The sequence below is a fragment of the Quercus lobata genome, chromosome 4 (genome assembly GCF_001633185.2).
Source record: "Quercus lobata isolate SW786 chromosome 4, ValleyOak3.0 Primary Assembly, whole genome shotgun sequence".
In the NCBI taxonomy this organism is placed as follows: domain Eukaryota; kingdom Viridiplantae; phylum Streptophyta; class Magnoliopsida; order Fagales; family Fagaceae; genus Quercus; species Quercus lobata.
Genome location: NC_044907.1, coordinates 44,090,267 through 44,161,982, shown reverse-complemented (window position 1 = coordinate 44,161,982; position 71,716 = coordinate 44,090,267). Strand labels below are relative to the sequence as shown.

Genomic DNA, 71,716 nt, shown 5'->3' with positions numbered 1-71,716 from the left:
AAAACAAAAACAAAAACAAAAGGTCTGAGTCACTAAAGAAACCAATACTGTCCTCCTATACTACTTGTGAGATCCCAACACATAAAAGATGTATTAAATATTAATACATTAAAACAAAAGGTCTGCAACTAGCTCAGTGCACATGCAGTCCTTGTTGAGCTGGAACTTCAACAATCTCTCATTTGTACTGATGCTTGATAAATCATTAACACCCTGTCAAGGTGTCTCAAGCAGATTTGATAGTGAAGTTATTCGTATAATTTATTGTTTTTAATTGCAAGATATGACTTTTTATGCTTGATAACTCAATTTTTTTTTACCAGTATTAGATTCATGTGAAAGGGTTAAGAAAATGTAAAAATTATTATTTAGAGACAGGGAGTAGCATGTAGTTATGTTCTCACTCCATTTAGCATGTATCTTTGATTGACATCATGAACTGTTAGGTTGCTTTTTGGATGAGTTCCATTTTCCTTATTGGACTTATTGCATGAGTTTCATATTTTCAGCCTGTAATATGTCTTCTACCACTACTTATGAGTCCACTTCTAGCAGCTATATGTGCGATACGGATCGGTGTGTGGAAATGACCTCCCTATCTATCCGTAATTTCGGTAGGAGGTTCTATGGATGTCAGCAGTGGTCGCCGGTTAGTATTACATGATTTTATTGTCGTTACATATTTGACTTGTCATTTTCTTACTATCTTTGTTGACCATCTTTTATATGCCTTCAATGTTGTATGCAGGACGTCGATTAGGCATGTAAGTTCTTCAAATGGTTGGACGAGAACACATGCCCACGTGGCCATGCAACAACACCACTTGTTCATGAAATGTTTACCCAATATAAGGCTGAGGCCGTAGCTATAAGAAATGAAAGGGATGAGGCTCATGCAAGGGAAGCAGAAGCACGGGAGCTCCTAAGGATAGCAAAGCGCAAGGCTGAAAAAACTAAGCTCGCACTCCAGATTGCTAAAGACAAGGTCTACAAGTATAGGCTAGCTTTATTTTTGTCTTGGATTGTACTTGGGGTTTATTTTGTATTCTCTACTGCTTTTGGGGGCCATGGCCATACGCAACTGCATCTGCCATGACCCACTGATGGTCACGTGTGTAATGTAAATATCTTTCATATTTAGTTATGCATTTAATTTTTTTTTTTGTTTTTTTTTTTGGTGAACTATATATATTTTTTAGGTAGTTCGAGGAGCTAGATATAACATATTATGTACTTATAATATATTTGTCATTTCCACTACGTAGAACCTAGAAAATTTTAACCAATTCTAGTTTTCTTTAGGCGACGTATCAAAAAAAGAATATTTGGCATCTCTTCGGTGATTAGCATAATCATAAGTGATGTGATATATTGCAAAAGCCTTATTGTAGACCTCATCTATCCCCTTTTTACACTTTTCAAATTCCGCAGCACCATACAATATCATCTTATAGTAGTGGCAATATTTTTTTATGTCTGATCGTCCAACAATATTTTTTATATCACATATCAAATATATGTGAACACATGCTGTGGGTATACCATGCCTTCCAAAAATATATCTTATAATAATTTATACATTCGAATTACATTACATAATTATGCGAAGAACATATCTGTACGTTGTCATGTCATTCCAGAATAGTGCAATAACGTTACAAGTTGAACTAAGTTATACATCCACCTACGTAAATAATATTTCCGTCACATATTATAGTGCCAAAACAATTAAGCTGCAAACCCATAACATCTACATTGTAGCGAAGTAAATGGTCAATTGCCATTTTCAACATATAATCATCTCACATTGCCATGGACAACATAATCATCCTACATTGTGTCAGTGATATTGTCCTTAAATTGGCCCATCGCTCTCTTAGATGCACTTGACATTTCTAGTACATGCCTTTGGGTCGCTGAGCTTGTTGATGCTCCATCATCGCCACTACCTTCGCTATTGGTCGCACTACCTTCGCTAACACTCTTCCTTATTGTTCTGAACAATTCATCACTCCAATTGTTCATGCGTATGAAATTGTGTAGAGCACAGCACACAATAACCACTTACTGCTGCCTAATTGGCTTGAAGTTTGGCATTAAATATAGAATAGGGAAACGGGCCTTCGGCACTCCAAAAGACCGCTCAATAACCATTCATAAGGACGAGTGCCTGTAGTTGTACAAATCTTTCTTTGATATTATCCGTCTATCGCTTAATTGGAATTCCTATGCATGGTATCTAGTTGACTTGTGAGGGGGGGGGGGGGAGGGAGAAAACTAGTGTCAATTGGTAGACCTGAATCCACAAAGTAGTATGACCCTACACACACACAACTAGCAAGCACGTAATTAAGTTGTTCATAAGCATACTACTTAGACGTGGAGGATAAAATAATTTTAGTTAAAGTCACAGTAATGTATAGTACCTGTTGGTGGCCATAAGAATCCATGCTTCCGGTCACTAATCACTTCCTCGAAAACCCTTGAGTCATTCGCACTGCCCTCCCACCCACCATGGACAAATGTGAACTACATGTCCATGTTACATATACACAGCACATTAGTTGTTATAAGGCTCTTGGGGTCCTTGTATGCTTGAGTCTCATTTTTAGGAGGTCGGACACTCACGTGTGTTCCATCAATTGCTCCTATACATCTCTACAAATGAAAGTTTTCATTAATCTTAGCAAGCACATATCAAATATCATATTATTTTACTGTTATACGAAGTTAGTTAAGTAAGGGAATGTTTTGTACCTCAAACCATGGCCAGTACTTGTTCACTTGAAGATGTTCGGGGAGGCCTGTGACATTTTGATCAAGTTTAATTAAATGCTTCACGTAGTGGTGGACAGCTCGCAATGCCTTACGAAAACGCCGGCACACGGTTTCTGTTGAGTGCTAAAACCTGTCTACAACACATCTAAAGCAGGTGTTGTGTCCAAGTATGTACAATAACATGGTAACATGGCCACGGCCTGAGTGACATCCACCCCACCAAGTCCGTCCCTCAAGTAACCATGTTGAGCCAACTCGTCCACTAAATGTAACAGTAATGCAGGTGTCATGCGGAACATCTCGTAACACTTAGCTGGATTACCTTCAGTGACCTCGTCCATATACGCCTTGCTGATCAACACACTTGTTCGCATTGGTTGTTTATCATAATGCTGCTGCATGTACGCATACATCTCCCCGACTATAGGATTCACTAAATTAAATTTTGCTTCTTCTTCACATTTGAACTCCGAATTGGTCTAGTTATCATCATTAGCATCATAGTCATTGTCGGAACCAACGTTGTTGAAGTATGCATCATCGAAGTCATACTCTTGGATCGCCCGCCACCAGTCATTTCCAAACGCCATAAGTCAGCTACACATTAGCACAAACACACTATTTAGGTAGGTTATGTAAAGAGAGATATAAAAGTAAATATGTTATTCTTAACAATCTACACCTCAGCCTGTAATCCAACAAAGTGATGAGACCATTAACATAGGAAATAGAAACCTATCAAATAGTTATACTAATAACATCAACCATAGATTATAATAAAACAATAAAAATAAATAAAACAAGTACATCACATAATATAAATGTATAATATAAACACCTAATTCAACAGTCACCATAATAAACACCTAAAAATCAACAAACCCAAAATCCAAATCCATCACATAATATAACACAAACCATACAAACATCCCAAGTTCATAAATAACATAAACCTTTGTATTATCCATACGAAACAAAAACAAGGAAATGTTCACAACCTTATTATCCTTAGTATGTAAAAACCAAATAGCTTAGACTTAATGCAATACAATTCTCCCTCAATCCTCCTCCGGATTTAGAATGTCCTCAATCCAAGACTTCCTCCTATGCTTCGGCATACACATAAACACTACCCTATTATCCTTCTGCTGCAAAACCTTTGACATCTTGATATCGGCCTTGTTACTCAGATCCGCATACGAATTCAACACCTCCATTGCCTTGGCAAGTGAACAAGGATCACCCCCTACAATGGATTGAACGCATTGGTTGGATGAACCGCTAGACTTGCCAAGTTTACCACTATGCCTATGTTCGAACATTGCGATGTACTCCTTTAGGGCCACAGTCATTTCACTTACCCTATCTGACTTCTTCGAGACCTTCTTACCCTTGCCACTTACATCTTGCACAGGACGTTTTCTTGCCTGTTGGGTTACCTCCTCAACCTCAGCACCCTCCATAGTTTGCGGGAAGCTGTCAAAGTTAGGGGTGTAACAGTCATCATCTAGATGGGTGGGTGCACTTGCATTGGCATCAACATTGGTATTGGCATGGGCATTGGCAAGCTTTTCTTCTAGGGTACACTCCTCGTCATTATTCAGGGGAGGAGTGTTTGAGGAGATCTGCAGATTCCCAGTCGTAGTACTAGGGGTGAAAAACTGCTGCAGTGATGGGTAGTCTGGGCATCCCTGTTTCCTTAAGTTAGCTGCACCACGATTGCTCTGCAATGTCCTTAGAAACATTAGCACACCAAACGGCGTAGTTCATATATTACCAACTTAGAGGCAAATTGCATAAATAAATAATTGCAATAACTTATATAATTAATAAACAATAGTAAACATACCGCAATCACATTCTGCCACACCTCGTTAGAACAAGTCACTATTTGGGTCTACTCATCCCACCCCAACCCTGTGTGTCTTAGCAACTGGCTCCACTTGCGTTGTTTAAGTTGGAGCCTATTATGCTTTTGTTGAACTTGCTTAAAGACAAAGTCTTTCCCAGTCCTTTTGTTAAGTTTAGCTGTAATTGATGCCCACGTAAGACCCTTGAACACATCATTTGGCATGTTACCCTTAAGTTGTTCCTCCAACATGATCTCAATAAAAATACGTTCTACATGGGGAGGCCACTTTTTCTCATCCGTCTCTTGTGATTCATGTACCATCTATTTGAAATATCTCACGTGGTAAGCTCATGAAAGATAATAATTTTAAGAATTGATTAATAGGACTATAGGATTCATGTGCCATATAGGTTTAAAGAGTCCAAAAAATGAAAAATATTCCACAGTTAAATCAATAGGGATAAGAACAAGCATGCACGGAATGTAAGAAACAAGCCATCCATATATTAGAAACAGTGGTAATATATAAATCCTTCATCGAGGTTTACCACATATACAATGTGACCAGATATACAAAAGATGGAAGATCGAAGCAATGAGTTAGTAAACTGAATAAGGGGTCACAAATATAACTAGGTTAGTGCATGGTTAAGTACATGGTAATCCATAAGAAAGTACGCTACTGAACATAATGGGAACAAAATATGTAAGTAGTAAATCAAAAGGGACATGCATTAAATTGGTTCGACTATGCATCCGCCTCTTATTGAGGCGGGTCATCAGACAATCGGTCTGGAGAGTCCACGGGGGAAACGTTGGGCCGAAGAGATCTGGTATAGACCCCCATTGCTCTGTGATAATTCTATTGAATACGCTTCCACCTCATAATTACCTGCCTCACAGTAAAGGCCTTCCCCATGCAGGCATTAAGATTGTTTGTGATCTCCTCCCACACGTGCACATTGGCATGATAAAGACGCAATTTCCCACAAACATAGTGTCCAAGTACAGAGTTACACAACAGATCCTCACAATTGGCATCCCATGTTCTCAACTCCGCAACCATCTTAAAGAACAACACACACATCTCATACACAATCATATCACAAGTACAAAAAAGATATCCCAGTATTTTTAGAGGAACAAATATTGAGCATAGGATCCATATTAATATTTATATATTACTGCAATGACATGTTCTGACTTATGTTGTTTGAAATTCATAACAGTATTAAAGATATAAGCAAATCAAGAAGACACAAATATTCAACAAAATAAGGCAAAAGCACTCCACATCATTTGGAAAAATCTTTCCACTTTGAACCTAAGCTCAATTTCATGCAAGAATCATCATATCAGTTGTTAATAAATTCAAACCAAGCAGTGTGCAGTGCTGGAACTAAAAATCACTGTGAACAATCAGTGTAGCAGGGTTAAGAATCACTTTGCCTTAAACTGTCCAATGAACAATTGATGCGACAAACAAGAAGCAGATTCAGTTTCATAAACAACAACATTGACAACTAAGCTGAATTTTTTCACATTTTTAGGATCAGTAATAGATCCTCAACAACTGATAAGGATCGAGCACATGCTTTTACTTCCTCAGTTTCATAGACATTAGAGGAAAGAGTCTTCTACTTGACAATATAATATAGACTTTTAAACAGTGATTAAAAATTTAAAAATAATAATAAAAGTTTGTTTCATATCATTAAAAAAAAAAAAAAAAAAATTTCCTCTGTAGTTAATCAACTGCATGACATCAATCCAAAAGGAAATTAGTACTTCTAGAATCAAGACTATCACATCAATTTAAGGTGCAATGCACTAGATAGGTTGAGGAGATATGATAAATTCTAGGATAAATTAACCTTTTTTATTTGACCCCAAGATATATGAAATTTTTTTTTTCAGCCAATAAATAAAAGACTTCTTAAAAAATTTACTTCTCAACTATTTAATAAGAAAAAGGTCCAAGTGCTACCACTACTCCCCTATGAGATTGTTGGATGAGCTTAACTCTAAGAAAAACCAAACCACTAATAGACTTTAAAAAAAAATATATAGAAAAAGAATGTACCCGCAATGCAAGTTAAAGACTTGTTTCAATAAAGGAAAGATTAGAAGAAAATTAAAACCAATTTCAGGAGTCGCCAAGTAACCTTTTGTGGGATCAGAAGCTTTAAGCTACAATTATATGAAAATAATCCTATTGCACATGGTATCGTGTATGTTAGTTAGAGACAAGGAACAGTGCATCATAAATTTGAAACAATTTGTATGAAGCTATTTAATTGTTGTCCTCTCTGCAAGTATCTTGCTAGCCATGAGGAGAGAAACTCATTATGGGGAACCATAATCAGGTAAAACTAGAAGCATATTCTAAAATCACGATACATCTAAATTTTTTTTAAAACAAAAAATGCATTGCCATCGAACTTAGGAGAATGCTAGTAAACTTACTACATTAAGATTCATAATTCATAGCAAACAAAAGAATAAAAAAAGATGCTTGATTGTATTCATTTGATATTTTGGTAATTGAAGTATGGAACCTAGGTTACAGCATGTCTTGGTGATGTTTTTTTTTAGGTACAATTTAAGGTTGTCTACAAAGACTAAAACCATTAATTTGTGGTAGGGGAAACTATATATATTTCTTTGACAGACCCCCTTCAACAAATAAAGATGAACAACTTGGCCTGATATCGTTCCAAACAAAGTAAAAAATAAATAAAAAATCAACATTAAGGACACAGCAAGACAATAGACTACAAACCATACAACACTGAAATGGAAACAATCTTGGAGTAGATACTAACTAAACTAAGAGAAACAAAAATACAATGATTCTTTCTTTCTTTCTTTTTTTCCCTCACAATATGGAGCTGTATAAAAATCTAACAAAACCCAAACGAATCATACAACAGGGCTTAAATCGTATCTCCATGAAAGCTGCTAGGGAGCAAAATATCTTTTGACCCAATTGAAATTCACCCTTCTACCATGCATGGATTGCAAAATATCTTCAATGTCCTATATTATTTTACCCAAATCCCAACAAAACAGTTGAGATTTTCTTTGAATAGTTTGAACTACCTGTAGAGCATTTCTGATTTCTCTCTCTATAATAACGTTATTGAAATTTTCATTTTTAACGAGGATAGCTTGTCTAAATGCTAAAGCTTTTGTCACTGTTGGATTGACTTTCAGGAATCAATGCTATCCAAGCTCTTAAAACTCTTTCACCTGAGTCTCCTACAAGATTCTGGAGTTGGTTTCCAGGTTTCCTTATTTGCTTTCCCCATATGCAATTTCTTGCCATCTGATCTAATAGCATTTAATAGAGGACTCAACTTAGCACACTGCTTCATTGTGTTCTTTCATCCATTTTCAATGAAGCATTATTACATATCAAAAGAGGACTCAACTTGTTTTATTGCTTCTAAGCAAGGACGGTGCTCTTTTCCAAGCATTGATGCATTTCTTACATATAGACATTGCAACAATTTAGAATTTAATTTGAAACTAACAAAATTATAGGGTTTGATTTGAAACTCCACAAAATTATTTGGTTTAAAAATTAATATTTACCCAATACTTTAAAACTTCCATTAATTGATCTCTCATGGTAGAACCATCATTGACAGAGCAATTGGTTGGTAACAAGAACAGGCAGCTTAATTGAAAAAAAAAAAAAAAATCAAACAAACAAGCACCATAAATTAGTTCCATAAATTATTAAAAAAAAGAAAAGAAACCCATAACCACGGGAATCCAACAGATCAAATTAGATGCTTACCCAAACATCAAACAAAGAAAAAACTGCAAATAGAGAAGCATAGGTTCACCACGGTTGAAAACCCATAACCACGGGTTTCAATAGATTAAATCAGATGCTTACCCAAACCTCAAACAAAGAAAAAAAAAGCAGAGAAGCAAACTTTCATCACCACGGGTTGAAAACCCATCATCACGGGTTGATATAGTTAAATCAAATGTGAAAACCCAAACATCAAACAAAGAAAAAAAAGTAAAAAAAGAACAGAGAAGCAAACTTCTCATCACCAATCCTTGATTCGATGTAAAAGATGCGAAATATGTTGCTATTACCAACAATCAGATATATAAACAGCTTAAATGTAAAGAATACCTTCGGATTTCTGTGAAAAAAGCTGAGAAAGAGGTCGGTGGTTGGTGCGTGAAGCACTGCATTACCGTGACAAGGCGGCGTGGGTTGGCTTAGCTCGAATCGGTGAAATAGTGCACAAGGAGGTAAGGGCAGTGAGAGCTTCTTTTAGCTTGTGGTGGTAGTGGAATGGAGATGAGAGAGCTTTGCTTTATTGAAGAGAGAAGTTTGAGATGAGAGAGCTGAAGAGAGTTGTCGAAGACAGCATCAAAAGAAGCGCTTCACATGAATTGTTCTGATTGTGGGACCAGGTATGTAGAGTTATTTACGAAAATGCCATTGAGTTATGAGTTATGGAAATTGAAAACAGCCAAAATGTTTTTTCAGTTTCCATAACTCATAACTCAAAAATCAGAGAATTGAGTGATGGAAACAAAGTTATCGTGTAGCCAAACGGATATTGAGCTATAGGTCCCACCATTTTTGAGTTATGAGTTATGAAAACTGAGAATTGAGTTATGGAAACAGGTCATCCAAACATCACAAGAAAAGTAATAAATGCAATGTGAAGAGATAAATCAAAAATCACGTGGGTGGGTAGGTGGGAGTCAGAATGGAACAATGAGATTAAAAGGAACCTTCTTCCTAATTCGTATTTTGCAATATGCAAATAGTCAAATATATGTAATTCATTAATTTATATAATTTTAGTAAAACAAGAATAAGTAATAATCTTTTATTTGAAAGTTTGCTTCAAATTTTAATGATATTTTAGTTAATTTTGCTAATATTTACAAATTTAATACCTTTATTTTTATTTTACATCATCATGGTTCGACTTTGGTCGAACCTTGATTGAACCTATAAAACCTTAAACCTTTCTCTTTATCAATTCTTTGAATAATTAGGGTTTGAAAACCATAATGTACAAGACACCAGATTGGGTGGTCTCACATGTCTATGAAATTAGAGCTCCCATCATAAGCTTAAATTAGTTTATTTGAACCATGTTACACTTGCTCTGGGCCTAAATTAACTTTAGACAGTCTTGTCCAAGCTTGTAATGCCATAAATAGTGTTAGGACATATATGATTCACTTGTTAGGAACATATGTCAATATTTTATGTAATTGGTTAATCCTTTGACAAAACACACTTTACTTATAATTGGGTAGATTTAGGATGTGTTTAAACACTTCAAGAAACCATGTTTCAAGATTAAGTGTTGAAGCCTTCAAGTCTGTCCAAGAAAACAAGCTGAAAGTGCAGAGTTACTAAAGCTCGACAGCTAGCATGTGTCGAGGTTTAAGAAGCTGTTACAGCCCCGTGGCTCGACAGCTAGCTCGACAAATGCTCGACAGCTTCTATCTGTCGAGGTTTAAAGAAACAGAATTTATGTTCTGTTTTCTTGGAATTCGTGAATGTGTCTTTGGACCTTCTTTTCTCCTAACCCTAGACATATAAAAGGATTGTTTTAAGGGCCATCAAATAGTTTACAAGTTGCACAAGCATTGAGCAAACTCTGTTCAAGCAAATTGTGACCGGAGACGAAGTTCTTGCCCTAGTTCATCTCTTTCTCTTGAAGAAGTTGTTGTATATGTGCACCATAGGGTTTTGTGACCAAGCATCTTCTTGATCTTCATCATGTGGATGAACTGAAGAACTTTGCAGCCAACAACCTTCTTAGTTGGTGATTGAAGTCGCGTACTGGGATCCGTGTAATTGGTTAGTCACGTACTTGGGAGCTGTGTATTGAAAGGGGAAATTGTCAGTACAGAACAAGTCCAATTGGGTATTGGGGTAAGGGTTCAACTGTAGGTTGGTAAGGTACTTGGAATTCCTTTACTTGTAATTGCTTGTTGTGATAATAGTGGAGTTTCGGGAGTGGTGACCTGAAATTCACCTAGTACGGTTTTTGCCATTAGGTTTTCCCCATTCATAAACAAATCACTATGTTATTTATTTTCTGTTGCATAATTAGTTTATTGGTGATTTGTTTGTGCTACTACGCATTTGCATGATAATTAACTTAATTAATTCACTTGGCTAAATTAATTGGTTAATTCATCACAAGGAGTCAATACGTTTTTGGCCTATCAAGTAGTTTTCGAGAACTTGACAAGCATTAAACACGTTGTTGTGTTTTTGTTCTTGGAATTTCGAGTTTGCCTTATTTCATGATTTATTATAACCTTTTGATAATTAAACTAGATATGGGGTACCTAATCCCCTAATTTTATTCCCTTACTCAAATACTTGAAAGCCTAAAAAGAGAAAGGAGAAGAAAGATAGATAAATAAATTAATAAGAAAGCTATCAAAACATGTCCAAAATTCAACTGATGAACAACAGATATGCTTGCTTTTCATTGCAAGGTATTTGGTCTTCCTTAGTTATACAAAGTTGCTTATTCTGTTCTCTTAATGCTTCTGTCTCTTTAACTTTTGTTTGCCTATTGTGTTTTGACTGTAGGGCATATGTCACATCTCAATTGGAAGAGGTTGAGGAAGAATAGGGTCAAAGCCAAAGTTTGTCATGGAGATATTGTTGGGAATATTACACAAAGTAATAATAGAAGAACAAGATTAATAGAAAAGACAAAAAGAAAGTAGATAACTTGGAGACACTATATCGTTTTCCTTAGACAATATTTGCCCCCCACACTTTTGTTGCTAAAGGGTTATCACAAATTTGTCTCCAGGATACAACCAAGATGTTGGGTTTTACAAATAGCAATTCTGGAGAATGACCATAGGATTTCATGTGTTTCTCTCCAACTTTTGATTTTATGAAGTTAGTTTTTCAAGAGAACATAAGCCTCTATTTATACCCATTGGGTTATGTTTCATGAAAAGGTATGTATGGAGAGTTAGTTATTTATTTAAGTGAGCATAAGCCTGTTTCATGAAATGACACATATGGAGAGTTAGTTGTTTTTTAAGTAAACATAAGCCTGTTTCATGAAAAGGCACATATGGAGATTTGGTTATTTTTTCATAATGCGGTTATCAAAGATTGAAACCTCTTCAACGTTTCTGAATAGTCACCAGAAAATTCTGCAGAAAAATCTAGAAAATTTCAGAAAATTCAGATTTCAAATTTTCACTTAGAAATTTCCAGAACTTGAATTTTCACTTTATGAAACCATATTCTCCAAACTCAACCATCATTATTACAATCTATCCTTGTATATACCTATATATACAACAGATATTATCTCATTTGGTAATAATATCATTTCATATTTTTATATGTGATTAATGTTACTGATGTGGTATATATTTACTATTTGAAATTTTAAATTAAAAAAGGTTTGGGAGAGGTGGGTTAGACTGATTTCAAGATTGAAACTTGCATCACATTGCTTGAGGCGGGCATAACTTGCCATCGCAATGTGTTTTAATTTAATTTTCTTCATAAACTGTAGGTTGGTCTTTGATTCTGTAGGTTCCCTGAACAAATTAAATTACCCTTAAACATATATTCTAATGGTTTTCAAATGATCATGTTTGACAAGCTAGAGAGCTATTGACCTTTTAGTCTCCTTCAACTTATAACTTGCATTTGCATTTGTGTATAGAGAAGATCTTGGTTATCACAATATCTCAATGTATGTGATAGATTTTATTACTTTGGAAGCGATAGATTTTATTGTTTTGGTATATAATTTATACCTTAATATTTTTTATTTTTTTTTTATTTTTTTCATATTAGGGAAGTTATGTGTCAATTGACTGACCTGTCGTTATCAACAGCTTTACCGTGCATCGCACGGGTTAGTGACTAGTTATAATACAAAAGGTAAAGATCTATATTCGATTTATTATACCATTGTGCACATTTGACATGATATACACTTAAATTAGAGTAGAGTAAAATTTCTATTTTGTATTAAAAAAAAAAAAAAAACTTATCATGGATGAAACTTACCAGATTAGGAATCATACCATCCTTGGTCAAAATAAATAACTAAATTAGAAAATGAATAGATAATGTGAAAAGTGAAAATATATAATGGAGTTGTGATTTATAGATAAAAAGGTCTAAAATGGAAAAAACACACAATATACCGCACAATAGGAAAGTTCATTTAGTCATCTTTACAAATAAAGTAAAAATAATAATTTATGACATCACTCTATAACACAAATAACTTAGAGCATTCACATCCAAGATTGTAAATGTCATATGTTAGCAATATTTAGCATCAAGCCTCAAAAATACTCTACAGCCGGCATGCTAAACTTGTAAAATTCTAAATTTTTTTACAATATTGCTATAGTACAGGCTTACTTTTATGACGGTACTGTAGCAACTTGGATAAGTATTTTATTATTTGTTTTCTCTCTCTCTCTCTCTCCCCCACTTAGCTCTTTTTTCTTTTTTTTCCTCTGATTCTATCTCTGTCTTCATCCTCACTCCCTCTCTCACATCTCTCTGTCTTCTTCTTTTAAGCACGCCACCGAAGTTGGGATGGAGGTCGGCATGGCACGGCTTGGAGATCGGCGTACACTTAGTTCTCTTCTTCTTCTTATTCTTTTTTTTTTTCCCTCTGATTCTATCTTTGTCTTCATCCTCACTCCCTCTCTCACATCTCTGTCTTCTTCTTTTAAGCATGCCATCGGAGCTGGGTTGGAAGCCGGCGTGGGCGTGGCATGGCGTGTGGCTTGGTGAGACTGGCATCGTGTGCCTCGCGGTGGTGTGTAAGTTCCGGGTGTGTTTTGGGTTTGATTTTTGGTGCCTCACGGCGGTAATGGGTTTGATTTCTAGTGGGTTTTGATGTGAATTTTTCTTTAATTTTTTGTGTGTTTCTGTCCATGGTGGTGGTGGGTGTGTTGTTGTCGTGGTGGATTTTTTATTATTATTATTATTATTTTTTTTTTTTTTGGTGTTGTTGCTGTGGTGGTTTATTTGATTTTTTGTGTTGTTGCTGTGTTGGTGGTGGATTTTTCATTGATTTTTTGTGTTGTGTTTCTGTGGTGGTGGATTATTTGTGTTGCTGTGGATGTTTTTTGTGTTACTGTGGTGGTGGTGGATTATTTTATTTCTTTGATTTTTTGTGGGTTTCTTGTGGCAGAGGTGGTGGTGATGGGTTTTTTTTAGCACTGGTAGTGGTGGGTTTCTTGTGACAGAGGTGGTGGTGATGGTTGTAAGAGCATTCACATCCGAGAATGCTAGTACCACTGGAACACTTCGAGAATGTGAGAATGCAACCCCATTCTCGGTGGTGATGGGATTGTAAGAGCATTCACATTCGAGAATGTGATTGCATTCTTGGTGGAGATGGGATTGCATCCATGCAAATAGTGCCACTGGAACACTAATAAGGCAAATGATAGGAATGACCACTGATAATTTTTCTAGTAGATTAATGAAAAGAGAAGCACAAAAGGTTATCATCATGGTTGCTATTGAGAGGATAAGGGTGGAAAGACCTATCATCATCTTTATAGGTAAGGATTTGAGGAAATCTTTCTCTGCATAACCTGAGTGAGGACGCTAAGAAACATCAACAATGAAGTTGAGGCAGAAAGTAGAGAAAGCGCATTAGATATTATAAAGAGCATAAACACCTTCTTGCATAAGAATGTTGAGAAGCCTGAATCTTGTTTGTTGCCACCTGGAACGGTAATTGCTGCTGCAAACATAATGGTAACAATTAGAGTGCCTACCACTGTACAAGAAGATGTTGTCTCCTTCATCCATTTTTCTTCCCTTTTCACCAACTCTTTATGGTTCTCTGTAAACAATTCTTGTGCTGTTTGACAATTTGTGTTTATGAAGTCTAATACAGAAGGGTGGACAACACTCTCCACCTCCTACATTTATCATACAAAACCTCATTTGCCAAGCAGTGGCGGAGATAGAAATTTTCTCAAGGGGGCAAGTTAAATGTATCATTCTATTCCAATATCCTTAGTTTTCTTAATATAAATCAGTATCGCTATATCTTTGGAAAACAATTTTCTTTTTTGCTAAAATGATTTACTTATATATTTTTATAAACCTATGCTTTAAATGTTCCTAAAATTAATGACTTATATATGACAAAAAGTCAATATTAAAAGGGAAATAAATGAGACAACAATAAATTAAAGAATATTTATACTTTTATAAAGAAAAATGAATGGGGCCATTACATAAAATTTATAAATTTTTTTGAAAATTTGACATTAAAATAGAGAGGGAGAGGCATTTTTGGAAAAGCCAAGGGGTCTTGGCCCTCTAGTCCCCCTCCATTCGCCCCTACTACCAAGAGTCTTGTAACTTAATTGGCACCTCTCCATGCACAAAGTGCTTGAGAATCTGGGGAGAAAATGTTCAATCTGCGAGGTTAGCAGTATATTGTAATTATTTTAAAAAAATTAAATAACTTGTAAATTAGTGTCTTTTTCCTATTATTTTAAAGAATGATTCAATCTATTGTGAATGAAAGCTTTATAGGATTAAAAAGTGAGAAAGATTGAATGCCTTAAAATTTGCATGTTGAGTTGTGTGTATAGCTGTATAATGGTTACTTTTATACTGGGTTCAATTTTCACACATCCACAATTTTACATCTTTATTTTTACATCCACTTTTATGTGTTAAAATGTGGACATTAATGTCCGTTTGGAAAAAAATATTTTTGTCAACTTATTTTACTATCCAACTTATTTTTACTACTATTCATGAGTTCTACTGCACTTTTTATTACTATTAATGAGCCTCACTGTACTATTTCAGCTAATTTTTACATTTATTTATAGTACTTTCAACAAAAAATTTTCAGTTTCAGCGAAATAAGTGGATCCTAAATAGACCTTTAATCAATTATAGATATGTAGGTGAAATAGTAGATGTAAACGAGTGTAAAACAATAGTTTTCCCTTTTATATAGGAGCATTAAATAATACAAAAAATACATAGGTATGCAAGTGCACAATTCCTAATTTTGTAAGGATAATAAAGTGTATCGATATACTAAATCATGACAGTTACATCTTGGCCTTTGGCTCTTGGGCCTATTTGGTCTAGTATATAGGATTTTTTTATTTAGAGATTATTATTGTATATAAGATACACTATAATAATAGTCAAGAATTTTGTAACTCAATTGGTTGACATGTCTTAATGTGTCCATAACATTTAAAGTTTAAATCCCCCATTCTTGTTGTAATTATTGACCAGTTAGCTCAATTAGTAAAATCTTTTGTCGTGGATTGAAACTATATATATATAAATATATATATATATATATATATATAATTTTAATTCAATAATAGAATATGAAATCACCCAATCTTTTAGTCTCTTTCATTTCACTTCCATTTCGTCTTTTGTCATCTTACGTTTATTTTTCTTTTTAGGTTGCATTTGCCATTGGCTTAAAAAGCCAATTTTTTTTACTATTTAGCTCATTTTTGCTATTATTCATGGATTTTATTACATTTTTTGGTACTATTCATGATTCTATTATACTATCTCAGCTACCTTTTAATTTTATCTAAAGTACTTTCAACAAAAAGTTTTCAATTTCAGCTAAATAAACTGTTCCCAAACGGACTCTTAATATCCGTTTGGGATGAGCTAAAAAATTTAGCTTATCTACACTTTTAATTTATTTTTGCTACTATTCATGAGTCTCACTACACTTTTTGATACTATTCTTGGGTCTCTGTACTATTCAACTTATTTTTTAACCTATTTTCTACACTTTCAATAAAAAAAATTTCAGTTTCAACTACCTTATAGAGTTTTCAAAGAGTGATAGATGTAATCATAAAACCATGAGAGAACTGAAAATGAGTCATCATTGAAATTATTAAAAAATATATAAAGTGAGAGAAATTACCTTATACCAGGAATGGTATTATGTCCTGCTGAAGGTTCGAACATTGCTGCAATATGTAATATTTTGTTTGAATCTTTGTTGGCTCTTGCAAATTTTGAGTTCTTTGCAGGAGATTTGCATAGGAGTCGAAATACTTCATCCTGACGATGAAGAACGGCAAGCATAAATATGTTTCGTTCAGTGGAGTTTTCAACACACACAAGTTCAGGACATGCGTTCAGTATAGTAGTAACAAATTCAACTCTCCCTTTCTTGACAGCTTTGATGATGGCTTTAATAACCAACCATTTTCTAGTTGTTGAAAACTCAAACTTGGTAACACTTCGCATATCTGAAGTAAAAGTTCATCGGATTGGTGGTGAAGAAGCTTCAATTCATATATTTGATTGATTTCTGAGTCAATAATCAAAACAATGTTTAGTCAACTAGATAATAATAAATAAATAAAAAAAAAAAAAAAAGAGAGAAGTTGACCACAATGATGAATAAGATATGAAATTAATTGACTAATATATCATACCCAGGAAATTAAGGAGATTCCAAACAGATCCTCGAGCTGCAAAGTGAAAAAAGAGAAAACAATACGCTTACTTAAAAAGAAGAGAGAACAGTTAGTTAGGGTTTACACTTTTGCTACCAAGATTGGTTATGTAGATGCAGATTCGTAATGTCTTTCTGTGTTATTCCATATATTCTATAGTTTCTTAAGTTTCTTATCGTGTCAATTTCCAATTTTTGGTCATTGAGATTTATGAGCAATATGAATTAATAGCTAAGAATAGATATTACCTCTCCATTTCCTCTTTCAAACAAATTAAAATGATTGAAGTTTTTCTATAGTTAGAAGTTTTTTAGAGCCTAGAGGAAGCTATAGACTTGCGCAATAGTTTGAATAGATCACTATAACTAAAATCCATCCAGGTAGAGATCTACATTCTAGTGAAGTTTTCTCTCTAATTTTTTTTTTTAAACATTTCTCTCGTTTTCTTCTATTTTTCTTGAATTCTCAATCTTCATGGTATCAGAGACTTGAAGATCATCCAGAAATTATTTCCATTTTTTCAACCAATCAGCTATGAATAACTTCAATCAGCAAGTTGTAAAAATACAGGAAAACTCATCTGCCCAGAAAAAAAAAAAAAAAAAAAAAAAGAACTATAGCCGCGTTTTTAAAACGCGGCTATAGAAAAAATGTTTTAGGAATTATGGGGGTCTTAGGCCGCGTTTAAAACGCGGCCGAAGGGTGTACGCTTAGGCCGCGTTCAAAACGCGGCCGCAGGATGACCGCTTAGGCCGCGTTTAAAACGCGGCCACAGGATGAACGTTTAGGCCGCGTTTAAAACGCGGCCAAAGGATACACACTTAGGCCGCGTTTAAAACGCGGCCTGATGTTGTGTTCAAGGCCTATTGCTTTTGCCCTTAGGCCGCGCTTAAAACGCGGCCTAAAGTCCAACCTTGGGCCGCGTTTCAAACGCGGCTTAAGAGTGGTCCCTTAGGCCGCGTTTTAAACGCGGCTATAGGACCTGAGCTAGAGCCGCGGTTAAGAAGTGCGGCCGTAGGACCATCAGTCCTATAGTCACAGGTTTTAGGCCGCATTCTTAACCGCGGCCTAAAAAAACGCGGCTATAATATATAGCCACGTTTTTTTGGCATATGGCCGCGTTTTTAAAACGCGGCCACAAGACCTTTTTTTTGTAGTGCCATAAACATCATTTTATTCTATCCATGCATATTTCAAATCTTATCTCTGTCAAGCTTGATACCTCTAACAATGTGCTTTGGAAGTATCAAACAATAACTTCCATTTTTTGATCATACCCCTTGCTCAATTTTATTGATGCTACACAACTAAATCCTAGATAATAGTGGTACAACATTAACAAGTGAGAATCCACTCTATCAACAATGGAAGGCATGAGATTAAGTGCTTAAAACTCTAATCAATGCAACTCTTTCACCCTCAGCATTGTTTCTGGTAGTGGAACAAGACATTGTGCAAGGAGTTTGGAAGGTTCTTAAACGGTGATATACCTGTATCTCATGCACACGTGCTCAATCTGAAAATAGAGTTGAACAACATGAACAAGAATAATGAGATAGTGAATAACTTTCATGTGGTTGACAAAGAAATTCTTCACGTATGGGGCGTTTGGTTGGCCATAATTGTTAAGTTGTGATTTTTCTATGTTAGTTTTTGTTGGCTTTATTTGGAGTCAATTTGATTAATTCATGCTTTTATTTCCTTGTATTTTTGTGGAATTTACTGTATAAGTGTATTTTGTCATAGAATAGTCAAAATGGGAAATTGTAAAATTTGGCCTAATACCATCGTACTAATGACATAGTGCATTTATGGGTTCAATCTTGTTATGTATGTGCCTTGTATTAACTGTGAGTAAAACATGAAATTCTATATTTCTTTGTGGAAAATGCATATTCAATAATGTCATACTTTGTTTTTCTATTGATTTGAGTGATCTTGACACGTTTGTAAAATGGTTCATATCTCTCTCCTCAAAACTTTTTTATGCGAAAAAACTCTTAAAAAGCCGTAATTCGAAAACTAACTTGACTAGGAAAATGTGGACTACAAATGAAATGAAAAGATAAAGAGCTGAAAGAGTCATGTTTTGAAACCTAGTTTGACTAGGAAAATGTGGAGCGTAATGTGATATATGTTGTAGATGCCAAAGCAAAAGACTTATGTTATTGCAAAATGAGTATTTTGAGGCATTTGTGTTCAAATGTATGAAAACAAGTTTGGTAAGTTGAAGTTTCACTTAAATCATAATTTATATCTATATTGGTGCAACTGAGGTTGAATTTCTTTGTGTTCCAAGCATATGAATATCAAATTCCAAGATTGTTTTGATGACCATCACAATATTTCAGCATTTTTTGTAAGTGAGGGATCATATACGTTCATTTCTATTCATGCCAAAGGTCTCTCTTGTCTTGGTGTCATTATTATATGACTTTTGTGAATTGGACATTGAAGCATCATTCTAGGACTTCGGACTAATTCACATTTGATATTTACACACTACACACTAGTCTATTGCTCGCTTAATGCTTATCTTATTTGTGTGATTGTACTCGTTTAAATTTGATTAATTTGTATGTGCATAATCTTATTGTGGTTGAATCAAAAAGATTTTTTTTTGTTTTGTCTGCCTTTGGAGGTGTTTTTCAATAACCTTGATTTTATCTCTCATGATTTTGACTTTTGTATTTTGTGTTCTTTTCCAAAAAAAATCTTGAAAATTTGGTTTTAAAAAATAGAGGGTCAAAGTCACTTATGAGTGCTTCACAAGTAACTCGTGAGTTGATTAAGCTGCGATTTAGTTTTCTCAAAATTTAAGTTTGGGCAGTGGCACTTACAGGTGGCTCGCGAGTTGGTCTGTCTGTGATTTTTCTAGATTAGTTTTTAAATGGGCATTTCATGAGTTTTGTGTTTTAACTTCTTATATCTCTCTCTCGCAACTCTCTCATCCCTGAACCTCATTTTTTAGTCTACTACATGAAAGCCTAACCAAAATCAATTGCATCTCAGTGCTCAAACATCTCTAGGGTAATTTTTATATTTTTCCTTTGATTTCAATCCTTAGATTTTGTTTTTTGGGGGTTTTGAGTTTATGGTTGGAATTCTCACAATGGGAGTTGGAAGAAACTTAATTTTTGTCTAATATTTTTTATTGAATTATGTTGAATTAGATGCTATGCATTTGATGTTCTTCCTTTGTGACATAATTCTCCTGAATTAAGGCTAGTTGTGCATATGTTCATTCATTGTTCATATGTTGTTTTTTCATTTGCACATCGGGTATTCAATGAAATGTCCAAGTGACATCTTCATCCCTATTTGGGCTCTAATGAGTGCCTAGCCTTGGGGATAAGTGCTTTATGGATAGTAAACCATGCCCATGCATTCATTCATTCATTTTTGACATTGTTTGTACTTATGCACTTTTGCCTCTATGTCTATGCCATAACCCATGTGTGTGCTTTGTATGAATGCATGTTTTTTCAATTATGTGTGAATGCTTGTGATTCTATCTCATACATCTTGTGGTCTTTCATGTCATTCATAATTCATTCATGCACTCATTCTTGTTTGAGCTTCATTTCTCATACATCATAATGTAGAAATATGAAAAATGTATTTTTAGGTCAAACTTGTTGAAAATCTTTGTGCAGCTTGGATTTGATGTAGAAATATGAAAAATGTTGTTTTGGGATGGTTTTGACTGACTTTGACTTTCAATCAACCCCGGGTTGAATAGGGGCATTTTGGTCATTTGACTTGAAATGGCACTTTGAGTGCTTTGATGCCCGAACGAGTTGCACCACGTCAATCTAGATGTTTTTGCGGCCTCATGGAGAAAAGTTAATATCTTTGGAAATTTCAGGGTTCAACACGCAAATCGATGGTAGACAAAATACAGTATCAATAGTGACTAATCACACGTAAAAATCCTATAGTCAATGACCACTCCTAAAATGAAAATATAAAATAAAAAGACTTACTCTTGCTCACACATCATCTCGAGTGTCGTCACACACATCAAAACAAGTGTCTCTAAGGCCCCAAAATGATGGTGGGGTCTGTCCAAAAAATCTGATGTCAATAAATATATGTTATAAATTTTGTCTTTCTGTCAACTCTTGTTAAGTTTCAGGGACATGTACAAATGTTTGATGATATTTTGAGACATAAATGAAAACTAACTATATCCTTTAGAACTATAGGTTCCATTTTCACCCCTAAAATATGTATTTCTTTTGGAGACATTGATGAAAGTGGAATTTATCCTTGTAAGAAACTTGGTGTGTGTGTGAGACAGGAGGACTATATACAACCGATAGAATAGTCAAATACTCGAAGAGGTCTGGATACTCTTGCTGACACCTCTAGATTTCAACAAATTGTTTGAAGTTGATTGTGATGCTTTAGGTGTGGGAATTGGTGCTGTGCTTAGCCAAGGGGGTAAGCCTATTGCTTTCTTTAGTGAGAAATTGAATGAATGCAAGAAAAAGTATTCTACTTATGATAAATAATTCTATGCCATTATTCGTGCCTTGGATCATTGGAGTCATTATCTCCTTCCAAATAAGTTTCTACTTCATTCTAATCTTGAAGCTTTGAAGTATTTGAATAGTCAACAGAAACTCAACAGTTGACATGCCAGATGGGTTGAATTTCTTCAATCCTATTCGTTTCCTATCAAACAAAAGTTTGGAAAGCTTAATCATATAGCAGATGCCTTGAGTAGAAGACATTTTTTGCTAAACACTATAGAGGTGCAGGTGTTAGGTTTTGAAGTTCTTAAGGAGCTGTATAATGATGATTTAGACTTTGGTGATGTGTGGAAAGATTGTTCCAAGGGATCTGTTAATCATTTCTTGAAGCAAGAAGGTTTTCTATTCAAAGACAACAGATTGTGCACTCCTTAATATTCTTTACAAAGAGCAATTATTGAAGAAGCTCATTGGAGAGGTCTTGCTGGACACTTTGAAAGAGACAAAACTTTGGCCCTTGTGCAAGAAAATTTCTATTGGCCTAAGTTGAACCATGATGTTATGTCTCTTGTGAGAAGCTGCAAAACCTGCCAAATTGCTAAGAGTCACAATCAGAACATTGAGTTGTACACACCATTACCAGTTCCCAAGGCTTCATGGGAAGATTTTAACTTAGACTTTGTTTTGGGTTTGCCTCGAACTCAAAGAAACAAGGATTCAATTATGGTGGTGGTTGATCAATTTTCAAAGATGGCTCATTTTGTTCCTTGTAACAAAACTGTAGATGCATCTTCTATTGCTAATTTGTATTTCATAGAAATAGTCAAGCTTCATGTCGTTTCAAAAACTATCACTTCTGATCATGATTTGAAGTTTGTAAGTCATTTTTGGCATACTCTTTGGAGGAAGCTTGGAACTACACTGCAATTAAACTCTTCTTACTATCCACAAACAAATGGACAAATTGAAGTTGTGAATCGAAGTTTCGGAAATCTTTTAAGAAGCTTTGTGGGGAAGAACATTAGACGTTGGGATCTTCTTTTGGCCCAAGCCAAGTTTACTTATAATCGACTAGCCAAACTATTGGCCATAGTCCTTTTGAAGTAGTTTATGGCCTTAATCCTACTGGACCACTTGAATTGACACCGCTTTCTGTTACCTAGAATTTCAGTGGTGATGCTGAAGAAAGGGTGAAGGAAATAAATAAATTGCATGAACAGGTCCAAAATAAGATTGGGAAGTAGAATGAGAAGTACTGCAAGCAAGCAAGCAAATAAGCAACAAAAACCAGCAGCTTTCAAGAAAGGTGACTTGGTTTGGATTCATCTAAGGAAGGAAAAATTTCCCTCTAAAAAATCTTCTAAGTTGAAACCTAGAGCTGATGGACATTTTAATGTGTTCCAACAAATTGTTGAGAATGCTTACAAGATTGATCTGCTTGGAGGTTAGGATGTTTCAGCAACCTTCAACGTTTCTGATCTTTCTCCTTACTATGAAGATCATGAGAAGACCAAGTGGACTTGGGGGCAAGTCCTTTTCAAGCAGGGAACTATGACACTGAAGTGTCCTAAGATCCAGCAAGCCTAATCTAATGTCAGTCCAAGCCCAAAAACTTTCCTTGAAGATCATAATAACAACCCTTTTTAAATTTTTTTTTTTATTATTAATTAAGTCAAATTGTCTTTATTTAGTGTCTCCTAAGATGAATCAGAGTTTATGTTTTATTTCTCCTAGGCAGACAAGTAGTTTATTGTGTTTCGAAGTTCCTAAGAGTCATATTTGATTTTGGTCAAATTAAGTGAATGTATTTATTGTTATTTTCATTTTCCTATGCTTGGGAGGCTGTTCCAAGCTCTATTTAAGCCTTTGGCTGAAAAGCAAAGAGTATTTTCAGAATTAAAAAAAAAAAAGAAAAACCTTGTGTTTTTCAAAAGATGGATTTCTTCTTTGTTAGGTTCTAAAGACTTAGGATTTATGTATTTAGAACTCTAATTTGTATTGTTGGCAAACCATGATCAAAACAATGTGTTTAGAAGTGTTTAAGTCTAACTCAAAGTTGTGTATCTATGTAAAGTTGGAATCGAGTTAAAGCAGGAAAGGATTGTGCCTTTCGGCCTGGCTCGATTGATCGAAAGATAGGCTCGATCGATTGAAGCTTAGACAGAATGTTTTTCTGCAGATTTTTCCAACTCAGCCCTAAGTGTTTTTAAAATGTTTTTAGGGTTTCTTATTTGTCCTAAGTATAAAAGGCAAACCCTAGCCACGTTTTAGTGTTGCTCATAATTGCGGTTTGTGTAAATCTCTTGTGAGATCTAGAGGAGCTTTCCTTTACACAAACTTAGGGTTTTCAAGGAGAAGATTTATCTACATCTTGATGATCAATTCAGCTGCTGCCATTGAAGTTTAAAGAAAACACAAGTGGGTGTGCTTGTATCTGGTGGTAAATCTAAGAAAAAAGGAGTCCGTGGATTCGGAGCTTGCACGTGGTCATGTCAGTAAGTTCTACTGGTTGATAGCAATAAGAAGTCAAGCGTGGGGGCTTGTAAGTCTTATTGTATGAACTTCAATTCTTTCAAGATAGTGGATTCAAGTTTACATTGAGGATAGCTAGGTCAAATCCTCTCTAGGTTTTTACCGGTTTGGTTTCCTAGGTGATCATATCTTGTATTATTTATTTTTCGCTGTTTTGCTTGATTTGATCTTTGTTAATTGTGATAACCTAGACTTGTTAAATTGGACTAAGTAACAACTTAGCTAATTACCTAGGTTAAATCAATTGGTTTTAAGGGGTCTAAAAACCATCAAGTGGTATCAGAGCGGGTTGCTCTTTTGTTGTTGATCCTTTGATCACTGAGCTGATCCTTGACCCCTTTGTTATGGATTCTTGGAAATTCTTTTTGCTTATTCATCAACTTGCTTATTTTGTGTGTTTGTCTCTTGTTGAGTTTGTTAAATCTTTCCTTGAACATCTTGATCTTATCATATGTGGTAATAATTTTTTGTGTTATACTGCCTTAACCGCCTTAAAGACACGTGATTCTTGTCTTTGGTATTTGGATAGTGGTTGTTCTAGGCATATAACAGGAAACAAAGGATTATTCAAAACCCTCTTTGAAGGAAAGATTGTGATAGTCACTTTTGGAGATAGAAGCAAATCTGTCATCAGAGGCATTGGAACTATGGACATCCCAGGGTTACCGGTCTTTGAAGATGTTTGGTATGTTGATGGACTGAAGGCAAATTTACTTAGCATCAGTCAGATTTATGACAATGGACTAAATGTTCTCTTCATTAAGTATGAATGTGAGATACTTGATGGAGGAGGTGACTGTATGTGTGTTGGTGTAAGGACAGCTGACAACTGTTTTGGATTGACACCAAGCATAAGCAACAAGTGTTTTAGTGCAAAGATTGACCAAGTTGATTTGTGGCATCAATGGTTGGGGCATGCAAGTCATAAGCAGTTAGAAAAAATTTCCAAATGTGATGCTGTTGTTGGTTTACCTAAGTTTGAGAAAATAGATAAATGCATATGTGGACCATGTCAGATAGGTAAACAGATAAAGTCTAAACATTCATCTGTGGATAGTATTCAAACTTCAAGACCTCTAGAATTACTGCACATTGATCTTATGGGTCCTACTCGAGTTCAGAGTTTAGGAGGAAAGAAGTATATTCTAGTGGTCGTGGACGACTTTATCAGATATACTTGGGTTATGCTTTTGAAAGATAAAGTTGAGACTCCTGAGAAGATGATACATCTGTGCAAGAAATTGCAGGTTGAAAAAGATATTGTGGTAGCCAGAATCAGAAGTGACCATGGAAGAGAATTTGAGAATACCAAGCTAGCTACCTTCTGCAATGAACAGGGCACACATCAAGAATTCTCATCACCCAAGACACCGCAACAAAATGGAATAGTTGAACGGAAAAATAGGGTCATTCAAGAGATGGCACGTGTCATGTTACACAATAAAAAATTGCCAAAATCTTTTTAGGGAGAAGCAGTTAACACTGCTTGCCATACACTCAACCGGGTGTATTTCAGACCTGATTCCAAGAAGACCCCGTATGAACTCTGGAGAGGAAAGAAGCCGGTCGTTAAGTATTTCAGGATATTTAGCAGTGATTGTTACACCCTACGTGATAGAGAGAACCTAGAGAAATGTGATGCAAAGAGTGACAAGGGATATTTTCTAGGGTACTCCTCTACTAGTAGAGCATATAGAGTGTATAATCTGAGAACCAAAACTGTCATGAAATCGTCAAATGTTGTGATCAATGATGAAGTATGTCCAGAAGCACAGTTAGAAAGTACTACTTCGGTTCAAGAAAAGCCTATGGAGGTTAATGACTCTCTACCTGTTGATTATGTTGGGAAACATAGTGATGAGGAGTTAATGGTGTTGAATGATGCAATTTCTGTGCCATCAAGTCCTGAACCATCCACTCCAGTTCATGAGACTCAACAGGTTCAACATGAGTTTAGTCTTTCATTAGAACAAAAAAGTACATCCACATCTCTTGTTAAAGGTCCTTCCTCTAGAGTAAGGTTTAATCATCCCTCCTCAAATATATTGGGAAGTCTGAATGACAACATGAGATTAAGGTCAAAAGCCTTAAGTGTAATTACACACTCATGCTATCTGTCCCAATTCGAACCGAAAAAAGTAAATGAGGCACTTCAAGATGCTGATTGGGTAAACTCTATGCATGAAGAACTTCATCAATTTGTTTGGAATGATGTGTGGGAATTAGTTCCTAGACCAAAGGATGTAAATGTAATTGGAACTAAATGGATCTCTAAGAACAAGTCAGATGCTCAAGGCTACACACAAGTAGAAAGGATTGACTTTGATGAGACCTTTGCTTTGGTAGCAAGATTGGAATCCATTAGGATACTGTTGGCTATAGCTAGTCATCTGAACTTCAAGCTATATCAAATGGATGTCAAAAGTTCTTTCTTGAATGGAATGCTGCAAGAAGAAGTATATGTTGAACAACCTAAAGGTTTTGTTGACCCTTACAGACCGAATGATGTGTATAAATTGAAGAGAGCTCTTTATGGTTTGAAACAAGTTCCACGGGCTTAGTATGATAGATTGACTGCATATCTCACTGAGCATAGCTTCAAAAGGGGATTTGTAGACACTACTCTCTTCATAAGAAAGGATAAGAATAGTTTTGTTGTAACTCAAATTTATGTTGATAATATTGTTTTTGGTGCTACTAATGACTCTCTTGCTCATTCTTTTACAGATGAAATGAAGGCAATGTTTGAAATGAGTATGGTTGGAGAACTAACTTATTTCTTGGGATTACAGGTGAAGCAAACGGACTTAGGGATCTACATCAACCAAGCAAAATATGCAAAGAATCTAGTCAAGAGATTTGGATTGGACAATGCTGCCCATGCTAGAACACCAATGGCCGCAAATGCAAAATTGACAAATGATCCATCAGGTGAGTCTGTTGATGTTACATTATACAGAAGTATGATTGGATATCTTTTATATTTGACTGCTAGTCGGTCTGATATTGCAATTAGTTTTGGTGTTTGTTCTAGATTTCAATCTAATCCTAAAGTTTCACACTTAAATTCTGTCAAAAGAATAATTAAATATGTGGCTGGAACTTATGATTATGGATTATTTTATAGTAAAGAGTCTAATTTGTCTCTTGCTGGTTTTTCTGATTCTGATTGGGCTGGTAATGCTGATGATAAAAAAAGCACCACTGGTGGGTGTTTTTTTGTTGGTGCTAATCTTGTTGCTTGGATGAGTAAAAAGCAAAATTATGTATCCTTGTCTACTACCAAGGCAGAATATATTGCTGCTGGAAGTTGTTGCTCACAACTTCTTTGGATGAAAAAGGTTTTAACTGATTATGGGATATCCCAAGATACCATGGTGGTTTACTATGATAACTCTAGTGCTATTGACATATCTAAGAACCTTGTTCAACATTCCACGACTAAGCACATAGAGATTAGGTATCATTTCATTAGGGATCTTGTGGAAAGAAAGATTGTGAGTCTTGAGTATATTCCTATTGAACGTCAGAATGCCAACATTTTCACCAAACCTCTTGATAGAAGTAAGTTTGAGACTCTTCGTCAAGTCATTGGTGTGATTCTGTGTCCCTGATCTATCTTGGTCTTCTTGGTCCTTGTGCTTCATTGCTCTACCCTTTGTGACCATTGTTCTTTGGGTGTTGTGTTTTTTTTTTTTTTGTTTTCTAGGATTTGCATTGCATAACATTCATGCATTTCATTCTAGGTGTTTTTTTTAATTAAAAAAAAAAAAAAAAACCATCAAGTGTTTTATTTTGTTTTGTACTATTCTTCTTGGTTTTGAGAACAAGGTTGGTCAATTTATTTTCACATAACATGTCTTTTGTACGTTGTTTAGCTTTGATGAGCATACTTATTGCACTTTACTAGTTGAAGCTTTATAATGCATGTTGTGTGGGAAAGATGTTTATGGTTTTTGATTATTTTATCTTAATCTTGAAGTCACATGTTTTTAAATGTTTGACTTGAACTTTTAGAGAAAGACATAAATAACCATCTCACCACTGTTCACTAGCCAATTATGAACACCTTAGTGCATATCATAAGATTTTGTGCTCGAGAAAGTGTAGCACATGCACAAAAAGAACATAAGGTGAAGCCTCGGTTGCCAAACTCACATGACTTGAAATTGGTATGTATATTATGAGGCATAAATACAAGAAACTTACATGATTGCAAGCTTATGATCTAGGAGATGTGGGAGTTATATGATGTAACTCTTTAGGTGATAGTCTCTTTTAAATTCTTTATGATGAATTTTGTAGACTTTGTGATTGATTACTATTCACATATCACCTCACATGTATCTCAAGTTTTTGCTAGTTGCACACACTACACGAGTTACTCTTTGCTAAACTCTGTACATGTTATTGTGTGTGTTTATAGTCTGACCAACCAAATTTTGCAAATACCTTGAATTTTGTGCAAACTTAATTTGTTGCTTGAAATTTTGTGGATAATGCAAGAAATTTTTGTTTGGGAATTTGGGCTTAAAATTCTTGTTTTTGAAAATCATATCATCCCATACTCATGCATTTTGTTCTTAAATTTCAATGCTTTGAGTTGATTCTAAATGTCTTTTTCAAAAACTGTGTTTCCTCAAATTTGGTGAGCCTCTGCCCATTTCGATTGATCCATTCTGTTTTTCGATCGATCGAAAATTTTAAAATTTGATAGAGAGAGCCTCTGTCTGTTTCGATCGATCGAAACTGATTTTCGATCGATCGAACTTGTTTCAAATTATTTAAATAGAGTCTCTGTCTGTTTCGATCGATCGAGACTATTTTTCGATCAATTGAAACTCGTGAAACATGTTTTTTATAAAGGTCAGATTGTTTTTTTCAAAAGGACTTTTTCAAAAAGTTTTTCAACTTTTCTCTCTCTCCGACTTTGCTAAAGGCTCCACCATCAATTTTTTGTCGTTTTCCTCCACGATTTTTGCAAGGTTTTTGTCCTTGAAGGCCGGTAAGTCCTTTTTGCTCTTCCTTTTGCATTTTATTTCATGTTTTCATGCATTGTTCATGCATTCTTGTGGGTATTTTTGGCACTTTTTCTATATTGGGATTTTTGATGATTCGAACCTATTTTGGCAAAATTGATCAATGGGTTTTTGTCCTATGATGATATAATGATGATTCTTGTAGTTTAATTTGATCAATTTTATGGTTTTTGAAAAATTGAAAATTCTAGGGTTTGAAATTGTTCCGAATTGGGGATTTTGTCTAATTGGGTTAAATTGATGAAATTGGCTTGTTAAATTTATGAATTTGGTCATTAATTTGTGATTTCTATTATGTGTGATGATCAATTCGTCAATATTTTTCAAATTGATCAAGTGGTTTTTCAAAATTTTGGGGTTTTTTTGTTAATACCTCTATGTTCAAGCCAAATTTTGTGAATTTAAACTTGTTGGACTTAATTGCACTGCATTAGAACATGCATCATGTCATTTAACTTGTTCATGCATCATATAAATTTTTATTCTATATTCTGTTTTTGTGCTAACTTGCAGTCTGCCTTTAGTTTTGTTTTGTTCTGTGCTTTTGTTTTTTTTCTCTCTCTGTGTGTTGGTCCTTATCCTAGCATCCATGCCTAGGAAAACTAGAGCCCATAGGATCACTTCCACTTCCTCTGAGTCTCCCACTAGAGTTGAGTTGTTTAGGTATGATAAGTGTAGAGAAGCCTTTGAGACCCTGAACTGTAAGCGTAAGATATGGGCTGAGTGAGCTGTTGTGTTAAATGAGCTTGATCCGGCCATTAGGGCCAATTTTGAGTCTAGAGGTTGGTTGCCTCTTTTAGAGATAGATCATCCACCCTGGACCGCCCTGATTAGAGAGTTCTTCTCGAACCTCTCTTGCCACGTCTATGATTCGAACACCCTTGTTAGGAGTTGGATACGAGGTGTAGAGTTCACCATTACCCCTCAGGTAGTGGCTAAGGCTCTTGGGGTGCCGGTTGTTCGGGAGCCTGTCTATCCCTATGATGAGTTACCCTCATTAGATGTAGTTATGTCATACATCACTGGGTCATCTATCCAGTGGGGTTCTGATCTTCGGATCACGTTTGCTGAGCTTACTGAGTCTGCTTACCTTTTCTTTAGGATAGCATGTCATTCGTTGTGGCCCATTTCTCACTTCCACACCATCACTCTAGAGCGATGTGTGTTTTTGTATGCTTTTGCTTCTGGTGCTTCGATCAGTTTTCCTCACTTGTTCCTTTGTTCTTTGAACGAGGTTCATAGGAGTTCTGCCGTAGGGCATGCACTCATTCATCCTATTTTTATTCATAGGATTTTTCTCTTTCTAGGTCTAAATGGTTTTCCGTCTAGTGAGCCTGTGCGTGTGATTGCTCCCATAGGTGCCACTTTCCTTAGATAAAGGGCTGCTCACTTGAGAGTCGCTTCTTCCCGTTCTAGGGATGCGTCATCTAGTGCTGTTCCCCCTCCTCCGCTGCTGATGTTCCTCCACCGATTGCTTCGGATGATTCAGAAATTCGTCGCACGTTGGATCATGTCTTGATCGTTCAGGTAGCTCATGGACAGATTTTGGTGGACGTGCTCGATGAGATTCGTGCTTTGCGTGCGGAGTTGGTGTAGTTTCGACCACCTCCCTTTTAATGATGGATTTTTGTTTGTCCTTTGGCATTCCGTCACAAAAAGGGGGAGTACTTTGTAGAGTTTTTTGCTTTCAGGGGGGGGTTTATGTTTTTGGTTAGAGCTTGTGGAGTTTAGATTGTATCTAGGTGCTTCACTTTGTACTTTACATTTTTAGCTCTTGCCATGTTTTTGGGGTATTCATGTTAGGGGGAGTATTATTATTATTTTTTTGTTGGTACTTTATATGTTTCTTGTTTCAAACTGCTTATTGATTTGTATTTATGAGATGCATTGATATATGTCTTTATTTGTGTTGTTTAAAATCAAGAAGTTATTTTGTTTACTTGTATTGTTTACTTGTATTGTTTCCACACATGCGGTTATGCATTTTGTTTAGTGTTTCAGGAAATATATAGGTTGATTCAATTGAGCTGCTATTTACACTTGCAACTGATGGATAGTAGTTAGGATTGAATTTGTTTTACGAGCATTATTTTGTAAAGGGCTTTTTATTTTGTAAACTTTGAGCTTCTAGTTGTGTTTTGTCACGGATTGCTAAAGGGGGAGTTTGTTAGGTTCTAAAGACTTAGGATTTATGTATTTAGAACTCTAATTTGTATTGTTGGCAAACCATGATCAAAACAATGTATTTAGAAGTGTTTAAGTCTAGCTCAAAGTTGTGCATCTATGTAAAGTTGGAATCGAGTTAAAGCAGGAAAGGATTGTGCCTTAAGGCCTGGCTCGATTGATCGAAGCTCGGGCAGAATGTTTTTCTGCAAATTTTTCCAACTCAGCCCTAAGTGTTTTTAAAAAGTTTTTAGGGTTTCTTATTTTTCCTAAGTATAAAAGGCAAACCATAGCCATGTTTTAGTGTTGCTCATAATTGCAGTTTGTGTAAATCTCTTGTGAGATCTAGAGGAGCTTTCTTTTACACAAACTTAGGGTTTTCAAGGAGAAGATTTATCTACACCTTGATGATCAATTTAGCTGCTGCCATTGAAACTTAAAGAAAATACAAGCGGGTGTGCTTGTATCTGGTGGTGAATCCAAGAAAGAAGGAGTCCATGGATTCGGAGCTTGCACGTGGTCATGTCAGTAAGTTCTACTGGTTGGTAGTAATAAGAAGTCGAGCATGGGGGCTTGTAAGTCTTATTGCATGAATTTCGATTCTTTCAAGATAATGGATTCAAGTTTACCTTGAGGATAGCTAGGTCAAATCCTCCCTAGGTTTTTACCGGTTTGGTTTCCTGGGTGATCATATCTTGTGTTATTTATTTTTCGCTGCTTTGCTTGATTTGATCTTTGTTAATTGTGATAACCTAGACTTGTTAAATTGGACTAAGTAACAACTTGGCTAATTACCTAGGTTAAATCAATTGGTTTTAAGGGGTCTAAAAACCATCATTCTTAATCATCTCTTATCCCTTGGGAGGATTCCTTTGAGTGGCGAGTGTTAGTTTCTGTATCTCTTGGATGGTATTAATCTATATCCCATAGAGTGGTGAGCCAAAATGGTTCTATATCCTTAGTTAAATTCCTTTAGGTAGTGTTATTTGTATCCCTTTAGGTTTACTTTGGTTGTGAGCTTATCTATCCTTTAAATTATTAAGTATTTTCTTATCCCATAAAACTAGGAAAATATTAAATATATTCATCTAGCCTATTTCCATTTAGCATATCATTTAAGTTTGGATTGCCCCTTATGAATCTGGTATCACCTGCTGTAAATAAAATAAAAAAATAAAATAAAAAAGTGGAAATTTTACCATATTTCAAGAGTGATTTTTTTTTTCTAATGAAAAACATTTGTAAATAAAATTATTTTATTCCTAAAATATTTTAGTTTTATCATTTATGCTTTGCTTCAAAAGGTAAGCATTAATTGGATGGGAAGTCCTAGTGTCCGTTTGGAAACAACTTATTTAGTTGAAATTGAAAACTTTTTGCTGAAAGTACTATAGATAAAATTAAAAACTAGCTGAAATAGTATAGTAGAACCCATGAACAATATCAAAAAGTGCAATGGGACAAATGAATAGTAGCAAAAATAAGTTGAATAGTAGCAATTGACTTTTTCAACCAATGTCAAACGCAACCCTAGTATCTCATGTCTTGTATGGAAGTCCAGTATCTCGCCTTGAAGCAAAAGTAGTCTAATTAAGATACAAAAGGTAAAGATCTATATTCGACTTTATCATGGATGAGACTTATAAGATTAGGAATCATACCATCCTTGGTCAAAAGAAATAACAAAATTAGACAATGCATAGATAATATAAAAAGTGAAAATATATAATGGAGTTATGATTTATTTGATTTAAGATAAAAAGGTCTAAAATGAAAAAAACACACAATATGCAACACAAGAGGAAAGTTCATCAGTTATCTTTCCAAACAAAGTAAAAATAATAATTTCTGACATCACTCTAAACCACAAATAACTTACAACCACCCACGCTTCAGTTTCTGGTCTAAGATTCTTGGTCCATAAGTTGACTTGACTATGTCAATGAGAAGGCGGAATTCCATCCATGCAAATAGTGTGACTGGAAGACTAGCAAGGCAAATGACTGGAATGACCACCCATGATTTTCCTTGTAGAATAATAAAAAGAGAAGCACAAAAGGTTATCATCATGGTTGCTATGGAGAAGATAAGGGTGGAAAGGCCTATCATCATCTTTATGGGTAAGGATCTAAGGAAATCTTCCTCCGCATAACGTGATGTGAGGACGCCAAGAAACATTAACAATGAAGTTGAGGCAGAAAGTAGAGACAGAGCATCACATATTATAAAGACCATAAACAGCTTCCCATGTAAGAATGTTGGCAAGCCTGAATCTTGATTGTTGCCACCTGGAACAGTAATTACTGCTGCAAACATAATGGTAACAATTAGAGCACCTACTAATGTACAAGAAGATGACGTCTCCTTCACCCATTTTTCTCCTTCTTTCACCAACTCTTTATGGCTTTCTGTAAACAATTCTCGTGCTGTTTGACCGTTTGTGTTTATGGAGTCTCTCACGGAAGGATGGACAACATTTTCCACCTCCTGCATTTATTATACAAAACCTCATAAAGATTATAGTTTAAGATATACAAAACCTCATTTGCCAAGCAGTGGCAGTGCCAGAAATTTAATTTTTCTTAAGGGGGTTCAAGTTAAATGTATCATTGTATTCCAACATCCTTAATTCTCTTAAAATAAATGCATATGACTTTATTTTGGGAAATTTTTTTTTTTTTTTGGGGTAAAATTATTTACTTATATATTTTTATAAACCTATGCTTTAAATACCCCTAAAATTAATGACTTATACATGACAAAAAGTAGGGATGACAGCTTTACCCCGCCCCGCGAAGGTTTTCCCTACCTCACATAGGGATGGGGCAGGGATGTGTTTAGACATTTTACCCCCCCCCCCCCCCGGCCCCCCCCTCAACATCCCCGCCTTACATTGATAAGGGTTATACTTGTAAATTTTTCATACCCTAAATTCATACTATTTGAACAAACAAATAAACACTAGCTTATTTAAATGCGTTGATATTAATGTTTTTGTTTTTATTGTAATATTGTCTTGTTAAACACTTGGATAATATTATTCCGTTCTTGCTAAAAATTAGTTTTATTCGATGAAATAAATTTAGTTGTAATCTCAAGTATATTTATATTAATGAAATAAGCTTTATAAAAAATATTCTAATGGTTATGTGGCAAATTAACATAAAGTAGAATTTTACAAGGTGGGATGGGGCCCACGAGGCTCCAAGGGGCGGCGATGGGGCAAGGAAGTTTTCCCCATCATATGGGACGGGACGGGTTGGGATAAGACAAAACCATGCGGAGCGGGGGTGAAAATCTCATCCTTCAGCCCTACCCCTCCCCATTACCATCCCTAATGAAAAGTCAATATTAAAAGGAAAATAAATGAGACACCAATAAATTAAAGAATATTTATAATTTAAAAAAAAAAAATGAAGGGGGCCATTAACTAAAAGTTATTCAAAATTTTGACATTAAAATAGAGGGGGAGGGGCATTTTTGGAGAAGCCAGGGGGACGTTGGCCCCCCCAGCCCCCTTCTCTTAGCTTGTAACTTAAGTGGTATCTCCTCATGCACAAAGTACTTGAGGATTTAGGGGGAAATGGTTCAATCTATGAGGTTAGTGGTATATTATAACTATCTAAAAAAAAAATACCTTGTAATTTAGTGTCTTTTTCCCATTATTTTAAAGAACGATTTGATCTACTGTGAATGAAAGGTTTATAGAATTAAAAAGTAAGAAGATTAAATGCCTGAAAATTTGCATGTTGAGTTGTGTGTATAGCTGTATAATGGTTACTTTTATATATGGTTCAATTTTCACACCCCCACTATTTTACATTTCTATGTTTACTTTCACTTTTAAGTGTTAAAATATGAACATTTCACATCAATTATAGATATGTATGTGAAATAGTAGATTAGTACAAGTGTGAAAGGATAATTTTCCCTATTATATAGGAGCATTAAATAATACAAAAATACGTACGTATACAAGTGCACAAGTACTAATTTTGTAAGGATAATAAAGTGTAGTGATGCACTGAATCATGACAGTTACATCTTGGCCTTTGGGTCTTGGGCCTATTTGGTCTAGTGTATAGGATATTTTTTAGAGATTATTATAGTATATAAGATACACTATAATAATAGTCAAGAACTTTATAACTCAATTGGTTGTCACATTTTGAAATGTTTATGACATTTAGGATTCAAATAGCCCCTCTCCCTTTATAACTATTGAGTGAAAATAATAATAATAATAATAATAATAATAATATGGCACTTTAGAGGTTTTATCTATTTTAATTCATAGGTGAAATTACATAAAAAGGATTAGAGTCTACACACTATTTTAGATTAGGTCTCAGTTTCTTAAATTCATTAATTAAAGTCATAAACTTGGGAAATCATTTCAATTTGAATCCTGTATTTACATACTTTATTCATATATGATATACCTTATTTTGAGTAGTAATAGCGCAGAGAAAAAGGGAAGCCATTTATAAAATTTTATATTTTACCTAAGGAATCAATTTCTATTTTTTGCCCATCACTTTATAACTCTAAGTGAAATTTTCTCTCTCTAAACAGATATTTCTCTCTTTATTCTTTCTATTTAATAATTCCAAAATTGATTTATGAACAATTGAAACGCAGAGTTTGATCAATGGTTTTCCATTTCAATATATTATATTGCTGCGCAAAATAATAAAGAAAAACAAAGACCTTGAATTGAAACAAACTTATAAATTTGAGACTTTAATTTTCAAAAATTAAAATTTTAAGACCCAATATAGAATATGGTACAAATTTTACACCTATTTATACGACCTTCATCTAATTTATATTAGTTGCTTCTTCTTCATAGATTGTATCTTTTAAGCTTTATGAGATAATAAATTGAGTAATTTGTATCAATCATATTTTTCCAACAAAAAATAAACACAATGTTTTTAATCATATAAATATTATCACCGTTCAGTATGAAACAATATGAATCTCAATAAAATATTTAATGTTAGGTTCTATATGTATATGATAATTGAAAAATACAAGAACACAAACTTGTGTAGGTAGCTGCAGTTTTGAAAGAATCTGATTTTAGTTGGTTCGATTGATCGAAGATGCTGTTTGATCAATCGAAGCACGATTCTGCAGATTTTAAATTTAGCTTGTTAAGCCCATCAAGTAATTAGGGTTTTAGTCCAGTTTCACTAGGTATATAAAGAAAATTTTACTGCACGCTACTCTTTTGAGATCTAAGAGGTTTTGTGCCTTTTACTCTTACAAGCATCTACCGGAGATCACACTTATATTCTTAGTGAGTTCTAATTAGCTCAGTTGATAAAGTCTTTTATCGTAGAACAAATAAGATAATAAAGAGCACAATGATCAGTAGCAAGCGCTATAGATTTAAACTCTTATATATATATATATATATAAGTTTAATTAAATCTAACAATTTAATGAATTCAAAAAAAAAAAAAAAAAAACGAATTAGAATATGAAATCACCCAATCTTTTAGTCTCTTTCATTTCACTTCCATTTCGTATTTGACATTTTATGATTTTTTTATTATTATTATCTCATTTCTGTTCATTTTCCTAACCTTATTGATAGGATATTGAAGTCGTACTTCTCTAGTACTAGATCACTCACATTCTGACATTTATGTGGATCTTTACTCTTTAGTCACCTATACACTCAGGCATTCTCACCTTTAAGGGGCTCTTTAATACTTTTAGGGTATGCTTTGAATTCGCTTATTTTGCTGAAATTGAAAACTTTTTCTTAAAAGTACTGTAGATAAAAGTAAAAATTAGTTTAAATAGTACAATAGGACTCATGAATAGTACCAAAAAAGTGCAGTGAGGCCATGAATAGTAACAAAAATAAGCTGAATGGTAAAATAAGTTGACTTTTTAATTTGGAGCCAAACACACACTTAGTCAACATTTTCAAAGAGTGTCAAATAATATATATATAAATATATATATATATATATATATATATATAACCAAAACCTTTGACTTTTTATTAACCTCTTTAGAGCTTGCCACATCATTATCATTTTTTTTTAAAATAAAATTATTTTTGTTTAGTCCAAATTTAACAAGGAGTGAAATTCTATCTCTCTAACAAGTTCAACTTAAACTCAAACTCATCATTATCATTTTTTTTAGACAAAATTATTTTTATTTAGTCCAAACTTAATAAGAAGTGAAACTCTATCTTTCTAACAAGTCCAACTAAAATTCAAACCCAAACGTTGATAACTTAACAATGAGTAAAACTCTATCTCTCTAACAAATTCAACTTAAACTCAAACTCATCATTATCGTTTTTTTAGACAAAATTATTTATGTTTAGTCCAAACTTAACAAGGAGTGAAATTCTATCTCTCTAACAAATCCAACTTAAACTCAAACTCAAACTCAAACGTTGATAATTTATCTCCAAATTTGCGAGGTTAATTATGAACACTATAAAATCAATGCAAACCCTAATATATATATATATATATATATATATATATTTTAAAAGCCAAATAAAGGTATAAGCTCATCTTCTGTTATTTTCTTCTCCTCTACTTTGTTTAAAAAGAAAAAAAAAATATTTTATGGTTTTTTTATGTATTTTTTAAAAAGTAATTTTTGTACTCGAACCACCAAACTTTCTTTAGTCATTTTTTACAGGATAAAAATGCTTGCAATAATTGAAATTTAAGATTTTTGCTACTGCATATGTCTTTACTTTACCTCACGATATGAAAGTATGTTAATTTATTGGGTAGAAAGCTTATATATGATATATTAACAGGAGGTATGGCTTTCATTATTTCAACGTGGGCTCCTGCTCAATATTTTTTTAGCGTGGGCCACATGCTGAGAAGATTCGTTTAAAGTTTAGACCTGTTAAAATTTAAAACTTATTATTTTATGGGTTCGTGTACTTTTTTCTTTTTCTTATATTTCTCTTTTGAATAGTCATATATTTTTTGAATTATTTCAATAACTTATTCTTTAATTAAATATTTTTTTTTTTTGGTATTTTGGAAGTTTTAACACCTAAATTTGTGTAGTTACACACACACACACACACACACACACATATGATCTATAATTTATAGGCTCTAAATCTTTTGATTCATTTCAATAGTTATAGCCATGAATTATTCTTTTGAATGTAATGCATCTTTCTTTTATTTCTTTATTGTTTAGTCATATATATTTTATTTTGTTTCAATAATTTCTAAGCAGTGAATCATTTGATCCTTTAATATTTTTTGGTCTTTCAAAATTTTTAATATCTAAATTTTTGAGTTATTTTTTTGTAGTATTTGATACTGTTTGACAAATTTTTTCTAAACTATTACACATTCAAGCAATGACTTCTTCGTCAAATTGTAACACAAATTGAAGGCATACAAGAGCAAATCATGCAATGATATAATTTCTTAATCAATTTAAAATTTTATTAAAATTATTTTAGTTTACCTCACAAATAGATAGGTTCCTGTGTATAGTATGGATTAGAGTACTAGCATTGGTGGTGCTAAAAAGCTATATTGCTATTTTTAACACCGCTAAATGCAAAAAATGAGGCTTCACTAGTGAAACTATAGCCAAAATTTTTGGTTCCATGCACAATTAAAGATGGTTGTACACTATAACTAAAGGTAAAATAGAAAATATATTTTTATTCTATGTTCAAACTACTTTAATTATTTTATTGATTTCTTTTCTTTATTTTTTCTCTTCTTTTTCTTTCATATCTGTTCATCCGTCTCTCTCATTTTCTCTACTCTTTCATTTTCTTGCTCTTTTCTTTTCTCAAAACTTTCTCTATTTCTTCTCAAAATTTTCACTCAAATTCTCTCTCTTTCTTCACTTCTCTAGTCTTCCTCCACCTCGCCGATCCCAGCCACCGACAGACCCACAAAGCCCGCCCAGCTCCGATTCAGACCCTTATCTATACTAGAGAATATTCCAATAACCCTTATCAACACCCTCCTTCACTACGCTTCAACATCCAATAACACATTCCACATGGCCTACGTAGAGCTCAAGCAAATCTTTGATGTGCTTTGAAAATGTTTTTCCCCATGCAATTTTCTTGTATTTGGGCTAACCCAAGAGACCCTTTTATGGAAAGCACTCAACCACAATGGCTGAACCGTGTTCATTGACGAGAACCGCTACTACGCTGCTTACATGGAAGAGAAACACCCAGAAATCGATGCCTATGTTGTGCAGGCTTTGTGGCTGATTTGGAGTTGCTGAGTTTGGGGTTGTTGGGTTTGTGTTTGGGTTTGTGTTTGTGTTGTGGCTGATTTGGGGTTTTTGTTGTGGGTTTGTGTTTGTGTTCGTGTTTGTGTTGTGGCTGATTTTGGTTCTTTCTTCCCAGAGGAGTTTTACACGGGTGGAGGTTGTGCCACCGTGAGTGCTTGAAAATAGTGAAGAATTATAGAGGAATAAATAAATAAATTATTTATTAAATTAGATAAATTATTTTATTGTGTTGTTTATATTATTTTATTATGTTAAAAGTTAAAATAAATAAAGTAACTTTTTGTAAAGTCATATTACTAAATTTATGGCTTTACTAGTGTGGATACTCTTAGTGACTAGTTAATCATAAAACTAAGAGAGAACCGAAAACAAGTCATCATTGAAGTTATTTTAAAAATATATAAAGTGAGAGATATTACCTTATACCATTGTGCTTCTCTTTGCATTAGAAAAGCTGCCCCTGGAACGGTATTACGTTTAGCAGAAGGTTCGAACATCGCTGCAATATGTAATATGCTATTTGAATCTTTATCTGCTCCTGCAAGTTTTGAGTTCTTTGCAGTAGATTTGCATAGGAGTCGAAATACTTCATCCTGACGATGAAGAACGGCAAGCATAAATATGTTTCGTTCCGTGGAGTTTTCAACACACCATACAAGTTCAGGACATGCGTTCAGTATAGCAATAACAAATTCAACTCTCCCTTTCTTGACAGCTTTGATGGTTGCTTTAATAACCATACCAATTTCTAGTTGAAAACTCAAACCTGGTAACACTTCACACATGTGAAGTAAAAGTTTATCGGATTGGTGGTGAAGGAGCTTCAATTCATATATTTGATTGATTTCTGAGTCAATAATCAAAACAATGTTTAGTCAACTAGATAATAAAAAATTTAAATTAAAAAAAAAAAAAGAAGAAGAAGAAGAGAGAAGTTGGCCATAATGATCAATAAGTAAGATATGAAATTAATTGACTAATGTATCATACCCAGGAATTTAAGGAGATTCCAAACAGATCCTCAAGCTGCAAAGTGAAAAAACAAAAAACAAAATCAAATACACTTACTTAAAAAGAATAGAGAACAGTTAGTTAGGGTTTACGCTTTTGCTATCAAGATTGGTTATAGGGGTGTACATAAAACCCACCGACCTGCCAAACCCGACCCGTCGGGTTGGGTCAGTTTTTAAGGCTTGGTGGGTTGGGTTGGGTTACAAAAAAAATTTTATAGTGGGTCGGGTTGGGTTTGGGTCATAAAATTACAAACCCACCAAACCCAACCCGACCCACCATATTTAATATATATATTTAAAATATATTATATATTTAATAATAATTTTTTTTAAATCAGCTGTGGGCACTTATATATATATTTAAATATATATTATATACTTAATAATTTAAAAAAAAAAAAAAAAACCAGCTATAGAGCAGCATTTCCTCGATTCCTCCTACTAATACTAATTTAATATATATATATATATATATATAATATATATTATATAATTAATAATTTTTTTTAAATAACCAGTTCTTCCTATCCTATATAAAAGCTAATTAGTTTACACAAATTCTAATAAATTACTATTGTTATTTAGTCATTAGTATTGTTTTCCTTTAAGGAGTTACATTGATACTAATCTTTAGGTTTTTTTAATATATTAATATTTATATTTTTTTCTACTCAATTTAATAATAATAATAATAATAATAATAATAATAATAATAATGATAATGATAATAAAAATTTGTCAAACCCATGGGTTCAACTCAACCCAATCCGACCCATGTGGGTTGGGTTGGGTTGGGTTAGGTTGGACTTATGTGATGGGTTGGGTTGAATTTTTTGTGACTCACCATGGTGGGTTGGGTCAAAAAATCCCCTCAACACGACCCATGCTGACCCCTAATTGGTTATGTAGATGTAGATTTGTAATGTATTTGTAGTAAGAAGTTTTTTTTAGAGCCTAGAGGAAGCTATAGATTTGCGATACAGTTTAAATAGTTCACTGTAACTAAAATCCATCCAGAGTAGAGATCTACATTCTAGTGAAGTTTTCTCTCTAAATTTTTTTTTTTAACATTTCTCTCGTTTTCTTATATTTTTCTTGAATTCTCAATCTTCATGGTATCCAAGACTTGAAGATCCAAAAATTGAATCCATTTTTTCAACCAATCAGCTATTAATAACTTCAATCTTACAAGTTCTCTCCACCATAAACACCATTTTATTTTATCCATGCACGTTTCAAATCTTATCTCTATCAAGCCTGATAGTTCTAACTATGCGCTTTGGAAGCATCAAACAATAACTTCCCTTTTTTGATCCTACTCCTTGCTGATTTTATTGATGTTACACAACTAAATCCTGAAAAGTTAAAAGTATCTCCAAGATAAGAGTGGTACAACATCAACAAACAGAGGCAGCACTACACTTTGTTTAGGGTTCAAATGAACCTCCTGCCTTCATTTTTTATTATTATTTTATATAATATATTTTTTGTTAGTTTAATACTTTAATTTATTCTTAAAATTTTTATTTTTGTACACCCGGACTTAAATTTTATACACCCTTATTACAAATATTTTCAACTCTAAGAGTAAGAATATATAAGTGTTTGTGGATTGTAAGTGTCACTCTTTATCATAAATTTATATTAGAGTAATGCTACAACTGTGAACTATTTTACAACATTTTTACAAAATATTGATGTGGCTAACCTCCTATTAGGTTTTATCTCGGCCCACCATTAATATCACTTTTTCATTTACCAATAATCGCTCACCATATCAGCAGTTTGTAAAATATTTTGTAAAATAATTTGTATCTCTAGCATTATTCTTTATATTATATGTGTGTGAGTGTATCTAATATTTATTGTGTGCATTATTTTTTGTTAAAATGTTATTTGTGTAAATAATGATGTATGTGGAAGTTTGTGTGTATAGTATAAAATATAAGGGAAATGTTTTGACACCACTTTCATAGGAAATATAACAATTTTCATAGGATATCCATTAACATGACCCTAAATATAATATAACTTTATATAATTTAGTAATTAGGAATATGCATGTGTGTATTGTTATCATATTATAATAACTTTTTGTTATAAAGTCAGAAAAATTCAAAAAAAAAATTGTAAAGTTAATGATTTGAGTTTATTCATTTAGTTTAAAATATTTTTATAAAAACAAAGAAAAATAGATAATAACAACTACTTAAAAATAAAAATGTTAGACAAACTTAACAAGATAAAATGGTCATAACTACCCACAATGGCAATAAATACTCATAATGAACTATCATATAACAATTTAAAATTTGAAAACTTGTAAGAGAAAATTGTAAAACTTCAATTTTTTTTTTTTTTTGTTAATAACTCAATATATTCAAGTTCTCTTTTTATTAAATTTTTTTTTTTTCATTTAAATTTTTTAATGACCCCCTAAACAAAATTATGTCAACAAGTGAGAATCCACTCTATCAACAATGGAAGGCATGAGATTAGGTGCTTAAAACTCTAATGCAACTCTTTCACCCTCAGCATTGTCTCTAGTAGTGGAACAAGACATTGTGCAAGGAGTTTGGAAGGTTCTTGAATGGTAATATACTTGTATCTCACACGCACGTGGTCAATCTGAAAATTGAGTTGAACAACGTGAACAAGAATAATGAGACAGTGAATAACTTTCAGCGAAATATCATGGAAGTAAAAAATAAGTGTGCTTCTATGGGAGTTCATGTGGTTGACAAAGAAATTCTCCATAGGGGGGGTGTTTGGTTGGCCATAACTGTTAAGTTGTGATTTTTCTATGTTCATTTTTGTTGACTTTATTTCGAGTCAATTTGATTGTAATTCATGCTTTTCTTTCCTTGTATTTTTGTGGAATTTACTGTATAAATGTATTTTGTCAAAGAATAGCCAAAATGGGAGATTGTAAAATTTGGTCTAATACCATCATACTAATAACATAGTGCATTTATGGGCTTAGTCTTGTTATGTATGCGCCTTGTATTAACTGTAAGTGAAATCCGAAATTCTATATTTGTTTGTGGTAAATGCATATTCCATGTTGTCATACTTTGTTTTTCTATTTATTTGACTGATCTTGACACGATTGTAAAATGGTTCATATCTCTCTCCTCACAATTTTATTATGCGAAAAAACTCTTAAAAACCCGTAATTTGAAAACTAATTTGACTAGGAAAATGTGGAGTTTAATGTGATATATGTTGTAGATGCCAAAGCAAAAGACTTATGTTATTACAAAACAAGTATTTTGAGGCATTTGTGTTCCAATGTATGAAAACAAGTTTGGTAAGTTGAAGTTTCACATAAATCATAAATTTATATCTATATTGACGCAACTGAGACTAAATTTTTGGTCATTGAAGCCTCATTCTAGAATTTTGGACTAATTCGCATTTGATATTTACACACAACACACGAGTCTATTCCTCATTGAATGCCTATCTTATTTGTGTGATTGTGCTCATTTAAATTCGATTAATTTGTATGTGCATAATCTTATTATGGTTGAATCAGAAAGATTTTTGTTTGTTTTGTTTGCCTTTGGAGGTGTTTTTCAATAACCTTGATTTTATCTCTTTTGAGTCTTGTATTTTGAAAAAAATCTTGAAAATTTGGTTTTGAAAAACAGAGGGTCAAAGTCACTCGTGAGTGCTTCACAAGTAACTCGGGAGTTGATCAAGCTACGATTTAGTTTTCTCAAAATCTAAGTTTGGGCAGTGGCACTCTCAAAAAAACTTCATTTTTGTCTAATATTTTTTATTGAATTATGTTGAATTTGATGCTATGAGTTTGATTTTGTTCATTTGTGACATAATTTTCCTGAATTAAGGCTAGTTGTGCACATGTTCATTCATCGGTTCATATGTTGTTTTTTCATTTGCACACCGGGTGTTCGATGAAATGTCCAAATGACATCTTCATCCCCATTTGGGCTTTAATGAGTGCCTAACCTTGGGGATAAGTGTTTTATGGATAGTAAACCATGTCCATGCATTCATTCATTCATTTTGACATTGTTTGTACTTATGCACTTTTGCCTCTATGTCTATGCCATAACCCGTGTGGGTGCTTTGTATGAATGCATGTGTTTTTCGGTTATGTGTGAATGCTTGTGATTCTATCTCATACATCTTGTGGTCTTTCATGATATTCATTCATGCACTCATTCTTGTTTGAGCTTCATTTCTCATACATCATGTTCCTCATATGCATCATTATCCTTGTTTTTAACTCTTTTTCTTTCCCTCTTTCTATAGGGAAAAATGCATTTATCAAGGGATATCTTTTATTTCTATCAATCCAAAGAAAGAACTGCCTCTTCCTATTTGTTTGTCTGGTGAGATAGTAGAAAGAAATTTAGACCCTAAAGAGCCCTCCTTTACCACTTAAGTTGGACTTGAGAGTTGGGAGTGAACAAGCATTTACATATAGAGTAATGCTAGAGATACAAACTTTTTTATAAAAAGTAATTATAAACTGCTGATGTGTTGAGTAATTATTGATAAATAAAAGAAATGATGTTAATAGTGTGTCTAGATGAAAATCAGTAAAAAGTTGACCATAACAACATTTTACAAAAATGTTGTAAAATAGTTTATATATGTAGCATTACTTCAACATACAACCAAGACTAGGTCTTGTTTGTCAAATATCACAAAAGATTAGTAGTTTTTTTATTTATTTATTTTTTGTTTTATACAAGATAGAAATTTTACTTGTACCTATATGTGTGGAGTAACCATCGCACTAAGAGTATGTGATAGTCAAAAGATTAGTAGTTACAACTCCTAGATTTGTGCAATTCTGCAACATAGGTTCCTATATTAGAGCTTCCCTTTTCTGTTTGATATTTTATTTATTTTTTATTTTTCTCCTTTAGCATTTTGTATCTAGTATTAGTATATACTGGAAAACTAAAAATTAGTTTATTAGTTTCTCAATTTCCGTTGTCTTGGAAAAATATGGAAAATTATTTTACCACTATTATCTATATTTAAATGAAAATAATGCTATTGCTATTTATTAGGTGAGCAAAACTTAAGTTTTTCCAAAATATTATTTTCATTGTGACAAATAAAAGATCCTATGAAAAGTTGAGTATTGATAAGAATTTACCCGATCCGACATTTCTTGCTTGACCGCTTTTTTCCTTCTCTGATTTTTGGATGCTTATAGGAATTTGGTTGGTGGCATGAGCGGGTGGAATGCTTATACCTTGCAGCAGAATTGACCAATGAATCTTGAGTAAAAGAAACAATGATGATGAAAAATAAAATAGGAGGACTTCAATTTTTTTTTTTTTTAATTTCTTATGATATTAAATAAGTTTTTTAAATCTCACATCCATCTATGTCGAAATTATAATATTTATTTTTAATTAGATTTTAGATTTTAGAGGTATAACAAGCTTAGCCTTCATATAATTTCGTTATACAAATTATCTTATTTTAAATTGTACTTATTAGTACTTATTAATTAAATATTTATCAAACATAATATATATTTTTCTTAGCTTTTTCGTGCATTGCACAACTTATATAGTAATATTTTTTTTTTAATAAGTAATGGAAGATATATATTAAAGAAGAACACAAGCCCGTACATAGAAAATGTACTAAGCAAGCAAAAACATCAAGAAACCAAATTACAAAGATCAAACAAAACAGGAAGAGATAAACAAGAAAAAGAAGGTAAAACTAAGCACCATTCGAGAAGAGTAAGAAAGAGAAAAGACTTAAACTCAAGAATGGACCGTTCACGACCCTCAAAGCTTCTAGCATTCCACTCCCTCCGGATACACCACATTAAACAGTGAGGCACCATCCTCCAAATAACTATATTACAATGACGCCTGAAGTTGCAAGACCAACAGTCTAACAAATCCACTACCCTTTGCGGCATCACCTAACAAATACCACCCAAGCAAAAAACCATACTCCACATCTCAAAAGCAAAAGGACAGTGAAGGAGGAAATGATCAACAGATTCCCCAGACCTTTTGCACATATAACACCACTCAAGAATAACAAGATGCCTCTTCCGAAGGTTATCAATAGTTAGAATCTTGCCTAAAGCAGCAGTCCAAGAAAAAAAAGCTACCCGGGGGGGAACCTTTGAATGCCACAAAAGTTTCCACGGGAACGAGGTGACGATAGAGGGGGAAAGAGAGTGATAATACCCGCTCACCACAAAACCCCTACTGCTAGTTGGCTTCCAACTAAATTTGTCAGAACAAACACCTCGCACCTTAGTGGAATAGATCAAATCCATACAAGAATCCAACTAATCTATATAATTTATAAAATTATAATTAAACTAGAAGTTCAATAGAAATTAAGCTATTTCACTATAAGTATTCATACCACCGCACACCCTTGGTGCGGTGGTCACTCTACAAATATAAGTGTTTGTGGAGTATGGAAGGCAAGGGCCGGGGTTTAAGTCTCCAGGAGGGAGTTTCACATACATATACACTTAGATTATGTTAGAGTAGAAATTCCATCTTGTAAAAAAAAAAAAACTATTAGTATTCATAAATAAAAATTTAATTAAGCTAATCCACTCTAAGTATTAATGAATAAAAAGTTTAATTAAGCCCAAGAAAGTCAATTTAATACCCTACCGGCTGGTACTTATAGTATTTATCTTACTGGCACATACACTGGAAAAATTATATAGTCCTCATGGTGGACCACGTCACTTGTCCACCATTCCAGTAAAAGACTCCCCACCTGTTTAAAATTGTGGAGTTTTAAATAAAAACTAAATACACTGATATGGAACATCGGTGTTTCAGTAGACCCATTTTAACAATACTTGGTTATCTACTGGATTTTAGCCACAAAAAAAAAAAGAAAAAGAAAAAAAAGGGGGGGGGGGTGGGGGGGGGGGGGGGGGAAGGTAATAGATATGCCACTGCCTTTCGGGGACTGGCCCCATTTCTCCAATCGTCCCTTTCTCTTCTTCTTCAAACAAGATGTCCTCTCTGACATTCTGTTTCTCTTTTCTCATTTTTTTTTTTTTTTTTACTGAATCTGTTTCTCTTTCTTTTATGACTGATCTTATGTTCTTTTAATTTTGTGCCTATGTTGAGACTTTCTTTAGTTTAGTCATAATTTTAAAAATCAGACTGAATCAGCCTGCTCAACGTAAAACCAGACCCTAATTCAATCTAGGAAAACCAGGAAAATGGGTCAAAACTCAAGAATTGGGCTTTTTTTGGATTCTTTGACCATTCTGATTTTTAAAAATGTGGTTTTATTAATAAAAAGAAGAAGTGCCTATTGTTACATGTGGAGGTATAGCCTGACACCCACCCACATGAACTTTGATAATCCAAAGTTGCAAACATCTCTTTTTATTAGAACACAAATTTCAAAGGTTATTTTTTGGTTGTTAAGTGGGAAAAGTTATCATTTTTTTATTTTTTATTTTTTATATAAATATATAATCTGCCATCTATCAAATCTCCACCACAATCATCATTATTTCTATGAAAACAAACTGTTTACACAAGATTAAAGAAGAGAGAAAAAAATTAGACACAAGGAATTTATATGATTCGGCAATATGTCTACATCTATAGGTGACGACAAACAAAGTTCCACAATAAAATAAGGAGTTTACAATAGTAGCAAATATCACTCTCACAAGACTCAAACTTGGTAAATATAAAAAGAGAAACAAGAAATGGTGTTAGTCATTTTCAGCCATAAGATGCCCCTCCCCTCCACTGGCTCCACATTATGAAAAGCTTTCATATATGCCAGACGCATGAGACATGTGTCTCGCTGACACAGGCCTCACAGGTGTGTTTTTGTTGAGTAACATATCATTCCTAAGTCCTTACTTTCCTTATTTAAGATTCTCCTATTATTCTTTCAAGTGAAAAGTTTAAAAGATTTTGTACTATAAAAGGTCTTATAAATATCATAACATGCCGTAAATGTTAGTGTTACGAATTATTTTACGTTAAAACTTTAGAAGCTTTTGTAGTTTAAAAAGTAATATAAATATCATAACTCATAAGTAACATACTACGGATGAACAGTCTCCAAATTCAGGCATCTAGACCACAGGTCCTTTGCATGTAGATGTGGCTTGAGCTATGAACCCATAAAAGGTCTAAGTTATGATATATTCTTTATGATGTAGATATTAAACTTGGGCGACGTGTGGTGATTGCGGGAGACACACTCTGACATTTGGAAGATGTATGTTACTAAGTTGAGATTCGAATCCTCTCCATTTCACTTTGAAATGGAGCCTCTCCACTTCGTGGCTAGGATCTATTTTAAATAGATAAATGGCTTAAAACAACCCACCTCACTATCTCACTTAAAAGCCCAACTTAGCAGTGCTAAAGATCGATAAAAATAGAGGTAAATAGATAAATAAAATCAAATAAAAGAAAGAAGAACAAGAACAAGATCAAGGGTTGGTAGAGAGCAGAGTAGAAGAAGAACAAGACCCGTATACTTACTAAATTCTTAAGGGCAAGGATTTGTTGCAACCTTGATTGCTGCAAATCTTGCACAAAAGTGGATGTGGCAATATGTTAAAATGACACATGTCCAGTTAGTGTCTCTCACTCCTCTCTTCCCCCCCCCCCCCCCCTTCTCTCTCTTTCTCTTTCTCATGTTCACATATTACGTAGGACTTGTTGTAACCAAGTTATCCTTGCCCAAATCTTAAATCAAATCATTTGGTAACTATTCAGAATAGAAAGAATAAAAAAGGCGGAGAAGGGGCAACGCTACAGAAAGACCAAAAAAAGATTGATAAGTTCTTGCGAATTATGGCCAAAATGTCACCATAGCACTGTTTATCGAAATATATATCAATCTACCACTGTTTCATAAATATGTAGAGATCTATAACTTTTTAGGTACTTGAGTTTGGGAAACTTGTGTGTTTCCATGGTACTCGAGTTCCATGGAAAAATTTTGAAAGTTTTTTATGGTACTCGAGTTCCATAAAATTAAAATTTTCCGGCAATTTTGAAGGCAATTTTTTTTAAAGAACTCAAGTTTATAGAACTTGAGTTACCCGGCAAACTCGAGTTTAAAAAAGGTGATAGATCCATACATATTTCTAAAACAGTGGTAAATTAATATATATTTTGGTAAACAGTGGTATTTGGTCATTTAAGCCTGCTAATTATTATCAAAACAGTGATGAGAATGAATGTAGTCCTTCAAAGGAACTAGGCATCCTAGAATGGAAATAGAAGAGAAATAGAGAGAGAGAGAGAACAATAGAGAAGAGAGTCAATCTGCTTAACATTTCACAGATGCCAATTTCATTCCCTTACAAGTGTTTATATGCAATTACCAATCAATATAGTCTGTTATTCCCCTAACTAACTCAACTTCATTCACTTGTGCTAACTAACTCAACTACCTCTTCCTCCACTCGTGTTAACTGCTTCCACATCAAAGCCACATCAGCACTTCTGCTAACGAACCCAACAGACGGCAACTACAACTACAATGTAGCTCCTATCAAAGGCAAGATTCTCAAACCCATTCTACAGGAAGGAAAAAAAAAAATCCCACTTCTAAAATCCATTCGTTGACTATAGAAAAAAGGGAAGAAGAAGAATAAGAGCTTTGATCACTTGATCTGTTACACTAAAATAAAGAACCCAGATAGGCTGTAATCTGTTACAGGAAGATAAGGAATCTAGATTTTCTGTTAGTCTCCTACATAACAATTTTCACTCAAAATTAGCAAGTATTCTCACTCTTTGCCACACCACAGCAGCCATCAGACCATCATCGGTAGTAGATCTACCGTCACCCAACATCTGCTTGTTTTATTCTCAAAGCCATTCGATCTTCTTTCTATTTTGTTTTTATATGTGTATATATATATATATATATATAAAAGGTTTTTTTATTTCTTAGTTGGACTAACTTAAACACCATATCCATTACTTCTATTACTGTTTTTAAACGAGGTGACACATTATAAGCCATTGATCTAATTTAAATAGATCCTAGCCATGATTTGGACAATTCAAATCCATTTAGATTATTGTATCCACAAGGTGATCATAGGAAGATACATTGGAAAAAGTGGGATATTTTATGTCAACCAAAATTCAAAGGGGGCTTTGGTTTTAGGGAGTTGGGTAAGTTTAATGAGGTCATGTTAGCTAAGCAAGTTTGGAGGTTGGTCCATGACATAGATTCCCTATTTTATAGTGTTCAAGGCGAAATATTTTCCTACAGGTACCATTTTTGATGCCAAGGCAAGTTCAAGGTCTTATGCTTGGAAAAGTATTCTCAAAGCTTGAAAGGTGATTTTGTTAGGTGCCCAGTGGAGGATAGGTGATGGGTCCTTGGTAAAGATTTTTAAGGATTCTTGGCTCCTTGGTGCCCATTCAGGAAGAGTTCTGTCCCCGGTTTCTGTATTTTTAGAAGAAGCCACAGTGGAACAGCTGATTGATAGTGATTCTCGGTGGTAGAACACAAATCTGGTGGACACTATTTTCATACCTTCAGAAGCACAGCAGATAAAATCCATCCTGGTTTGCCATTCTGCTCAGAAGGATTTTCTGTTTTGGCCTCCTTCTCGAACTGGTATGTATCAGGTTCGCCCAAGTTACCATTTGTTATGTGATTTGCACGATAATGGGGTGGCTTCATCTTCGGATATAGCTGGGCAGAAAAAGTTTTGGAACAGCCTCTAGAAGCTAAACATTCCAAACAAGGTGAAATTTTTCCTTTGGCGAGCTTGTACAAATTCCATCCCCACTATGCTTAATTTACATAAGCGTAGAATTGTTCCATCCTCAATTTGTAGCCTTTGTCATGCAGGGGAGGAATCAGTTCTTCATGCCCTTTGGTCTTGTGATGATATCTGTTCGGTGCGGGGTCCTTGTTTCACGTCTTTACCTTTTGAATTTTCCAGGGTCAGCTCGTTTAGGGACCTACTTGAGCTGGTGTTTTGCTTCTCGCTGAATTCTGAAGTTTTTGCGATGACTTGCTGGACTATATGGAATCGTTGGAATAAGCTACGGGTGGGAGAGGTGGTTTGGCCGCTGACTAAGATTGCTGGTGTTGCGCGTCGTCGTCTGCAGGAGTTCCAGCAGGTCCGTCGCTGTCCCAACAAGAAGGTTCGTGCATAGAGACCTCGATGGAAGCCTCCTGATGCGGGTTTTGCGAAGGCAAACTTTGATGGGGGCGATTTTTGAGGATTTAAGGGCAGCGGGTATTGGAATGGCTGTTCGGAATGAACTTGGGGAGGTGGTTGTAGCTTTGGCAGAGCAAATTCCCATTCCAGATTCTGTTTTTACTCTCGAATCTTTGGCAGCTAGGCGTGCGGTTCATTTTGTTCGGGAACTTGGTCTTCATAATGTTGTCTTTGAGGGTGATTCGGAGTCTTCCATTCACGCCATTAGTAACAGACTTTTATTACTTTCGTCTTGTGGTTATATTATTCATGACATTTTATTGTTTGCTAGCTCATTTTAGAGCTTTTCTTTTTCTCATGTGCGTAGGAAAGGTAATGCTTTAGCTAATGCCTTAGCTAAGAGAGCTAGGTTGTCTAGTCCTTTATTGGTTTGGATGGAGTCTATTCCTCCGAATCTGTATAACTGTTATTTGTCGGATTTTTCGTCTTTTAATTAAAGTAGCCTCCTTGGCTGCTTTCTCAAAAAAAAAAAAAAAAAAAAATTATTGTATCTTAATTCACCCTTTTTTTCCTAGGGGGTCAATTTTTGAAGCTACTAACTCTTTGGGATCATATGCTTGGCAAAGCATATTGAGGGCTAGGAAGGTCATATCGGTTGGGATGAGGTGGAGAAAAGGGGATAGGAAGAGTATAAAGATCTATGATGATAGAGGGATCCCAGGTACTAAAACAACAAAGATTTTATCACCTCGAGTTCTTGCCTTGGAGGATGCTATGGTCGACTTCATGATGAACTTAGACTCGGGTTTATGGAATAGTTCGGTGATTGATCAACATTTCCTTTGCTTTGAAGCCCAACGAATAAAAGTTATTCCTCTCTGTGTGTCCAGACAGGTGGATTGTGTTATTTGGCAACGATGCAAGAATGGAGAGTATTCGGTTAAGACTAGATATCAGCTGCTGTGTGAGGATGAAGATAAGGGTATTCCGTCAAGCTTAGAAAATTCAAGGCAAAATTTTTTTTGGTCTTGCATTTGGAAGCTTAGAGTTTCGAGTAAAATTAAAACTTTTCTCTGGTAGGTGTGTTCTGAGGCTCTACCTATCAAAGAAAATCTGGAGAAGAGTAAAGTTTTGGAGGATACAAGATGTAGTCTATATTCCTCAACACAGAAATCTACATTCCATGCTTTATGGGGTTGCACAGATCTTTATCCGATTTGGGAGCCAACCTTTAGTTGGATTCGTAAAGATTTTTCTGGCATTCTTACTTTCCATGACTTGATCAACTTGGTTGGCTAGCAACCCCGAATGCTAGAGCTTTTTGCTACAGTTGTGTGGTTTGTTTGGTTTTGCAGAAACAAGTTGAGGCTCAATGAATCTGGTTTACCTTCTGATAGAATCTTTGATGCAGCATCCACCTATCTTTCCGAGTTCCAGTAGACATTTTCGATGCACAGAGCCTAGCTCGTGCCAACTGTAACTAAATGGAGACCTCTAGTGGGTGACAGCTTCAAAATGAATTATGATGGGGCAATCTTGAAGATACAAATGAAGCAGGAATTGGAGTAGTAATCCGCAATGCCAAAGGTGAAGTTCTAGCAAAAGTAATAGTCTACATTTGGATTGCACTGAAATTATTTCAGTACTTGCGTTTGGCATTTTTAGTGGGTCCTGTGCACTATTCATAGGATCCACAAGTACTCTTTTTAGCAAAATTTTCATTAAAACTAAGTCCCATAATGCTATTCATATATTTAAAAATTAATTTGCTACATTGTTTTCAGTTTTCAATTTTAAACAATAAGCGGTATCCAAACATAACCTAATTGAAAAAATTCCCCTCCCTTCTTCAGTGGAGGTCTTGGAGGTACTAGCAGCACGAAGGACAACTCTATGCATTGTGGAATTAGGCATTCAACAATCTGTATTTGAAGGGGATTCGGAGGTGGTGTGCAAAGCTCTAACAAATGCTGATTTTTTTCATTCTGCTATTGGTCATATTATTAAAGATGTAGTGTCTACTGCAAGTTCTCTTAGAACTCACGCTTCCTCTCATACTAGGTGGCAGGGTAATTCTATAACTCATGCTTTAGCCAAGAGAGCAAGGTTATCTTTTCTTTTGTTAGTTTGGATGGAGCATGTTCTACCAGACATTCTAAACTTATTGTTTTTGATTTTCTAGCTACTCAAATAATATTGCTTGTTATTATTTCTTAAAGAAAAAAAATAATTATTCACCCTTTTTTAACCACAAATGCACAATTAATCCAAAGTTAAGGTGTAGATTTATTGAGAACAAGCCTCAATATAGAATGTTGTAAGGTTGAATTTATTCAATCATTAGTTGGCTTTATTTCATGCCAAATTTGCTTGTAATTCAGCATTTAGAAACCCTATATTTAGGTGGGAATCATGTAAGGGTAGTGTGTAAGAGAGTGAAGAAAAGCTCAAGAGTATGCACTCAAGAAAGGCCCCACAACTGGATCTCGTGACTGGCAAGTCGCCAAAGATGGCACATGTGTGAAGTATGCAAAGGAGATGAAGGGTCACGCCAGTTGTTGCACTACAGGACGAAACTTCCAATCTAGCCAGGCCGTTAGCTCGCGACTCAAACTTGCGACTCGTTCCAATCCCGAGCTCGAGTCGCTAGACCACTCTGTTTGTTACAAAACTGACTCTTTGCATTCCATACAAACCTTATTATAAATACCCTTATACCCACGAAATGTAGAGCGCTTCCAGAGAGAATTTTAAGAGAGAAATGCTAGAGAAAAATAAGATTGACTCATCCACAATCTTTATACTTTGATTCTCCAAATTCCTCTACTCTCACCCTCTCCATTGTTACATCCTTGAGAGGTACATTGGCCAAATCCTTATCTCACCATACCCATATCTATGAGAAGGTTATTTGATACTTAGGAAACAATTAGGAAGGGACCAATTGATATTGGTTGATGCAATGGGCTAATTACGGGATTCGGTAAGTTAGAGAAGACAAATGTTTGATGTAACCTCATTAGAGCAAAAAACTTGAAGGGCTTAGGTATACTGGATAGATTAGGCTTGGAGGGTTTTCTGCTGTTCATGTATCCCAACTTTAATATATAGTGGATTATTGACCTCTTGGAGGACGGCAGAGAGTATATAGTGGATTATTGACCTCTTGGAGGACGGCAGAGAGATTTTACGCCAAGGACTTTGATTTCCTCTTCGATAATACATCGATATGTTGTCTTTGTGTTTGCATCTCTCTTCCCTTAATCTTTGTCATTTAATTTAATTACTACTGTGGTTGTGATTATTTTTGGTTTAGATTGTTTTATCAATTTTATTTTAGCTTATTTTCATTTTCCGCACATACATTGTTTGATAATAAGCTTGAATTGGTAATTTGTAATTTGGAGGTCTAAACATTCATAGGTGTTTTACACGCTATTTGAACTTTCAATTGGTATCAGAGTGGGTGCACTTGCTATGGTTTAATTACCTAAGTGCGATCCTTGACCCCGTTTGAGATGGACCAGTCTCAATCTTTAAATGCTCCACCATATTTTGATGAAAGAAACTATGCCTTTTGGAAAATCCGAATGAGGGCATTCTTGTGTTCAATTGATGAAACCATTTGGGATGAGGTAGATGTTGGATGGACTAGGCTGGAGGCTGCTAAATCCACATGGGATAAGGCAGCCCTTGCGGCAGCTAATGCTAACAATAAAGATTTGAATGCAATTTTTTGTGGTGTTTTTCCAGATGAGTTTCATAGGATTTCTCATGTAACTGTTGCCAAGGAGGCATGGCAAATATTGGAGACCACCTATGAAGGCACGAAGAAGGTGAAGGACACTAAATTGCAAATGTTAACCACTCGATTTGAATAGCTAAAAATGAGTGAAGACGAGTCATTTGACTCATTCTATGGCAAGTTGAATGAGATGGTTACTGGCAAGTTCAATTTGGGTGAGAAAACGGAGGACTCAAAGATAGTAAGGAAAATCCTTTGATCATTGCCGAAGAGCTTCCGTGCAAAGGTTACAGCAATTGAAGAGAGTAATTTGAACTTTCAATTGGTATCAGAGTGGGTGCACTTGCTATGGTTTAATTATCTAAATGCGATCCTTAACCCTGTTTGAGATGGACCAGTCTCAATCTTTAAATGCTCCACCATATTTTGATAAAAGCAACTATGCCTTTTGGAAAGTCCGAATGAGGGCATTCTTGTGTTCAATTGATGAAACCGTTTGGGATGCGGTAGATGTTGGATGGACTAGGCTGGAGGCTGCTAAATCCACATGGGATAAGGCAGCCCTTGCAGTAGCTAATGCTAACAATAAAGCTTTGAATTCAATTTTTTGTGGTGTTTCTCCAGATGAGTTTCATAGGATTTCTCACATAACTGTTGCCAAGGAGGCATGGCAAATATTGGAGACCACCTATGAAGGCACAAAGAAGGTGAAGGACACTAAATTGCAAATGTTAACCACTCGATTTGAATAGCTAAAAATGAGTGAAGACGAGTCATTTGACTCATTCTATGGCAAGTTGAATGAGATGGTTACTGGTAAGTTCAATTTGGGTGAGAAAACAGAGGACTGAAAGATAGTAAGGAAAATCCTTTGATCATTGCCGAAGAGCTTCCGTGCAAAGGTTACAGCAATTGAAGAGAGTAAGGATCTTGATGATATCAAAGTTCAAGAACTAATTGGCTCACTTCAAACATATGAGTTGTCATTGTCATCACAAAGGAAGAGCAAATCCCTTGCTCTTAAGACAATTAATGAGAGGGTGGACGCTCACGACTCATCGGATGAGGATGAGGTCGATAAAAATGTGGCATGCTAAAAAATCCTTTCCTCACTATCATGCTCTTTTACACAAATCCCAAACCCACACCACTGATAAATCGAAGCTCCTAGATTACAAGAACTACCATCACTAAACGCCCATCGATATTGCTGCCACAAGAGCCGCTGCTGCCATGGCCTTCACTTAAACAGTACAACGCCGCTACAATTCCACCAACAACCCAGTGATGATATCAATAGGTAACCCACAACCTTGTCTGAGTCTTTCTATTTTCCTAAATTCACCTCTTTAGTTTATCTTGTGAAGAGATTTTACCCGATCCATTTTAGAAAAAAAGCTCAGCTCGTCCCACTAGCCCTAGTAAAATAAAAATAATAATAATAATTAAAAAAAAAACCACAAAACCCAGTCCATGTTGATTGGGTTTTTCTATTTCTGTTCAAATAGTGAAGCTTTATTTGGTGCCTTCTTTAGTGGGCCGTACCTAACAAGTCAAGTTGGCAAAAATATTTTTGCCCAATGAGCTATGGTAATATCAGAAGCACCTTATTTTGATGGTCGTAAAACAAATCCACGGGATTTTGTCTACTGGATGAATGGATGGAGCAATTCTTTGAGCAAGGCAAATTTTGCAAATAACAAAAAGGTTAGGTATGTAAAGTTGAAGTTAAGTGGTGGAGCACAAATGTTTTGAAAGAATCTTGAATATTTCCGCTATCTAAATTATAAACCTGCCATTAGTGTGTGGGAAGATATGAAAGAAAAACGTTGTGATGAGTATTTGTCACCATACTTTCGAGCTAAGTATCTATCACAATCTCAGTGTGGTACTTTTCAAATTAAAGCAAATGAGATGAATTCTCATCCCATTTCATGTCCTCATCACACTTTTGAACAATCTATCAAGGAATTATCTACCAAGGAATTAAAGAAATTATCTGTAAAGCTCATGAAAGATGTTCAAGACAAGATTGCTCAGATGAAGCAAAAAAAGACTCAAACCAATTCAATTGGGAAACCAAGGATACTTGATCACTATGAACTTATTGCTTCCCTAATAGAAGACAACATTAATGATGATATCTTGGTCGTGGAGAATCCTCAAGCAACACCAAAGCCTAATTTTGACACAAACGTACATGCCTCGACAAATGTTGCTTTAACATGCATGCAAGGAAATGAATCTATTGAAGAGCAGCAAGGTGAAGAGATAGTTTCTATAGAGAGTATTATGTTAGAGGGTGCACATGATGTGATATTGGAAGCTAATGAATCTGCTTTTGATCAGCCTTCCATGGTGCATGAAGACAAACGGTTTGCTAAAGTAGAGAAAGTGGATAACATAGTGCTTCCAATGGCTCAAGATAAGATTATGTTGATTCCACATATTGATTTTGTTATTCTAGAAAAGTTTGACACAATGGAATTCAAGGTTTTTCTTTTCTCTACGCTCCCTAAGGTGATTCTAGATTGGAAGCAAGTGTCAGCATCCTAATCCTTCAATGCTTTAGAACTCGAGGTCGAGTTTTCTCTAACCAAAGGAGAATGATGCGGGAGATGCAAAAAAATTATTATTTAATATTATTTATGTTTGGAAGTCAATTGTATTTTTATGTTTTAGGTCCTAGTAGTTTATTAAGCTATTAGTATTTTAATTTGGAATCAAGGTTATTTTTGTAATAAGACAATTAAGGTTTCCTAGCCAATTAGAACTAGGATTTAGCAATCCTTTATAAACAACCTATTGTACTCCTTGAGGAGATAGTTGATATTTTAATGAATAAAAAAATGGCCGTTTGGTCTTTCTTTGGTCTGGTGCTAACTCCAGGTCTACCCTAGGTGCTGACTCCTAGTGGTTTCCTCGCTTGGTACTAACTCCAAGCAAGGTCTAGGTGCTGACTCCTAGGTCATATCCCTTTATTTTATTGTAGTTTCAGTTTTGTTCTGGTTGTCCTGCATCAAATGATCCTTTTATTACAAATGGGCTAAGCCAACATCCCCAATTTGAGGACTCAAAATCGAAAAGTTATACCACGGCAATCATGTTCAACCTTAATAGCTTGCATGAAGACAAACCAAAAACCATGCAAGGCCACGGTTGGGAGAAAGGTTGTATACCAAAGTCTCCTAACTCTTTTATAGAGTCATTGGTGTAACGAGTTAGTAGGGGAAGATTTAAATTTGAATTGGGAGACTCAAGTAGTGGGCCAAGACTGCTAGATTCTCAAAATGGGGGCTTCTACAACGTATTACTTTAGTCAGACCAACATACAAGCCCAACAGGTGACATCCAGCCCAATAACGTTGAATCCATTGTAAGAAATCTAAGCCCATTTGAACTCCTTACCCTTGACCCGAGCCCTCCTTCCCCTATACTGTTCCTATCCCCTTCTCTACAGAACTCTACACTATGGGGTAAGGAAAATTGGGATACAACTACAGAGATTGACATACCTAAAGTGAGCTTGAGAAAACGAATCAAGAAGGAGAGAAAAATTTGGAAGGAACATTAGGCAGAGGCTGTTCTTTGGCTTTTTTGACAAAGAAGGCACTCAAATTCAAATAAATACGGATCAGGAGGATAATATTGATGCACTCATCATTGTTCATCATGCAGAAATAGATGCAGGGCTTCTGGAAGCTAGCCTTCAACAGTTGCCCCATCAACCATAAGGATTTTGAGCTAGAATTGTAGAGGGCTGGGCACCTCCTCTGTAGTTCTACAGTGTCAAAAAAAGGCCTAAGAATATAAGCCAGATATCATGGTGTTAATGGAAACAAGGCTAGCTAAAGAGAAGGGTAAATGAATTTTGGAATAGATGGGAGTTCCCTCGTGAAGGCCTCTGTGGTGGTTTACTATTAGGGTGGATGCCAAATCAAAACCTCATCACACAGTATGGTTCCAAGCACGTGGTGCACAGTAATCTCCATGACAACAAAGGTAATCCTTTTCCTATTACTTTTGTATATGGACAACCTGACCATGCCAAAAGGGAAGAAGTTTGGTCGAAGTTAAAGCTTATTAGGAACAATGCTCAGTCAAATTGGTTATGCATTGGGGACTTTAACCAAGTTTTGTCACATGATGATAAATTCTCTTTTAACAATAGGACAATTGCGGGAGCTGAATTTTTTCAGCAAACTCTGTATGAGTTAGAACTCTGTGAACTTGAGGCCAAATGTCAAAGATGCACATGGATGAATAAAAGAGAAGATGAATCTTTTGTAATGGAAAGACTTGACAGAGCCTTTGCCTTTGTAGAATTGATAAATTCATATCCACTTTATGCTCTTCAGAACCAAACTATTTTAAGGTTGGATCATGGCTCTATTATCCAGGATTTTGAAAGGCAGCAGCCATTTAGAAGAAGACTTTTAAGGTTTGAAAGAATGTGGCTTACCCATTTTGAGTGTAAGAACACCATTCAGAGAGCTTGGAATATTCGAACTCAAGGGTCTCGAGCTTTCAAATTGCATCAAAAGATTTCTTATGTAAAGAGACAATTTTATAGATTGGAACAAGAAGGTTTTTGGAAAGGTTGAGAAGGAAATCAAGAAAAAACAACAGAAGCTCCTAGATATTCAGGATTCTATCCAAACTATTACTAATGTAAAGAAAGAAAGAGGTCTTCGAGAAGAGATAGAGAATTTGATGATTAAAGAGGAAATCATGTGGGCACAGAATGCTAGAAGTGACTGGATTGTTCAAGGAGACAGAATACTAGTACTTCCAAACTGTTGTGAAACAAAGAAGAGCTAGAAGTAGAATCCTACAACTTAAAACTGATGATGGGAGTACAATTGAAGGCTTAAAGGATATTGAGAGCACTCTAGTGGAGCATTTCAAAAAGCAGTATACAGAAACAAACTCCAAATCTATACAAACCTTGCTGGAAGAGCTAGCAATATTGACTATCCCAAAAATTGATCAACATCAGAAAGACTACCTTGAGAGCCAGGATTGGGTTGATTTCTTCTTCTTCCGTCACTTCCTTCTTTTTTTGGATTAAAGAAAGCCAAGGGAAGAAAAAGAGTCTGACAAAGGTGAGAGAGGAGAGAGAAAATAGATTTAAATAATCAAATAGAAAGCTACAGTAATCGTGTAAATATACACGGTTGTTGTAGTAATATTGTATATGTATAGTATTATAGATAGATTAATGTGGGTAGCTTTTGAGTAAAATTTTGTAAAACTAACCCCCTTTTCTATTTTACAAAGGCTAGTGTGAGTGCTTTAATGCTCCTAAACAAGCTAGTATCTAACCTGCCATATAAAAAACCACCATATCTCTATAGCATATTGCATCCTCAAGAATAATGAGATCTCAATTATGGTCTGAACTAATAATTCACCTTAATTATATCAACAACGCTAGAATTTCTTATTTATTAGATTGAGGTTGTAATACCCGCTAATTTCTTTATAAAAAAAAAAAATAGTGTCAATGTTGCATGCATCACTCTTGATGCAAATACAAATTTATTGCAACTTTCGCCCCCATGCATGAAGGCTAATAGTTTGATTTATTAGACATTAAACCATTCACATGATAGATTGTCAAACTACGGTAAGTATTGCATGATGGAAGTTGTGGGATGCCTAACATTTTTCCAATAAATATCCTAATTCTTGAAGCCATTTAATGGCTCAAGACCTGATTTTATGCGTCAATAGACTAGTGGACTCAGAATATCGTTGACCCATGATTAGTAATTAATCAAAAAGAAATAGTTAACTAATCACATCTTAGAATCCCATTAATTGGAGGTGACTCTCATCCTTTTTTTTGCTTCCCCGTGAATTTAAGAAGTATGCATGAACACATTTGCACATGGTCAAGATACAAGACACAAGTCACACACATTGTCTGCCTGGGGGGTTGTGAATAATTTTAAAACGGAATACAATTAATTGTATAAGGATAAATAAAGATGCTCTTTTTTAACATAAGGATATATATATATTCAAATTACCATTTTTGCAACATTATGTGAACGACAAAGTTCCCCGATCAGTTTATTTTGTTTTAAAAATAAATTGGGTGAAAGTATAATTATATTTTTAAAAGGACTAGGTTTCAAAAAAACTAAATATAAAACCAACATTTATACATACTCTGCAAGGTGTGTGTGTGTGCACAAAATAGCAAATAATTTAATGGAAGGTTCAAGAAAGGTTGTGATACTCACTGTCATAGATAAATTGTTTCCAAAATATGAGCCGATTTCCACTCGGATATACAAAGGACAATCTAGCCAATGCCTCCACAGGAGACATCCCGAAAGCATCCAGAGCAATAGCCAACTTAGGGTAACGTTGGAGCAAATCCAAAGCCAGATCTATTGAGTTGCAAACAAAAGCAATTAATTGAAAGGGAATCCTGGCGCCGGTTTCAAAGTATAGACATGACAACGAGAGTATATACTTAAATTTTAAGTTCTTACCAAAAGCTTTGGAATACATAGCCCGGGTAATAAACGTAGCACCATTGATGCTCTTTCCTGGCATTAGATCTTCTTGAGGAGTTTCAGAATAGAGATAACGAGCAATATCTATTCTATTGGAGTTATACGTAAGAGCCACCACGACTGGAATGAATTCTTCGCATCCATTTCCAATGCTAAGTAAGGCCCGACTCTTTCCAATGATACATTTTACCATCTGAATGTTTCCAACAAGAGCACAATTACCTAGAACCGTATAACGTTCTTCATCTTTAATTTTCAAGTTTTCTTCGGACATTATTTTCACCAACTCCTCCACAATATGCGTATGTCCAGCAAAGATAGCAATGTGTAGAGCCTTACTACTCCAAGGTGAAGTTTTTTCACACACTGCCTCTGACGGATGGGAGCTAAGGAACTGATTAGCAGCATCCCAATTACCTTTGCGAATATGTTTTTCAAAGGATAGATACTGGCGGAAGGCACTGTTCTCATTGTTCTCCATCTCTGCCAAGTTTTTCATACTTTTACAACAGAAATAAAAAGATTTGAAGTATCTAATAGCAATTAATTACTAAATGATTATTCATTTTGAATCTTAGATTTCAGCATTGAATAATATGATTTGCATGAGTTGTGCCCCGATTCAACTAAAATATACAGAGAGTGCAATCATTGAAGGCGTAGTACCAACTAGAAGAATGCTATGGGCCTGTGTCATCCTTGAAACATATAAAGACAAAATTTATAACAAAAACAGATCTCCGAGAATGAAAAATGTTATTTTGTACTAAAAGTTTTGCTATGTTAATAACTAAACACACACTTTATTTAGGGTGTTATACCTATAGGAATAGAACCAGAATTTCAAGCTAAGGGAGGCTGGAGTGTAAGGTAAAAAAAAAATCATGAAATTTCAAATAATCATCTATTTAGTATTAACAACTCAACAAAGAAAAATACAAAAAAAAATAATTATTTCGTAATACATTATGACGCAATCATCTACTAACAAAGACAAAAACACAAAACACCATTGTTTCTTACTACATTAAAGCATTTATATCAACTCATACAAATAATCCAGTCTATTTTAGCATACTAATCTACTTTTATATATACATATATATACTCACTTTTTAAAATACCCGACATCAAATTATGTATTTTACATTACGTTTCATCATAAGACTATTTCCTTATTAATTTTTTTTATTATTATCTCAAATCTCTCTTCCTCAACCAAAAACCAACGTCCTCAATCTAAATAATTTATAAAACATTCATTTGCATAGCAATAGTAATTTTGTAAATTTTCCCAATCAACCAAAAATACGCCCACATCAATCTATATATCATTGTACAAAAATACATTTATGCTATAGTAATGGTATATATTTGCAAAAATACATTTGCACTACAATAATTGAGTAAATTTGCGTAGTTATTGTAGCACAAATATATTTTTGCACAATGATACCTAATGTGTGTGTATTTTGGAGTTCATTAGACAAATCTAGGGTCTTATGCTATTTTACAACTAATGCAAATGTTATTACAATAAAATCCATGTAAAATTGTAGAGGAGATGGCCTAAATATAAAATTGTAAAAAAATATAACTATAGCTATATATATATATTCTTAAGACTAGGGAGGCACGGGCCCCACCTAGTTCCTTCCCTGCATACCTATTATGTCATGTTATAATTTTTCAAAAATTGCTCGTGTCGCTATGTCTACCCATGTTGATCTGTAGTTCCTAGAATATATTATACAATTAAATATTATGGTTATTGTGAGTTTATGGTCCAATGGACCCTGCCCCTTCTGTAGTGTTTAATGTGGTGTACTGAAAGAGTTATATCATGTACAGCTCACTAGTTTAGTAAAAAAATATGTACAGCTCACTAGAGATTAAAATCCAAGTTTTCCTCACCTATTCTTGGAATTCTGCATTTGGTTAGAGATTAGTTTGTTAGAGACGCTATTGAGTTTTTTTTTTTTTTTTTTTTTTTTTTTTTTTTTTTTTTTCCTGGTACTTATTTATTCAAATAGATAATTTAGAAGAGTACCTAGTTTGTTACATAGCACTTTTTGAGAGTGTCCATTTTACGAACATCCCTGAAATACTTTTCATACACAAAACTCGGACAAGACTCATATAACATCATAACAAACTCAAGACACTATTGAGTTTGTTATGATGTTATAATACAGATAAGTTATGCGGTTATATATAGAACTTTATAGCACACATGTATTATTTAGATCAAAAAATCTTATTACACATTCGCAAGGGTGGAGCCAGGGGCAAGTGCCCCCCTACTCCTAAAAGTCTTTTAAATGCTTACTAATGGTCAGAAAGTTAAGGTCTTGACCCTCCCAACATGAGGAAAAAAACAAAAAACAAAAAAACCATTCCTACTATAACCAAACTACTTCACTTGAAGGAAAAAAAAAAAAACCAAAAACCTATCCTCCTAAGAGCATTAGCATTTGGTTTTCTTAAAAATATCCTATTTTACCATCTTAAAAGTTACTTTATCTATTATCCCATATAATTTTATAATTTACCCACTATTCCGGATTCTCTCTCTCTCTTCTCCCCCATCTCTCTGTTTCTCTTCCTCGGTGTCTCTTTCTTTGAACCACCAACCACCGGAAGTCAAATAGCTCATCCACTAGCCACCACCCAAACCCATACTCAGCTCAATCCACCATCACCCACCACCCAACCACTGAAACTCAGTTACCACCAGCAGCAACCACCACAACCAGCCACCACCACCAGCTATAAAAACCATAGTCACCACCACCATGCCACATGCCAACCACCAAGAGCCATTAAATTAGAAACTAACAAACCCATTAAATTAGAAAACCAACAAACCTATTATTTCGGAACCCACGTGATCAAAACCCCATCAAAATGGAACCCACGAGATCAAAACCCGATCTCCACGCATGCCAATCAAAACCCTGATCTCCCACCCGATCTCCACGGAACCCACGTCGATCAAAACCCCATCGGAACCCACTTGATCTCCACCCAAAATCAAAACCCCTTCAAAATCCACCCAAAATCAAAACCCACCTTGCCATGCCAATGTCCAGGCATGACCTTGCCACGACCCACATGCCCCACGATGAACTCCATGCAAAATAGCCAAAGCAGCTCCGATGGCAAGCCTTGAACGAGATAGAGATGTGCGAGAGGGAGTGAGGATAAAGTGACACAGAGAGACAGAGTGGGAGAAGAAGAGAAAGCGAAAAACGGAGAGAGAATAATGTAATAAAAAATTAAACAAGCCTGCTACAGTAATGTCTACAATAACGTCTTACACCTAAGACGTTACTGTAGCTCTATTGTAAAAGTTTTTTACAATTGGAAGCTTGAGTAATGTATGCTTTTTGTGCTTTCATACTAAGGGCCTGTTTGGTCACCAAGTTCAAACAAAAATTTTCACATTTTAAATAACATTACATATATTTTCAAACTTTTTCATCCACATATATTTCAAAAAATTTCAAATAACAATTTTTAATTCTCAAATTATTCTACAAAACACCCCCTAAAATTTACCATATTTTAAGTTATATAAAACCGGGTACTGATGCTCTAAAATCCTACTTTAAACAACCAGCCTGGCACCTAGAAAAAAAGGTACCAATCTCTCACTTTATTTTAGCCACTATCATGCTCATGTTTTTGTTGGAACTGGAGCGAATTGGACAGTTTGTCCAATTTGCAAATGTCGGCCTTTTAGTTTGATTGCAGCCTTCAGCAGAAATTTTATCAAGCCTTCAAATCACCGCAACATCTCCTAATCAAAAATAATGCCACCTTACTTAGCACTACTATGTATTACGAAGAAGTACGTTGTAAAAAAAACCAAACTTTTATATAATATATATATATATAACGAATATCCTTAGAACATTGGTTAATAATCTACTTAAAGAAAGTTTTTATTAAAAAAAAAAAAATTAAAGTTTTGACAACTTTTTTCACTCGTTAACCTAACCCATATATATATATAGAATAAGTGGATGAGCACGTAACAATACCTTTTATAAGGTCCGTTACAGTTTTTTATCTATTTCGTCTACTACTTCTTTTTAGTATTTTATAACACGTTAGTAACACAAAACTCTAGCCAAATTCAGAAAAAGTATAGTCATCATTTTGCCTCTTGAAAGGTCATTTCTTTGACACTCTCACTTAATTCACATATGTTTACATATGAATAACGTGGAGTAAATATTGTACTGTTCAATTAAATTTTGTATGTCATAAATAGTACTCTTTATCATTAGACCAAATAGTGTTGTGTAATTTTTCATCAAGTTAATAATATTCAGAAAAATTATTCAATTTCTATTTATGTTATTTTCCATTATTACTATGTTTACAAATAATGTTTTTTTAATTACAATCTTATTTTATTTGAGATTAAAAAAATATATTAAATTTGTTGTTATCTATAATACTAATATATATATATATATATATATTAGCAGTTATCCTGAAACAGTATAAAACAGTACGTCGAAATAAGCCAGTACTGAAATAATTCATTCTAATGGACAAACTAGTATTCAAAACATTACTCTGTGTGTGTGTGTGTGTGTGTACCTTCCTTCCGTTTTACCCTCATGAATGGCCAGCTCCCTCATTTTATAGACTAAGGAGGTAACTAGCCTTGTACACATGTCACTTTTCTATTGGAGTCCGATATGATAAAGAATAGTACAAGACCAATGTTGTGTCGTTCTTGCTTGAGGGTTCAAGGTAGTCAAAGGCGAAAGGCACCCTTAAGGTGCCAAGGCCTTGTGTCGCCCGAGGCAACGAGGCACCAAAAAGGTGCTAGCTCGAGTGAAGCGAGGTGCCAAATTCTAAAAAATTAGTCTCCATCCAAATATCAACAATCAACTAAGTCTAGATAATTATAAAATATCAACTAAGTCTGAATATAAACATAAATCACCATTTAAAAATTAGTCTCCATCCAAATATCAACTAAATCTGAATATTAAACCAAAATATTGTTCATAACTTCATATTAGAAAGAAAGAAACTCCTAACAAAACATTGAAGATTGAACTTCATGACCATCCATGACAAAACAAAAGCATTTGAAGATTGAACATTCTGCCTATCAGCCTATTTAATAGCCTAAATGTGGTTGCTATTTTTAATCTAAAGGTCATCATCAGAGTCTTCACTCAAGTTTCCATCACTTTCAAAGCCACTTGATTTAGATTTATAACCATCAACATTCTCTTCCTTGGTCTCATCAAAATCAGCATCTTCCTCTTCAATATTTGGTTGTGATGTTGAGGCCCTTGAGCTTGCCCTTGATTTTGTTTGGAATCTAGTATTCTTCCTTGGTTCTCTAACACCAGCAGCTCTTGCCACTACACCCCATGTCAAACCACCATCATCATTAAAAACCAACTCATCTTCAACATTCATAGATGGTTCAGCACCCATTTCCCCCAACAACCATTCATTACTTTCATCTATATCATCTAAGGAGATGGGATCAATAACATCACACTTATCATATCGTGCCTTCATCTTTTGATTATACTTCACAAAGACCAGATCATTTAGTCGTTTTTGTGCAAATCTATTCCTTCTTTTTGTGTGAATCTACAACCATTTATGAAAACTAAGAATTAGACTATAGTGAATAATTAAACCATTGGAATTTTCTATGAAATAAAGTAGCTCATCAAAGGATAAAATCTACTTATTATACTTCAAAACTCACTTGCTCAGATACACTCCAATTGCGCTCACAACCACATGTACTATAAGTCAAGCTTAAGATTCTTATAACTAACTGTTGCAAATTTGGAGTTGAGCTCTCATACAAACTCCTCCACTCAGCTATGTTAAAAAAATAAGTATGAGTAATGATATATCATAGAAGTTAGATTTTTTTTTTTTTTTTTTTTTTAAGTGCCACTGTTCTAGTCATTATACGTTAGATATAAATGCTTTCTTACCTAGAGCCCTTGTCTTTCTTGATCTTTTAGCCAATTCAATGCCAAAGAGTCCTTCAGCTTTCTTATAGATGGGTAGCTCAGCCATGATCTTGTCTCGAATTTCAGCACTAGGAACTAGTCTTTATATACAAGCATAAAATCTAGTTGTAATTTCATGGTTTGTTGCTATGTTATCATCAAAATAGAAGTACTCAGGATTCAAGAAATTACCCACTGCATGCAAAGGCCGATGTAATTGACATTCCCATCTCTCATCAATGATTTTAAAAATATTTAAATACATTTTTTCATTCTCATTAAAAGCTTTTATAATAGCTTCTTTGGCCCTATCCATTGCCTCATATATGTAACCCATAGCTGTTTTTCTCTCATTATCAACAAGGCGAAGAACCCGAACAAGAGGGCCTGTAACTTTAAGAATGTAAACTATAGTATTCCAAAAAAAAGGCATCAAAATCGTTTCTACTACTCATTTAGCATTTGCTTCCTTTGCCCATCTACTACGAACCCACTCCTTAGAAGTAAACATGGCCCTTAGGTTATGCTTTTGCTTATAAATGGATTTTATTGTAAGATATGAAGTGCAAAACCTAGTTTTCCCAGCCCTAACTAGCTCTCTTTGTTTTGTGTATTCTCTCATCATATTTAAGACACCCTCATGGTTGTAGATATATCCAGTCAATTGAATGGCCCTTTCCAAAGTTTTTGCAATTCTGGGAATTTTCCCAATGTCCTCCAATATAAGGTCAATGCAGTGTGCAGGACATGGAGTCCAATACAAATTTGGCTTTTTTGCTTCCAACAACTTCCCAACCAACACATAATTAGATCCATTATCTGATACTACTTGGACTACATTAGCCTCTCCAATTTGTTCTACAAATGCATCAAGTAATTCAAAAGTTTTTTCCCCAGTTTTCATAAAAGATGATGCATCAATTGACTTCACAAACATTGTTTCAGATGGGCAATTCACCAAAAAGTTAATCAAGGTCCTATTGGTTCTACTAGTCCACCCAACAGACATAATAGAACAGCCGTATTTCTTCCAATCTTGCTTGTGATCACTCAATAACTCATTTGTGTAAGCCACCTCCTTTTTGAGAATTGGAACTCTTTAACTCATGGTAAATAGGAGGCTTCATATTTGGACCATACTGCCCAATAGCTTCAACTGCCCATTTAAATTCATCTAAGCGAGCAACATTGAATGGTATACCAGCTAGATAAAATAGCCAGCCAATATATTGACAAGTTTGTGCTCTTTTCTCTTTGTCAAGTTTATCATTGATGTTAGTTTGCTTCATCTTACCCTATTTCCTAAGTGCAACCACTTTTTCTGGCTTTAATGTTACAAAAGAATCCATGGGACCTTTCAACTTCTTAGACTTCAGCATTAATTTCACAGTTTTCACTTGGGTGCTACTGCCAACCCCTCTCTTACTAGAGCATGATTTTCCCCCTTTTTGGATAACTTCTACTTCCTCTACCTCATCATCATCTACATCCTCAATTTCAATCATATTATCTATATCATCAAAATCAGGCATCTTGTCACAGTTCTCCTTGTCACTCTTCTTCTCTACCATATACTGCGCAAGCTCTTCTCTAACATGATTAGGACATTTTAAACACTTGATACTATTTTTAAAATTCCCTACTTGATGCTACTTTGCTCTATGTATACCTCCCTTTGTGACTTTATTACAAAAGAGGCAAGTCACTGCATTTTTTTCTTCAACATTAGCTAAATAATTATATTTCCATCCCGGATCTTTTCTCCTCCCATTATCTGAAGCCATTCTACATATAAAAAAATAAAACCCAATACAATACATTTAATAGGATTCTATATTAAGCTAGATATGTATCATTTACTATGGTTTAAGCCCTAAAAATTGAGTGAAGTAATGAGTTCGAGAAAATGGAAAGTTGTTGGAGACAGAGAGTCCAACAGAGAAGATAAGAGGGGGAAAAAAACAGAGAGGAGAGAGTTTTATATGCTCTTAAAAGGGGGAAAAAACAGAGAAAAAACAGAGAAGAGAAAAGGGGGCAAAAAACATTGAAAAAACAGAGAGGAGAGAGCTTTATATGCTCTGATAAGGGGGGAAAAAACAGAGAGTCCAACAGAGGAGGAAAGGGGGAAAAAGTAGAGAAGAAATAGAGAGGAAAGAGTTTTATATGCTTTGAAAGTGTGGACAACAACAAACTTACCAAAGCAGTGTTGCAGTGAGAGAGAACTCAGGAAAAGAAAAAGTGTAAAAAAAAAAAACTAAAAGAATAGGAAAATATTACCTGATATTGGTTGACTGCCGACAGCCACTGGCCCACTCTCTTCCAAACCCTAGAAGAAAACGAAATACCTTTGCTCTGATGTTGGTTGACTGCTTGCTTTGCTCTGAAAGTTGAGTTGTTCTAGAAACTTCTTTGTTTTATCTTTTGTTTTATGCTTTTTTTTTATATTAATTTATTTGATATAGTGGGTGACAGCTCATCCCCACTGAGGTAACAGTTTTAAAACCAACCATTCACCTCTTTAAATTTACAAAATATTCCATTAGAGCCCTTAAAAACACAAATCTGCCTCAAGCGCTCACCTCTCGCCTAACAAAATACATCTGGGCGAGCGCCTCACTAAAGGCGCCTCGCCTCAGTGCCTTTGAGGCGCTTTTCTAGCGCCTTGCCTCGCCTAGGCGCCTAGGTGAGCGCCCAGAACGCCTTTGACTACACTGAGAGGGTTGAAGTTGTGCTAGTGCCTAATGTCCTTGGTTTGGTCATGTAGGTAGTGAGCCTATGGTTTTAAAAACCAGAACGATCAAAGAATCGTTTTTTACCTGTTATTCTGGTTTTTACTAGACAACTTTTAGGTCCTATTCAATTGGTCAATCCTGTCTAGTTTTTAAAACTATGAGTGATCCAATGGGATGATGTCGTATTGTTGTCATATGTCTCCATAGCCCACCAGTGGACTAATAAAGTTATGTCAATGTCCTCTATCTGATCAGCTAGACATTGAGCCCATTGGGTGGGGGTGGTAGTGATCCTTCATTGTGCACTGGTATTAATATTGCTCTCCTCCATCATACCTAAAAAGAGTAGTTCTTGGATCACAAATTACTCTACAACTTTTTTTTTACCACAACTCTAATGTGATAGACTATATGTGGTTAACCATCACTTTATACATGGACCCACAATTTTTTTTTACTAATCAATCTTTGCTACGTTATAATTATGGTAAAATGCTGTGAAAATTTTTGTGATCTTAGACTTTTATGTACCCAAAATGCATTCTTTGTTGTGTGAATGGTTGTGGTACTCATGCATGACTTGTTCCACACCAACCTGTCCTTGGGTTGGACTGACTTCCATTGCTTTGACTAATATGCCCTCATCCTTTTATATCTTTTACGACTGACACCAATACATGTGGATAGCTGGGATGTTTCATGTGACATTATGGATCCAAAAAGAACATAATACCCTTGTGCCGTAGCCTCGTGACAATACAATATTTATTTAATTTTTCTTTATAGAAAAGTGTTTATGTAGCTAAAATTTAAGAAATCCATATGCATTAATCGTCTCTCTATCTCTATCTCGCTTAGAAAAGTCTTTCATCATTTATCCCCAAAAAAAAAAAAA

General features: G+C 34.7%; 1 protein-coding gene across 1 annotated transcript; it reads right to left on the bottom strand.

Annotated features, from left to right (window-relative positions):
- Positions 1 to 33,224: 33,224 nt before the first annotated feature.
- Positions 33,225 to 51,316, bottom strand: LOC115985271 (ankyrin repeat-containing protein ITN1-like). Its single transcript, XM_031108233.1, has 4 exons — positions 51,167 to 51,316; positions 40,617 to 40,652; positions 40,046 to 40,447; positions 33,225 to 33,836 (listed from the first exon to the last, which is right to left on the bottom strand). The coding sequence occupies exons 1-4, from the start codon at positions 51,314 to 51,316 to the stop codon at positions 33,225 to 33,227; spliced, it is 1,200 nt and encodes a 399-aa protein (XP_030964093.1).
- Positions 51,317 to 71,716: the final 20,400 nt, after the last annotated feature.

What these genes read in the sequence shown, in the direction of transcription:
- LOC115985271 (XM_031108233.1), bottom strand. Translation starts at nt 51,316, where the DNA reads ATGAAGCCACCCCATTATCGTGCAAATCACATAACAAATGGTAACTTG. An exon ending in GAATCTCCTTAAATTCCTGG is followed by an intron (nt 40,448 to 40,616) that starts GTATGATACATT and finishes TATGAATTGAAG; the next exon opens with CTCCTTCACCACCAATCCGA. An exon ending in GAGAAGCACAATGGTATAAG is followed by an intron (nt 33,837 to 40,045) that starts GTAATATCTCTC and finishes TAATAAATGCAG; the next exon opens with GAGGTGGAAAATGTTGTCCA.